General features: G+C 42.5%; 2 protein-coding genes, 1 long non-coding RNA gene and 1 pseudogene across 3 annotated transcripts; 3 read left to right on the top strand and 1 right to left on the bottom strand.

Moving 5' to 3' along the window:
• The window catches only part of LOC134386889 (arginine-fifty homeobox-like), a 9047-nt pseudogene extending 6930 nt beyond the window's left edge, over window positions 1-2117 (top strand).
• A 1824-nt stretch (window positions 2118-3941) lies between these two features.
• Window positions 3942-13405, top strand: PHB1 (prohibitin 1). The gene is made up of 7 exons (XM_063111137.1): window positions 3942-4013; window positions 5162-5276; window positions 6724-6885; window positions 8958-9100; window positions 9273-9389; window positions 11608-11703; window positions 13037-13405. The coding sequence occupies exons 2-7, from the start codon at window positions 5189-5191 to the stop codon at window positions 13247-13249; spliced, it is 819 nt and encodes a 272-aa protein (XP_062967207.1). The 5' UTR covers window positions 3942-4013; window positions 5162-5188; the 3' UTR covers window positions 13250-13405.
• Window positions 13406-25938: 12533 nt separating this feature from the next.
• LOC134386887 (ATP synthase F(0) complex subunit C2, mitochondrial-like) lies at window positions 25939-26413 on the top strand. Its single transcript, XM_063109027.1, is given in 1 exon segment — window positions 25939-26413. A coding segment is annotated over 1 exon segment (426 nt). The 5' UTR covers window positions 25939-25987.
• Window positions 26414-36648: 10235 nt separating this feature from the next.
• On the bottom strand, window positions 36649-40744 carry LOC134389346 (uncharacterized). The gene is made up of 3 exons (XR_010024698.1): window positions 40626-40744; window positions 39280-39363; window positions 36649-36989 (listed from the first exon to the last, which is right to left on the bottom strand). It is a non-coding gene; the product is annotated as an uncharacterized LOC134389346 (long non-coding RNA).
• Window positions 40745-71652: the final 30908 nt, after the last annotated feature.

Here is a 71652-nt window from a genome sequence, read left to right as displayed (position 1 = left end):
AGGGGAGGCCGGTCCGCAGGCTCCGGAAAGCCCCGTGCCGGGCCAAGCAAGTGGGAAGGCTCAGTGAGGGCCGAGCCGGGCGGAGCTGCCAGCACCTGGGAAAATGGAGGCAGCCCCGGGGCAGTGCGTGGCCTGGTGGTGCGGGTGGGAGCCGGGTGGGCATAATCCCCCCAAACAGAGCTGGGCCAGGGGTCACTGACAGGGCTGTGCCAGGTCGGGCGCTCACTCTCTGCCTCTGGTTTGCCGCCTTCCCCGTTCTCGGCCGCTGCCGCCTCGGGCTGTTCAGTCGCAGCGTGGCTTGGGCGCTCCCAGGAATCTTCTTTAATGCCGGCCTGAAACCTCGAATCCTGAATAGGGCAGCTGGCCGCCTTCAGCGCGGCCCCAGCCTCCGGGATCCTGTCTGCATCCACAGCAGCCCTGGCGCCGTGTTCCCTGTTTTGAGACTCGCTTTTGCAGCTAAGAAACAGTTCTTTTCCTGATCCACACTTCAAAGCTGTTGCCTGTAAATGAGGCAGCCTCTCCTGCCGAGGGCAAAGTGTCGGTTGCCCCCACGACCGGCCAGCAGCTGCAGTCCTCCCTTAAGAGATGGCGAGAGGAAGGTCCACAAGTTTCCCAGCTGCCTGAGGCCCAGTGGCCGCCTTTTCCACCTCAGTTACTTCGCGCCAGCCGCCGCAGCCACCGCCATCTTCTATCCGCTGACCAGACAATTTAGAAGAGAGATCTTCTTACCTCTTGCATATGACTCTCTTTTTTCCTTTTTCTGATTTTTAAGCCAAATATCTGGATCAGTATCACTTTGATTTCCATGGAAATATTGTAAAAACTAGAGTTTTTTTCCAAGTATAGCTCAGCACTACACAATCAGCCTCATAACTCACCCTGGGGAAAGACCTTTCTAGTCCCTTAGATGGCCAGTAAGACTCCAAAAGTCCCTCTTCCCAAAACTATCCTAGACTTTTTAAAAGAGGGACATCAGTTATAGGGGTTACCCACTTTTAGTGAGAGAAGGTTATAAACTTACATCTTATTGCTAATCTTTAGCTTTGGGGTTTTTTTTAAGGGGATTTTTCAGTCAAAATTTGACAGGAAGTCACCATCATCATTAGCTTTAGTATAGTACAAGAGTCCAGACATTGTAAGAGGTATAAGAACTGGTATAGGAATAGATAAAACAGATTTTTGAAGATGACATGTTGAAATTTAATCCCCAATATGGTATTTGAAAGGTGGGGCCTTTAAGAGGTGATTAGATCATGAGGACTAGCCTTCATGAATGAATTAATTCATTCTTAGATTAATGGGTTAATGGGTTATCAGGGAGTAGACTGGGGGTTTTAAAGGGAAGCAAGTGACCACATAAAAGCGCTCTTGCTCAATCCTCGCCACGGGATGTTCCTGGAGACTCTACAGAGGCCCCACCAGAAAGAAGGGCCTCACCAGATGTGCCCACTGGACCTTAGACTTCCCAGCCTCTAAAGCCGTAAGAAATAAATTTCATTTTTCTTATAAATTAAAAAAAAAAAGATATTACTTATAGACCACCCCTTCCCACAGCTTGAAAAAGCACAGGCTTTGGTACCAGACGTATCTGCCATTTATCATCTGTGTGACTATAAGCAAGTTACTTGACTTCTCTGAATCTCCACTTCTTCATTTCTGAAGTGGAGATATGAAAATATAGCTAAATAAGTTTATGTATTTATGAAGCAGCTGGTCCACAGTAGGTGTTCAAGATGTATTTGTTCTTATCCCTGACCTCTGCACCTAGCTGGGGAGGGAGGCTGGAGGGAAACATGCTCTATGTAGCAGCAAACTGGGCCCACTCCTAAGGCTGATGCACTAATGCTGCTCTGTTCCTAATCTTTGCTTCATCAGTTAAATTACTCCCAAATACCTTCCTGAGTTTCCTTATGCTGTCTTCTCCCCCATTTCTCCATCTATAAACTAGCCCAGGTCCACACAAAGCCCCCATACCACCTGAGTTTTCCTGTTTCCTTTGCTTCCCAGCACACAATGTGGCAAAGCGGAAAGAATACAGGGTTTCGACCCAGAAGACCTGTGTTCCAGTCCAGTCTGGCTCTAAGTTAGTAACCATGAGCAAACCATTTAATCTCTGAACCTCAATTTCCTTATCTGTAAAATAAGGATGATGGGTTGTAGTACTGCTCAAGTGAGATGCTGTATACAGACTTGAACATTATAAAACATTATAGAAAAATTGGTTACTTTTAATATTTTCAGCATTTCTGACATTGAGATTGGATTAAAAGCAAACTCTGCAAGACTCTGGAGCATCCTATCTTGTTTATCTGACCAGAGGCTAACCAGCCACTTCAACACCCTTCATCGCTGATACACTCAACAAATACTTAGTGAGCGCCTACTATGTGCTGTGCTGAGAATGGAACAATGAAGACATCAGATTAAACTTCCAGATCTCATAGACTCTAGAGATCAGAAGAAAAAGTTGAGGTTGGTTGGTACAAACTCATACCACTTGAAGAGTGCTGCCACGGATATCTCTAGTCATTTGATCCTGTCCAATGGGGACAAAGAAGAGGGACAGAGAGGAGAGAAATGTACAAAAAAGAAGTTAAAAGAACCCAATCCTAGTAGACTCCAGAAATGTGCCTGGTTTTGTTAAAATTAAGTGTCCATACACCATTTATGTAGTATCCTAGCCAGGAACGTGAAACCTGAATCTACTCATGAGGAAACATCAGACAAATACAAAATGAGAAACAGGTTTTGTTTTGTTTTTTGGGGGGGGGGGTTGTTTGTTTTTATTTATTTTATTTTAGTTTATTTTTTAAAGAAAATGTAATTTTATTAATATCATTTTTTTACATTCTAGGATGTTGTTGCGGAGCAGTTGGAAGGAGCAGGGAGAGGGGAAAGGGGAAGGAAATGTGTTTGGGTTTTTTTTTTTTAATGTAATAAAAGACAAAAGAAGGCTGAGAAAATTTTTCGGATTAAAGGAGACTAAAGAGACATTAGATATAAATACAGTACTTCATCTTAGACTGCATTCTATATTTGGGGGATGCTATAAGTTCATTATTAGGTCAATTTACAAATTGGAATGCAGAGGAAGGATTACATTTACTCAAGAGGATTCCTTATTCTTAGAAAATACAGAGAGAGAAAGAGGAGAGAAAGCGAGAGGAGGAGGAGGGGGAGGAGAAGGGAGAGGGAGGAAACAAATGATAAAGCAAATGGAGCAAAGTGTTAACAATAAGTGAATCCGAGTAAATGGTACACGTGTGTTCTTTGTATTTTGTTCCTGCAACTTTCCCAAATCAAATGGTTTTTAAAAATTGTGTCCAGGGGACCTGGAATCTAAGCCAAGCCTCTACGCTCACTTGGTGCATGACCCTGAATGAATCCCTTCTTCTCTATCAGTCTCAGTGTTCTAGTCCAGATAGTTTCTAAGGTTCTCTCTGGCTCTGACAATCAGTGTCTCACGACTCTGAGGACGTTTCCAGATAGGACTTCAAACATCAGGCGTCCTCAACTTCCCTCAAGGACTCTCAGGCCACAAGTTATCTCACCACAACTTCCTCCAAGGTGCCCAGACATCCTGGATCTCTCACCATGAATTTGTCCCTAACTATGTGTGCCACCAGCGGGAGGCCCAGCCTCTCCTTCCCAGGACCCTAGGGATCAACTCCCGGCAGTCTCTAGCATTAGTACAAACAGGCACGTGCATTTGTCCCCAAGTAACTACAGCCCCAAAAGGCTTTGCGGCAACATCTCAGCGGTTATGGCCAAAGAGGAAAGGTTTTCCTGCGTGGGCCAGCCGCTGCATGGCCTTTTGGGAATCGTAGTTCAATTGAGAAGGGTCGCGGAACTAGCGTAACGCTGCAAACTACCCTTCCCAGAATTCACAGCGCTCCTCCCCACCAATCGGAGGCGCGGATCTTAGAAAGAGGGCGGGGAAGAGGAGGGAGCTACCTGGCGCACGCGCAGTATGTGTGGCTGGGGAATTCATGTGGAGGTCAGAGTGGAATCAGGTGAGTGGGGGACGCTAGGGCCTGTGTTTGGGTAGCTTTGCAATTCTTCTCTGCCCTCCCATACTCATTGTAGGCGCGCGGGGTGCGTGTGTGGGTCCGCCTCGTGGGGGAGGGAAAAGGAGCTGATCGCGGACAAGCCAGAGGTTGAGCAGAGAAAAGGAGGTGTGTGTGGGGGCAGGGTGAGGAATAACCCAGAAGCTATTAGAAATGGAAAGGACTGAGTGTCCTGGTCTCAGAGAACTTAAATGCAAGGGGAGAGATTAAGGTAGTCTTCGGTTGAGCGCTGGGAAGGAGGGAGGATTTGCAATTGAAGCGGACGACGTTGGGGCGGGGTATAAAAAAGTTACATATGGCGTGGTTTCTGGTTAGGGCAACTGTGCTCCCGCCCACCCCGCCTGAACCCCACCCTCCCGATTCTTCCAGAGCTCTCCCTCACCGTGCCGCTATTTAGAGCCTTTCTTCTGTTATCTTGGTTCCAGAATGTCATCCAGCTCTTGCTTCCATAATAACAGGTCATAGTTATTACATGATGTTCAGAAGCAGTATGGTGAGAAGTTTAGCTGTGCCTTCTAGCATTAGACCTCTAGGTACTGCTTCTGGTTCTGCCACCTAATAACTGTGTGAGCTTGGGCTCCTCACATAACCTCTCCGTGTGCCTCAGTTTCCTCATCTGTAATAATTTACTTCATAGGGCAATTATGAGGATTAAATTGCTGTTAGAAGACTGCCTGATATAAGTGTTAACTGTTACTGTTGTTTTTGTTGTTGGCGTCACCATGTAGCACATTCTTTGAATTATTTGCTCAAACTAAAATTGCACAGAACCAACCACTGCCTTTCCCTTGGGGCCTACTTGTCCAGGAAGTGGGAGAGTGGTTTAGTATGCTGCTGAGTTCTCTGTGGATATCAAACCCATGCCTTGTTCCTATTATTGAACCAGGTGCTCCAGACCCACTTCTTTAAATAGTTGAAAAAGAAACTGAAAAAGAAAAAAGCAGAGGAATTGATTCTGTACTTCACAGCTGTACAGTGTTATTTATTAGATGGGGGAAAACAGCCAGCTTGAAAAGTGAATGCTGTGCCTCATAGAGGGCTTTCTCAGGATTTGGGGTCAAGTTGTTTTATTTTGTTTTGTTTTTACCCCTTAGGTGTAAGTGGGTCCAGCAGAAGGAAACATGGCTGCCAAAGTGTTTGAGTCCATCGGCAAGTTCGGCCTGGCCTTAGCTGTTGCAGGAGGCGTGGTGAACTCTGCCTTATATAATGGTGAGGCCCTGAGGTGTGCTGGGTCACCACTTTTTGCTGGAAGATTTCTGTTGGTCTACCCAGCCCAGATGACACTCCTGATAGTAGCTGCTGTTTGTGACGAGGGCTCATCTACTGCCATCCCACGTCATATGGGATGCATTGTGACTAGAGCCCCTGTTCCTTTAGTCAAAGGTTCTCACAGAGCCTTTATTCAAAAAGAGCCTTCCAGCCCAATTGCTGGATGAATGTTTGCAACTGCTCTTGTCAATTCGAAGTGATGCTGCACCACCCAAATGCAGCAGAGTGTCAGGATTTTACCAGCTTGCTTAAATGGAGATCTCATTTGTTTTCTTCTGCTTGTGTGTGGAGCAACTCAGCAAAGACTTTAGACCTGTTTGGGTAACCTGAGCAGGAGCTTTTGCTGTACTGAAGTTGTGTAGTTCCAGAGAAAATATCTTCGAGGTGCATGGCCCAGGTTTTAACAGCATGGCAGGAGTTTAAGCGGCTCTTCTTCCCCTTTACTGTGTGGCCTTAGGCAAGTTGCTTCCCACTCTCTAGGCCTTAGCTTCCTCGTTGGTCAAGCAGTGGGATTGAACTAGTTTATCTCCAAGATCCCCTCCAACTCTATCATTCTGTAACTTTCAGTGCTGGAGAGCAGCAGTAGATTCACCTACCTGGCTGACAAGAGGAGGATTACTTTCAGAGTGAAGATATTTTGACTAACTGTAAGGAGGTTCAGAGAAGCAGAAACAGTAACTGATTAGAGAAGGCTGCTTGGCTTATATGTCACATCTTTTTTTTTATATATATAATAGTTATTTTTTATTTAACATCATCATCATTATTATTATTATTATTAATTTCTGGCCACGGAACAAATCTTAATACGTTTATGGCACATCTTTATACTGTGATCCTTTTGGCCTCCACCTGTATAACTAGACAGTAGTTGCCATTCCTGAATGTCTCTGAGTCAACACGACAGCTCTGTAACCCCTTAAAACTTTAGAGAAACAGAGTTATTAGAAGGAGTGGGACCTTATAAATTTTAGGATTCCCGTAGTGAGGGTGCTGTTTCTGGGATCACTGGGTTGAATTGGAGCCAGGATGGACATGTGGTAACAGTGAAGAACTTAGCAAGTTTTAGAAGTTTTGGGAAGCGATTCCTGGGAATGTGTTGGTGAGAGTTTGAGGATGGGATAGTTAATCAGAAAGCCAAGGAGAAAGGATGCTATAAGGAACAGATCTTGTACCAAAGTCCTTAGAGAGAAATGTGGGATAGGAAGTGATTGCTTAGTTTTGTGGCTCTTTAGAAGCCTCTAGAGATTAGAAGTTTGGGGAGACAGAGCAGGAGAGGGGAGACTTAATAAATGAACAGAAAGCACCAGGGATCTTTCAAAGACATGATACTTTTGGTTAAAGGGAAAGAGGGGTTTTCTGACCCGTCATTATCCTTCCTTCCTAGTGGATGCTGGGCACAGAGCTGTCATCTTTGACCGGTTCCGTGGAGTGCAGGACATTGTGGTAGGGGAAGGAACTCATTTTCTCATCCCTTGGGTACAGAAACCAATTATCTTTGACTGCCGCTCTCGACCACGTAACATTCCAGTCATTACTGGGAGCAAAGGTGAGTCTTACCTGTGGATCAGGTAAAGTAGGGAGTGTGGAAGTGGTACTGTGCTCTTTCATTAGGTCCAGAAGCATCTGTGGGACACCAGGATCCAAAAGAGATTGGACTTTACATCATAAGAATTCCTAGCATATTTGCCCTGGAGAGCTTTATATGGATTCATAGAAAGAAATATATACTTAAGGTACACACACAGACAGCAATAAGTACAAGCTTAGAGAAATATACAAGGCTATATCTTAAGAGTTACAGAGTGATCTAATTTTAAAGAAATATAAATGTGCCTTTTGCTCCCTGGTTGACCCTACCCATCAGCTGTTGTTCTCCAGAGTGACTATATAAACCAGTCTCTAGCTGTCTGTCTGCCATAGTAGCTGACTTACCCTCTGCCTTGCTTTCTGTGGCCTGTGATGCAGCAGTGCAGACCTCACGTCATCTTGCAGGCTGAGCCCTGAGAGCATTCTCCTGGCATCTGTGACACTCCACTGGACTTCCAGTCAGAACCTGAAATGAATTGCCATCACTGTCCTCTCCCATCCTACCCATAGAGGAACACAGGCAGTAAATGGAATAGCAGATGTGGTTCAGCAGTGACATTTATGCGCATAAAGAGGAGAGGGTCACATTGATATTGGTTTATTACCTTGATAACACTCAATGCCTTCTGTGCTATTCCCCAGCAGATGTTTCCTTACTGGGATTGTGCAGGCTTTGTGCTGGGCTGGAGGATGGAGGGAGTTCAAAGATGATGAAAACAGGAGCCGTTAAGGAGCTCAGTCTGACTAGGAAGATAGACATGTGAACAAGCAATTATAGTAGAGTGTGGGGAGTACCAGGGTCAAGGTCATATGGTGTGTAGAGGAGCACAGAAGAGAGCAGCTAGCTGTCACGGGTGCTGGGAAGGCTCCTGTAAGAAACTGATGTCCGAGCTGAGACTTGAAGAAGGAGAAGTGTGTTGGGCAGAGAAGAGGGGGAAGGATAATTGGTAAATCTTTTTCTGTAGCTTCTAGCCAGAAAGGAGAAGCAGCCTCCTGTGAAAGGTCTGGCTTGCCTGCTACAAAAGAGGAAATAAAAGGTGGGGTGGGGGGTAATGGAGAAACATTAACTTTAACTTAAAAGCCTACTTCTGAGCTTCCACCTCTTTGGGATTTCTTTTATATTGTTTTGTTATTGTTCTAAAGATACGTGATGTATCTACTTCCAAAACTGTTGAAAGGAACCTCCAGAGACCAGGGACTATTATGTGTTAATACATTTCCCACCTCTTGGTGTCTGGTTCAGGACTCTACCTCATGGGCACTTGGTCCATACTGTTGATGAGTGCAAGCAAGCTGTGATGGTGCTTTAGCTCCGAGCAGGCCTGAATTGTCCAGGGGAAGGTATAATTCCCTCCCTGGGTCCTTTGATTGGGCTGAGTAATGAGAAGGTCAATCGGGACCGTACGTGAGTCTGATAACCCCTTACATCTGTTACCCATTTGACAGTGTTTTATATCTCTGTTCTACTTCAGTTTCCCCCAACATTCTTGCAAGGCCTGGAAGGCAGATGAAATCATCCCCGTTCTCACAGACAAGGAGATAAGCTCAGGTTGGCTGAGGCTTAGTGAGGCCACATAATTAGTAAACAGCAGGGTGGGGTTGGACCTACAGCCCAGGTCTTTGTACTGCTAGTCTAGTGCTATTTTCACTGGACACACCAGCCTTTCCAAGGCTGACCCATCACTTGGGCCACATTCATCAGGCCTTGGAAAAGCCTCACCATAGAATTCTTGGTATTGGCCTGGCTGTCTTAAAATTCTCAGTGTTTCAAACATTACATGGCACCTATTAGACATACAATCCAATTGCTGATATCACTGAAACCTTTAGGTTCCTAACTCTGTGTGATGCTCTGCTGGGTTCTCTGCCAAGGAAACCAGGCATGCATGCTCCTTGCCCTCTAGGGTCTTACAGTCAGCAAGTTTACTTTAAATTATTGCAGCTAGGACGTAGGAGAGGTCATATAAAAGGCTGCTTGTTTCCCCACTTTGGTTTTTATGTTTAACTCCAGTGTTTGTCCCCTACTCTAAGATTTACAGAATGTCAACATCACACTGCGTATCCTTTTCCGGCCCGTTGCTAGCCAGCTTCCTCGCATCTTCACCAGCATCGGAGAGGACTACGATGAGCGTGTGCTGCCGTCCATCACTACAGAGATCCTCAAGTCAGTGGTGGTGAGTGCACAGGGCCCCTCAGCCTCGAGCCCAGAGCACAGCCCCAAGGTGTTGCTGGGTGGCCGGGAGAGCTTGGTAGTGGGTTGGCTGGGATGTGGCTGTTAGTTTCCTGGTTCTTTTTCTGCCTCCTCATTAACCTGACCTGCCCTTCTGTCCCTCCCTTTGAAACCAGGCTCGCTTTGATGCTGGAGAACTAATCACCCAGAGAGAACTGGTTTCCAGACAGGTGAGCGATGACCTGACAGAGCGAGCAGCAACCTTTGGGCTCATCCTGGATGACGTGTCCTTGGTAAGATCCTTAGGGAGCCTGAGGGGAAGGGGCTGCAGTTCTTGTTGAGGGGCCTGGCTCCATTTCTGGGTGAACACTGGTAGGTCCTGCCTTCCACTTTCCTAGATGTGAGACTTGAAAACATGGGAACTTCTTGATGGTATAAGGCTGTCTCCTTGGGCTTATTTTCAGTTGAGGGTTCTCTTACCTCTCCTTTGCCACACACATTTTTCTTATCACCTCTGGTTGTACCCAGCTGGTCCCTAACCACTAGATTTTTTACCTGCTCCAAACTGTGAGTGTTGCCCAAAGCTCTCCAGAAAGTGAGATCTCGTTACCCCTGTTTGACACAGGAAGAGACTGCCTGGCTGGTAGAGACCAGAGAGCAGCTTGGGTAGTCTTTCTCCCTAGTGCAGACCTCCCAGCCTGACCCCTAGGAATTTTCTCACACTTACAGTCTGAAGCTCACTGAAGTGAGTTCTGGGAACCCCTGGTGAAAGGTGATAGAGTGTAAATGAACGGTTATATTCTCCAAGGCCCAGTATGGGGGCAGGGGACATCTCTGAGGTGTAAGCTATCCTCTTGAGACATTATAGTCTGTGTGTTTATATGACATTGAATATCATAACTCAGAAAGCAATACAGGCAGGATAGCATTTCAAGGTGCGGAGGTTGAGGGGAAGGGGTCGTGTTTCTCGATTCTCTGGGAAAAATCATTTGGAGTGATTTGTTCGGGTAGTGAGGTAAAGGGTTTCCTGTTCGGTTCTCCTGTGCATCACTAGGGAAAGGCACCACTTCCCCGTCAGCATCTGTGCAGCTGTTTAAACAGTCACGCTCTGTGACACCCAGTGCTAACCCTAAGCCGCAGGGCCCTGCTCCACCTGGCTTCCGCGGCTGGCAGTGGAAGGGGTTGTGGGCTCCCTCTGCTGGCAGGATGCCAGGCTGCAGCCATTCGACTCTGGGCTCTCGTTCACTGTTAACCTGAACACCTTGGCTGTGAGCAAATACTTAGTAAAAACCTAAGGAAAAACTTGGCATTTTACTAAACTTTAACCACATATTCCATTCTGGGGAAATGTGGGCCGACCACAAGAAACCATATCTAAGAAGTGTGAGAAGAAAATTAGGTTTTGTGGGGAATTTGCTGCCCTCAGCTGGCTCTTTTAGAAAGAATTTTTATTCCTTAATTATACATTTCATTTTTCATATCTCAGGATTATATTTTCTTACCCAAACTTTGAACAAGAGTCCAGAAATGGATCAGGCAAAGTAGAACAGTTGCTGGAAGACTGTGGGACCAGGGTTTACTCTTCAGGAGAACATTGGGGCTGCTTATATGTTCTAAAAAGGCAGAGGTTGGAGTAGGGAGGAGGAAATGAAAGAAACAGAATTTGATAGTGAAACCAATGCTCTTCCCTTTATTTCTTCTTTTTCAATAAAAAGTTGGTTGAATAAGTAAATTGCTCTAAGCTACACATGAGGAGTTCTGAGATGGGTTCCCATTGTTTGGACTATGTTTAGAGACAGTAGCTACAGCCAAGTCTTGGTTATTTATGTGATATGGGGAGGTCTGTGCATAATCAGACTTTTAAACCTTCACCCTGACCAATGGCTTTACCTGCCTTCTCTTTCCTTTAAACCTTTTACCAGAACCACTCACACATCGGGAATACCATGATTGCGTTCCACCCTCTCTCGTCCCTTTCCTGTTTAGTAGTGGAGTTGCTGTGAGAAAGACGTGGATGGTTAATCCATAAGCAGAGAGCATCAGGCTCTTGAATCCCTGAGAACCAGCAGCATCCCCCACTCTCAGGGGCTCAGTTTTCCATCTGGTCTCCCATGGCCCTTTGAACAGGGCATCAAAGGACCTTGGAAGAGTACTAGGAAGTAATGGGGGTCCTAAGCCCCACAGGTCTCTTCCTTTAGGGAGGTGGTCGATTGAGTAGGTGCCTTCTGGTGCCCATGGGCCACATCAAAAGCCCCAGCGGCTATTTTCCATGAGACCACTGCACTGAGCGTGAAAGAACGATGTATAGGAGCAGTTGGGGCAGCCAAGGATTGGGGGGTATAAACTCAGTTTGGACGAGGATGTGGAGGTAGAAGGGTATTGTGGCCTCGCGGATACCTCCAGCTGCTAGAGCCATTCCTGCCCTCTTCCTTGCAGCGGCTGTGGAGGCCTTCCAGCAGTGCTGTCTAAGCAATCACACTGCCTCATCTTGTGCTCGCTCTCTCCCCTTAGACACATCTGACCTTCGGGAAGGAGTTCACAGAAGCAGTGGAAGCCAAACAGGTGGCTCAGCAGGAAGCAGAGAGGGCCAGATTTGTGGTGGAAAAGGTGAGTGTTCAACCAGATGGCAGGAGCCTCTCTTTTCCCTTTTTCCTGTGCTCAGCTTCCCCGTTTGCTGGGTGGGCTGGAAATTCATCATCTGTCATCTCTTCTTCTGGGATAATCGGAAGGGGATTGAAGGAACTGTACTCCTGCAATTGGTTCCAGACTCTTTGGGGGCTAGTCAGATATGTGAAGTTATGTTGCTAAATCACTGAAGTGTAATTTTTTTTTCCACTTCCCTAAGATCAAAAACACTCATACAAATAAAAATGTTTCTCCTGGAGTATTTTCAGCTTCACTGGGAAGTCATTTTTAACCGTGGTTACATAGTAAAAGCTGACAGCAAAAAAGATCAAACATTGCACCAGATGTGCTATCCTCACTGGGTTCCTTGCTAGCACTAAAACTACCCAGATGTGTTGAAGAGTGTGATGGGACACAATGTATTTGCACAGCAGCCTTGTTTTCCTGGTATTTGCAAAGGTGTATCTATTTCTTGCTGTCCCCTGCACCCCACCACCAGTAATTCTGATCCAAGACACCTTAGTCCTTAGAATCAGGGAAGAGGGACAGATTTAATTGTGGAGAACTTTGTGTTGGCAGGGACTTGTTTTGCTTTGCATCTGCCATATTTCCAGAGCCTATAACAAGTCTAGCACTGTGCTTGGTAGTACTAGGTGTACAATAAACATTTACTGAGCAAACACACACAGCCTAGCAATTTCAAAATCATATTAATTTCAGAGAGGCTTGATACTGTATTCTTCCCACACTTCTGAAGGTCACGCATTGCAGATAGATGTCATCATATTGATAATTGTAGGGTAAGCCTAGGAGAGCTCATTCTGGGTGCCTGGGTTCCTGGTCAGGAACCAGCCTGGTTCACAGGCAGCTCTAGGGAGAGTCAAATGCATGCTACTCTTCCTTAACTACACTGGTTTTGATGGAAGTTGTTTTGACTTGGGACTGGAGGGAAAGATGTGCCTGAGGATTGATTCCATCTTTCTCTTTTGCCTGTTTTCCTTGGCCTTGAATCCTTCTGGCTCAGAGTAGGGTGCCTGGACTCAATTGCAGTTAATATTAACGAAGACTTTGAAATAAGACAGATGTTTATACATCCAACAGAAGTGTATCCTGACAATGATGAGAAGTGGGCATTAAAAGAAAGAGTAGGATTGGGTGGTCAGTGTGCTTGTTGGCCCCATTGGGGGAGGAGGTAAATTCCCAGCATGCCTTCCAGAACCAGTGCAGGTGCCTAACCTTGTCCTTTCCTGGCTGCAGCCTGACATCTTGTGCCTTGAGCTTTGGTCTTAGTCTCTGTCCACCTCCACTCTTTCAGGCTGAACAGCAGAAGAAGGCAGCCATCATCTCTGCCGAGGGCGACTCCAAGGCAGCTGAGCTGATTGCCAACTCCCTGGCCACCGCAGGTGACGGCCTGATTGAGCTGCGCAAGCTGGAAGCTGCAGAGGACATCGCCTACCAGCTCTCGCGCTCTCGGAACATCACCTACCTACCTGCGGGGCAGTCCGTGCTCCTCCAGCTGCCCCAGTGAGGGCCTGTCCTCCCAGCACCTCCTCAGGCCAACTGGGCCACAGCCCCAACGATTCCTCACACCGCCTTCCTTCTGCCCCACCCCAGAAATCACTGTGAAATTTCATGATTGGCTTAAGGTGAAGGAAATAAAATTAAAATCACTTCAGATCTCTAATTACTCTTATCAGATGAAGCTCTTTCATTCTTCTCACATCCATCTCACCTCTATCCACTTTTTTATCCACCTTCCTACCAAAATTTGCAAAGTGCCTACACCAGCAGCTTTGGGTCCCACTTTGGGGCCTGCTGGAGCTCTAGCCTAGGCACTGACAACTGGAACAAGGAAAACAGGAGCACGGTTGTCAGCCTGAGTAAACATGTCACCTTTATCCTGTCGTTTATTGAAGATTTGAGGACAATGGTGCACACAACTGAACTGAGAAGGCAGGCCTCCATTTTTCCAGTGGTTTCTGCACAGACAGCTGAAGAGAGGTTCTGGGGAGGGTCAGAGAGGAAGTTGTCTTTTACCATAACACTGATTCTCTTTTACTTTGCGACCAGCGGAAGCAGGTGTGTATGAGCAGGGCATGGTTTAAAGAATCTGCCCCTGTTGAGGTGGGTGGGCTTGATTTTGCTACCCTCCAGGGTCCTGAAACTGGGATGGACTTGGATGGCGAGAGTGGAGGCCTGGACCGAGATGTGAGTCCTGTTGAATACTTCCTCTCCACCCCCAACCTCGGTCCCTTTCAAATACGCAATGGAATTCCAGCTTGAAGGACTGCATGCTGCAGAGGCTGGACATGCCTGCCAGAGATGTGTGCATCCTGCGTTCCTGACTCCCTCATTCAGGGACTGCCCTTCTCGAGGGCTCTGTGCCTGTGCTCTGAAGGAAACAACCATGGGAAGAAAATAAATGTGTGTAAACTGCTGTCAATAAATGACACCCAGACCTTCCAGCTCAGTCATGGGTTTGTTTGTTTGTTTTTGTGGGAGCCATGGGATCAGAACAGAATGTTCTAGCTGTTTTTGTGTGCACATATTTGTATCACTAGCTGGGACAGGATCTCCAGCAAGGCAGAAAATGCTTTGCGCTGTGTTCCAGATCCATCCCCAATCTGAAATGAATCTCACTGGCATCAGGTGAGATTTGTGATGAGGTGAGTTTGTAAGAGGAGGCTGGGTGAGTTAGTTAACCTTCTGTATTTTGGTATCACTACTAAATGGGAGTTGTAGGCCTGCACGCCAACTCTCAGCAACACTGTCCCCTGATGGGGGAGGGAAATGCATGACATAGAATACACACATCCAATATCTCAGTGCCCTCTGATTTGATTTCTATATGCATTAAATGGCTTGGGGTGCTCTGCAGTGGGTTTATATTGTTTGTTTGGCCTTGCTATGACAGATGTGGAAACTGGAAAAGCTTTGGCATTTGAGGAGTCCCTAGTTTATACATTTTGGATTGTGGGGAAGGAAAGCAAATCTAGGATTCCAGTCACCCACCTCAAATCCTTTTAGGAACAAAGCAGAAACAACGTGCAGTGAGCATGCAGCATTGACTGTGCTTTAACCTCTGCCCTCAATTTAATCCTGGGCTCACCACCTGGCCACAGAGAGGGGTCTTTAAGAAGACTCTGCAGGCCAATCTATGACCTGGATTCTGCATTTCCTCTCCCAGAGTCACAAGGCCAGCTGTCAGCTGGGAAAGAGGGGGACCTGATGCACAGATTTGGGGATTGAGTTCTCCCAATTCATATACTGCATACCCCTCCCAAGGCCTCTTGGCAGGGATCTGGTCCCTTCCCCTCCTCCCCAGGGCAGACAGCAGTGTGTGATGGGCTCCCGCCCCTCTGCTGAACCTCCAGTCTCCCGCCAGAGCCTCATTCTGCATGATACTCTTGAAACCCCCCATCTAGCCCATCTTCCGGCCACATCCCCCAGCATCATTTATCTCAGGCCTCAGGATCTCTCTTTTTTCGCTGTAAGAATGGTGAGGCCCGCAAATTATGAGGTGCATGGACTCCAAGCACATTAAAGACTGGGGCAGAAACAGCATAATTCCTAAATAAGTTCCAGACCAGCCTCCACTCTGCAGCCTTCCTCTTTTCCTGCCATTTATTGCTTTGGACACCTTTTGGAGGGGGATGGGAGGGTGGGGGGCAGGTTGGGGCAGGAGGCTCCTCTGTCTTCCCCAGGCCTTTTTAAAAGAGCAGTTGTGTTTCCTGCATTTGGTGGGAGATTGGGTTTCATACTCCAGGTGTCTGTCTGTAGGGGAGCCCTGAGCTGCAGAGCTGCCTCACTCAGCTAGCTTCTGGGTTCCTTCTGCCTTCGAGTCAGCCCTTTCAGTGTCAGGCAGGCCAGGCTTCCTGCCGGCTTTGCCATCAGTCTCCCTGTCATGGATGGCAGAGGCACATCCCAGTGGCAGCCCAGGGGCCTCATTCTGTGTTGACTTCCGCTGCCAAGTAATTCTTTTCACAAATGTTCAAGGGCTATTAACTGGCTTCTTAGGCCCAGAGCCCCCTTATGGCCTCAGGGTTTCTCCAGAAGCTGCCACAATGGGTCTTTATCAGCTCAGGATTCTTGGGGGCCTCGGATCAAAAGCCATGTCCTGTCCTGGCCAGGGAAGAGGTAGAGCAGGAAGTGTCTTCCTCCCTCTCTCCTGAATAGTTCCCTTGTTCGGGCTTGGAAGGGTTGCTTGCTGAGAAGGCAGTGGACCCTGGATGGAGAGAGGAGAGAAAAACCCTCAAAGGGTTGCCATTTTCCTGACTTCTGCTAGTTTTACACAACTTCTGCCGGTGTGGACTGATGGGGACTCCGGAGGAGTGGTCCAGCTCCAGGCTGGTTTATTTGAAAGACAGAGAAAGACAATGGAATATTAGTCAAATTCTGACTTAGCAAATCTTATTCTAATGGGATATTCCAGCAATCTGCAGAAGGATGTTCAGTTAGGACCTCCCCTTGACCTTTGCTGCCTGCCAATCATTATGCGCAAAGCAGCCCACACTGATTGAAAATAACCTGAGCGAGAAAGTCGCAGGAGGCTGTTGATTCCCGCATTTCCTAGGTCTTCCGTTCATCCTGCACTGTGCTTCAGACTTCATTTTTCTAGAGCAGATCTCATCTCCTCCCTCCTAAAGAACCTTCAGGGCTATTATTTGCTTGCTTAGTAAAGTGCAAATGTCTTATCCTGGTATTCGAGGCTCTCCGTGGGCTGGCTACCCCTTTCTAGCCTAACTAATGTTTAACTACTTACCTCACAGACCTACCTGGTGGTTCTCACAGGGTCAGGAGTGATGTTTGAAAATGCAAGTGGAAAAGGGCAGTGGCTACTGGCATTAAGTGAGAGGGAGGGGAGGTGGCAGGGACGCTATAAGACCTACTTTGTCCATAACACCCCCATTGAAAACATGCACCAAACTGAGTTCCTTGCTCCTGTCGATACCCCTGTCCCCCCTCATACTTTTACTGCATCCTCCTTGCTCATAGTCACTTCACCCTGGACAGCCCTTTCCCCACATTTCACAGTTCCAGCTGCCGCCATCCTTTGAGTTCTAGCTCAAATTCTTTCTCTTCCACAAAACTTCTGCCGATGTCCCCTCCTTCCCCCACCTGGTGCCTCACCTGTCCCTTGCCTGCACAACTTATCCACGTTCCTGTGAGGCACTTGGCACTCTCTTCATTGGATTGCAGTTGCACGTGCGTGCATGTGTGCATGCGTAATTGTGTGTGTATACACTCTCCCATTCTATAATGATAGAGGGCAGGATCCCCCTTCCTCTTCTTTCCCCCAACCACTCCCTGATCTTTCCCAAGCCAAACGTAACTGGCTCTTGTGGGAATTACTGGATGCTGGTTGAATGAATGGAGGAAGCATCAAGTGTACAGGACTGAGTTAGAGATGAGAGCTCCTCCCATGCCTTACATTGAGTTACCTCAAGATACTGTGAACCGGGGTTCTCCGGGTCTAGCAGGCCAACCCACCCACTACTGCCGCTCCCTCTCAACCAGTTTCTCAGAATCATCCCTCCGTCACTTCACACAGCATCGTGTATGGACTGTCCCCTCGCCGCCGCTGCCCACGGCACACTCTCCTGCTTGTCTGGAACACCACTCTTCTCTCTCCTCCCTCCTTCGATCCTTGCCCTTGTCTCCAGCCCAGCTTAAAATCTCCCTTCTCCAGGAATTCACCTCTGGCTAAGCTCTTCCAAGCTTTCCTTACACATAAAGTCTCTCTTTATAAAAGAGACATTAGCTCTGCAACCGCAGCAACTCTGGGATCGGGAATCGAACAAAAAAGGAGTGATGAGGCCTGCCCCGGCCGGCAGGGCAGCGGTGCCTTGGCAAGGCCAGGCACACATAGCTGGAAGGGAGAGCACATGGAAATGTACTGGGCCTGGGGAAACCAGTTTGTAGTTGGAAGAGAACGCCTTTGCCTATGACGCCGGGTGGATGGGGAGGAGGGGTGTCTCTCCAGCACCCTCGAATCAAGCTATTTCAGAAGAGAGAGTGAAGCTAAAAAGGCAGGGCTACTTTGGGGGAGGTTAAAGCTGTTGTCATCCGTGGAGGCTGGCACACCTGGATTAGCCAGAAAAGCCAAGATCAGCGAAAGGCTTGGACCATCTAAGTTTGGCTGAAAGAGCTGCAAGCACTTCCGTCAAGGGTTGCAAACCACAGCCTGTGGGTCAAATACAGCCCACTGCTTGTTTTTGTATAGCTCGGGAACTAAAAATGGTTAGAAAAAAATCAAAAGGATAATAATATTTTACGATACATGAAAATGACAGGAAATTCAAACTTCAGTGTCCATAAGTAAAGTTTTGTTGGAACATAGCTATGTTCCTTTGCACTACGACAGCAGAGCTGAATAGTTACAAGAGACCGTATGGCCCGCAAAGCCCAAAATATTTACTATCTGTTCCTTCACAGAAGTTTGCTGACCTCTGACTTAGGAGCTTAGATAGCCTTTGGTAGTTTCAGGTGTCAGGAGGAACTGGGAGCTTTAAGTCAGATACCATTGTAATTGTCACCGAGTCTTTGATTGTGTTCAAGGCTATGGTGATCTGAGAAGCCAAGTTACATAGGGCCCTGGCACACAGATTTATCATACCTGCTGCTGTCTGTGGCTTGCACATGTTTCTAAGATGGTGGAAGATGAGAATAGGGGTAGCAAACAGGGATGAGGAAGGAAGAAGAGGCCTAAGGTCGCCTAGAGGTCTGAGGATCTCTAGGTCTGGGGTAAAACCACTTCTTTCCCATGCTTTGCCCTCCAGGGAGAGTTTGCTGCTGGACTGTCTCTCCAAAGCAAGGAGTGGCTACTGCCAAGGAAGGGAGCGCAGTGCTCTGATGAGTCCCAGAAACTCGGGCCTCTGGGCTGCATGAAGTGTTTAAGTAATTTATGCAAGGTCTCCCAGGCAAGTCTAGTCAATGGCAGAGTCACACTCCAAACTCAAATCTTTCTAGTTCGAGAACCCTTTCCACCAAGCTGATTTGCACTTGCCTGACCTCCCACAGGGTGTGGATGGGAGTAGAATCCAGTTCTCCAGACTTTCCGTCTAGGGCTGCTCCATCCCATATCTCAGCTACCAACTGTCCCAGTGTTTGAGGCACCTTGACATTTAAATCCTTCCTGTGCATTCATGGTGGGTGGCTGTATGTGTCCTCTTCATTCCTTTCATGAGCACACTTTTATCCCCAGCTAGACTGGAACAGGTGCAATGCAAGACAATGTCCTCTCTTTTGAAAGCCCCTTCACACCAGGGACCTGCATGCAGCAATGCTTGCTGACACTATAAAACTCTGAGTTGGGCTGGACTCCCAGACTTCTCACTCCAGAAGACAACTCAGTTTACTGTAAAGGGTTCTAGAACTAGAAAGATTTAGGTTTGGAGTCTGACTCTGCCATTGACTAGACTAGCTTGGGAGACCTTGGATAACTTACATAAATACTTCAAGCTGCCTTTTTTTCCCTCTCTAAAAACTAAGGTTAAGAATATCCACATTGTAGTGCTACTGAAGAGTAAATGAGATGATGTGCAAATGCTCACAGCCAGAGTAGTGACGGGTTCATCAGTCTTACATGAGCCCCTTAGATACTGCTATTGTTTGAAGGAAGGGTTCTATGACTGCAGAATTTGAAATCCGCTATCCTAGAAGCTCTTCTCGAGAAAGTCCTTCCATCTCTCAAGTCTGTTTCAGACCAGGAGCCAGGCAAGACTGTGGCCTCTCTTCTCCACCAGATGGCAGCAACCTCTGCTGCTGCAGGTGCCAGGCTGTGTGACAAGTACACGTGGTTCAGAAAAATCTAGGGAAGGGACTAGGAGAATGTTAGCGCCAACACTGAGGATAAGTAAATAGGTCCAGGCGACCCTATGCAGATGACTTCCTGATATACAACCCCCGGGCATCTGTGACAGTAAATATACCAACTGTTCTGCCCCAACCACCAGCCAAACTGTCTGCCAGGGGGAGTCGGCCATCCAGCTCTGCTTTAACTCTTTCTCAAACTAAGAAAGCTCCTAGGATGCTGGATGCTTAGGCTTTAGTGGACCGAGGTCAGTTTGGGGAGTTTACCCAGTAGTTAATTAATTAATATGACACAGAAGGGACACTGGATTACCTTTCTGAGGCCCCAGGAGTTTCCTTCCAATTTCCAAAAACACTCATGAGGGACGAAATTAAATCTGACAGGCTGATAAGTACTTGGGGGAGGCTTGACCTATCATATGGATGCTTTTATGAATGATCAGACCTGAAAAGGACAACAAATATTATTGAGTACCTGCTGTGTGCAGGGGACTAAAAGATGAATCAGACGCAGGTCCTTTTTAAAGAGGCTTAGTCCAAACAACAGGTGATTGGGTTGTGAGTTATTAAAGTGTTTTGTATTGTTTTTTCTTCTTCCTTCAGATTTGTCTTCCTTGTTTTTCGGCTCAGACCAAAAGTTAAATGATGAGGCTATGAAATAGGAAAGAAGCAGGGAAGGGGAATAGTTGGAAGGAAGCCAGAGGGCTCAAATGTTTGCTGTAAGTAATCCACAAAGTAGAGTGTACATTTGAGTACACTATTACTGATGTACAGATTTTTTTTTTTTTTTGAGGTGGGGTGGGGGCAGCTGGCCAGTGCAGGGAACCAAAACTGTGACCTTAGTGTTAGAAGGCTGTGTTCTAACCAGCTGAGCTAACTGGCCAGCACCTGATGTATAGATCTTAAAGCAGAGCATTTCTCCCATCTCCTTCCATTGGTTTTCCTGGAGAATAAGTGATCCTAGCTCTACCCTGCTTCACCTTGCAAATGAACACTGCCTGATCCTTTAAACTGACTTATAAAGAACACTTATTGGTTCAATACTTCTTATTTTAAATGATACAGAGAAGTATAAAGAATAAAACAGGATGAACCATAATCTTGTTGCCCATAGGTAATATTTTTAAAAAATATATACATCACTATATCATGCAAATGGTACAGAAAGATAAATAATGAAAGGGGAAAGCCCTCCGACCACTTTTCTCCCACAGTTCTTCTCCTCCAAAATAACCAGTTAGTTTACTTAAATTTCCTTCCAGAAAAAAAAAAGTCACGCATTCAGCAGCACATATATCTCTCTGTCTATATGTACATGTCCTCAGCTGTTGTAATTATTTGCACAGAAGTAAATCACACTGTACCTACACACTGTTCTGCACCTTGCTGTTTTCACTTATTAAAATATCTTGGACATTACACCCTGTAGCACATACTAATCCACCTTATTCTTTTTAATGGCTACATTGTTTTCCCTCATGTAGATCTATGATGTTTTGTTGTCACCAGTTGGCTTTGGATGCTGCAAACAAAGCTGCAATGCGCACTGCCTGGTTCTTAAAAGGACCCAGCGATCTCTGCATATGATTTTCCCATAGGCAACAGGGTTGGGCCTAAGGTCCCAGGAAGTAACTTTTGGGGTGAGGAGACAGCAATGCTTGAGCCCCTAGAGCTGCCCAGTGGCTTTATATTATGAATGTGTGGCTTTGACTTCTTGGGGGAAGTTGTCACTCCTCTATCTCCTATTTCCGACAGGCTGTCACAGCTGCTACCAGGCTGGCCATCCCAAACATGGATGACCCTGGTATGGAGTTCTTGCCTCTCCCAGCCGGTTGAGGGTTTGCTGGGCTGGCGCACAGGTTCCCTGGGGCTCTTAGCCAAGGCCGGCGGCATTGCTCAGCTTGGTCGGTGTTCACGGCTGCACCGTGCTGCTCTGAGATTCACAAACAAACAGGAAGCCAGTCCACTTCCTCCTTGCTGGGGCTGGTCCCAGTCCTTATCGACCAGATAGCCCAGAGGGGAAGGAGCAGCCCAGGATTCAGAAGGCAACTTCCTGGTAGAGGTGATGGGGATTTCTGGTCTCACTGCCAGGATGGGCTCCCCATCTCTAAGCACCTCTGTGCCCAGCTGGGACAGCCTTACTGACAATGAAAGTTGAGTTCAAATCTCTCCCCTTCGGGAAGACTTTTCTAATACCACCCTGTCTGGGTCCCACTTGGCCCTTTGATTCTGAGATTGAGTTCTTTTGCACTTGTAGTAAGCAGCTCTCTAAGTATTTGTGCTGTGAGCATTTTCTCCCTGAAGGCAGCATCGGCATATTTTCTTCTGCCTTGTGCCAGTGCCCACCCAGCACAGCTCTCTCTGTTTATGGGGGATGCTCAATAAATGTTTGTAGACTTAATGACCAATTCTAAAAGGGGTGGCGAACAGGGCTGCAACCTCGGCTCATGATGGGGTCAGAAAGCATTGCTGTTTGGGACCGGGGGTGGGGGGACAGTTGAACCAGAGGGAGTGGCGAGGACAGTTATAAGGGTGTGAAGCAGCGATGTGGCTGGGGTGGAGGCCAGAGATGAGAGCTGCAGATATTCTGTGTAGTCAACAAGTCCTGAATGCCACTAGACCACATGGAAAATCGGTTCCCTAATTGAAGAGTCGCTATATACATTATACAGGGGGTGCCCGTTTTAAAGGTATTAGAATTTTAAATATATGAACATAAAAACAATGCTGAACATATTTAATCCTTTGCAGTGTGACTCAGAGTGTGCACTGGGATACTGCTGTGCCTCGGGCAACCATTATGACTCAATTACTTCAGAGAACATTAGACATGGGCCTGGCAGCCTCAAGTGAGTCCTTGTCAGTTGCTTTTTAAAAAATCTCTGATATCAGCTTGTTTAGTTGCCACTGTTTTCTTTTTTAAGAAAGCTGGGTGCAGAAACCAAATTAAAAAACAAACACTACCACCTGCGAAACTTTAAACACCCAGTTATCTCCCCTTTGCAGTTGTTTGGGCTTCAAGTAAAAGTTTCTCTATTATGCACCTGGGGTGCAGAGAAGCATGAGACACATGGGGGTTGAAGACCAGCAGGTAAGGACAGTGGTGAATGGTGGATGGGCCACGCTGGGGGCTGAGGCAGGAGGACACTGAAGCAGAGACCTTCAGGGACGTGTAGGAGTAGGGCAGGGAGGGAGTGCGGAGCTCTCTGAGCTGCATCTCAAAAGACTGGTGCAGACCTTGAAACAGCAGCTCCAAAGTCCCCTAATCCCTCCGAAGGGCACCTATGCTCAGAATGTAGATCACAAAAGTGGACCAAGGAGTGACCCCGGTGGCTGGTCCAGGGACGTGTGGGGTTCAAGGTGCTTCTTGATCTTCACCTAATCTGCATGCAGTCGTCACAGCATCACCTGTGAAGTACATAGCGGGAGTTCAGCTCCCTGCCTGCCCTATGTAGTTTCCAAAGCTTCAACCCAGGTCAAGTTTAGGGTGTTTATTCTAGAAGCAGAGAAAGGAGAGCTCCACAGAAACAGATTGAGTCGGGGCAAACACTGGGCCCAGCAATGAGGGACACAAACTGTAGCCTCCGAGGCTGGCAGATGCTCCTAGCCCTGCCAGCACGCCAGCACCCCGCCCAGCCCAGTCTCAATCAGACAATAAGAGATGAGTGGAAACCTCAGGTTAAAAATACCCAGCGTTGTAAAGAGAAATAAGAACAGGAAGGAAGTGTGGGGAGGCAAAGCAAAATAGAGAAAAAGTCCTAGAGAAGAATGAGATGTTATTAATGGGTGGAAGCTGATCAGGTAGAGCAGGTGGGAAATGCTTCCAGGCGTCTGCAGGGTTGGTGGGCATGGGATGGGGTCATGATGGACTTCACCTTCTTGGGCATGATTCAGGCAGGTCCTCCAGAGAAATAATTTTCACCTATTGGGACCAAGATTCAGATCCCCTCAAAGAGTCTTGAGTCAGGATTTGAATGGACAAGCACAGAGCCTCCTCCAAGGACAGTGGGGCATGCCTGTCATTCTCTCAGAAAGTGAGGGGAGTCACCTAAACCCCCAGGGCCACAGCCCTCGGCAGGGTTGAAAGGGTGTTCATCTGGCCTTGGGAACAGACTCTCTGTCACAGAGGTTAAGATCAGGGCTCTGGATCTAGGTGCCTGTGTTTGACTCCTGACTCTGTCACTGAGGATTAAGTTAGCTAAAACAGCCAAGGCTGCTAGAACAGTATCTGGTCCCTAGCAATTACTTTATAAATGTCAGCTATTGGGGGTGGGGTAGAGGGCAGGGCAGGTGATGGATGGGAAAGAAGTTCCTGACACCTTGCATGGATGGAACAATTCTTCCTGAAGTGCCTGTCACCCCACCAGGCCAGGAGGGAGTCGGACAATGGAGGATATAGTGATAAATAAGGTATGGGCCCACACAAGTGTTTAAGAACCAATATCTCATGGAGGATACAAGCAACTAAACAGTCACATTTCAGCATAATACAAGAGAGTTTCATAGCATGTGCTAGGGTGCAGAGACATGGAGTAACTTTCTCTGCCTTAAGTGTTGGGAAGGGGCAAGGCAAGCTGGTCCGGAGTTAAGTAATATAACTCACCAGACCAAGAAAGAGGAACATGAAAAGATAGTCTGAGTAAGAGGGAGCATGGTACACAGAGTGGTGGCTCCAGGGTGGTTGGTTGGGGCTCAAAAGCAGGGAGAGTGACTGGGATGACCAGTTTGGAAAGGTCAGCAGGAACTGGCCTTACAATGCTCCGCCTAAAGCTTGCACTTTATCCTGTGGTCATGAGGCAAACGGAGAGACTAGGAAAGGGGAAACCTGAAGCATATTTGCACATTTGAAAGACTTCTCTGGCAGGAATGTGAAAGGTAGATAAAAGAGACAGGAGTGGTGGCAGGGAGGCCAACTGGTTAGTGGATCCAGCAGTGGTCAGGGCCAGAGACAAGGAGGGGAGGGATCTTAGAAACTGGATTAATTTGGAAGCATAACAGGGGTGAAAAGGGGAGACCAACTGTGATCTGTAGTCTGGCAACTGGGTAGTTAGTGGTGTCCTTTATGGAGATATAGGGTCCCCTGTGGGAAGCATGGGAGGTGTACCAGGGCTGATAGGCCTCCCTCACTCTTTAGTTCATGCCAGAAAATCACAAAGCATCACAGTTTACCTTGCCTGATCAAAGGACATCAGGGATTACAGTATCTAACTTGAACTAAATTAACCTTTGCAAAATGGACAAGGGGTTTAAAAAAGATTCCTGCAAAGAAACTGCAGATTAAAAATCATCCTAATTCAGCAAGCAGTAGCATGAAAGAAAATGGCAAAACTGGCCTTTCTTCTCATGCTAGCTAGCTCTTTGTCAGCCCCATTATGAGGTTAAAATAGTGACAGTCTCATAGGTCTAACAGGAGGACAGTCAAGAACATTTTTTTGAAATTTATAATTATCAAGGCGACTCTTAAATGTGGACTTATATATCTACCATTGTTAAAAATGAACTTCACTGCAAATATATATTGTGTCTTCAAATACTAATGATAGTAGGTTGTGTATACAATTTTATAAATAATTGAATGTACATTAAGAGTGCATGCTCAAATTTTATTTTCAATGAGATGTAACATCTCAGTTTGAGGGTTGTCATTTCACACAGAATTTAATTTGGGCAAAGATTCTTAAGTCATGGATTTCAGATCCCAGGGAATGAACTGGTTTCCCACTTTATCAGTTCTATATATCTGAAATATTATGTATTGCGTTTACCTCTTGGAACAAAGGATGCTTGTATTCCAGAGTGTGGCCGCAATGGCTCATTTGTCTGTCATCGTCTTGGTCCTTTTTCCTGCTGGAGACGCAGGAAAGATTAGTTTTGCTCCCTGGAGAAAAGCCTTAAGTAAATACAAGGTGTTGCCAAAGTTATTGTTACTATTATTGACAACACTAATAGGCAGCAATGGTTTACGCTGCTCCAAGGGGTTCCAGTAAGGACCCAGGTGAGGGGTTTCTAAACACTTTCAACTGTTAATCTCTTAATACAATGTGAATCCAGGGGTCCTTCTGGTGTATGTGTCCTATGGGGCATGGAGACTGCTGGGACTTAGAAAAACTGAAGCCCCAAAAGGTTGGGATTGTGATTCTCTAAGGAGAGAAGAGCCCACCTTCTACTAGACAGAGTCCAAAATCAATCTGGGTCAGCAACTGGCCGAGGAGAGCGTTCTGTGTGTCATCCAAGGAGCCAAAGCCAGGGAGCCGATGCCTTCACTGAGACCTGGATGCCTGTGTCCCACCTACAGAGGAAGCTGGGGTGCGGGGAGGGGCTGTCCTGGTCTTTGCGTGCTCTCTCTTTCAAGCTAAGAAAACACACCCATAAAATTGTATATTAAAATAATTTTTTTTCCTGTCTTCTCTGCACTGGGAGCAGCTCTCCTGCCACAACCCCTCACCCCTTGAAAATGTTTGCTTGCTCCAAGTTTGTCTCCATCTCCTCCTTGGTCAGGAGCACCTCTCAGCTGCTGAGCTAACCACTGTCTACAGTGGGATTGAAATAATCAGAGACACTGACAGATGAGAGCCTCAGCAACTTGGAAGTCCCGCGTCCCCTGACCTCACTTGTCCCTAGCCACAACTTCCAAACCAGTGCCATTTCAATGGACGCTGACACAGCAGCCAAGTGCATTGGGGCTAGGGCTGCCACAGTTGGGGTACCTGGCTCTGGGGCTGGGATTGGGACTGTGTTTGGGAGTCTCATCACTGGTTATGCCAGGAACCCTTCTCTGAAGCAACAGCTCTTCTCCTACACCATTCTGGGCTTTGCCCTCTTGGAGGCCATGGGGCTCTTTTGCATGATGGTGACCTTTCTCATCCTGTTCGCCACGTGAAGGAGCTGTCTCCACCTCCCGTAGTTCTTTCTCCCATGTCCCATCTGCCCTGTATGTTCCTTCTCCTACCTCCCCAGGCAGCCTGGGGAAAGTGGTTGGCTCACAGTATGACAGAGGGAGACAAGTAAATACTGTATTAATAGGAAAAAAAATTATTATTATTATTTTTACTTTTCAAAGCACATTTGTATATGGGGAAGTTATTAGGGTGGGGATGACTATCCTCCATAATTTATGTCCAACACTTATTTATTGAGCCTGTGCCCTGTGCAAGGTGCTGTACTAAGCGCCAAGGAGACACAAGATGAATGAGACACTGATGATCCAGTGAACAAGTTAGGATATGCACATAACCACTGCAAAGGGTGGGTACAGAGCTTGGGAAGCTCAGACAAAGAGGAGCCAAGGGTCCTAGGTGGGATGAGGGTCAAGCATAGTCATAGACGAGATGACCTCTGGCCTGGGCCTTCAAGGCTAGGAGGGTCCAGCCAGGTGGAGATGGGGGGAAGGACATTTCCACAGAAGCAGCAAATCCCCCAAATGGAAAGGCATGGGATATGTATGACCAAGGTGAGTAGTTATTTCCAGCTGGCATCTAGAGGGTGAAGGAGAAGGGCAGTGTTCAAAAGGTGTCTTGGAGGGCCGGCCCATGGCTCACTCGGGAGAGTGCGGTGCTGAGAACACCAAGGCCCCGGGTTCGGATCCCATATACGGATGGCCGGTTCGCTCACTGGCTGAGCGTGGTGCTCACAACACCAAGTCAAGGGTTAAGATCCCCTTACCGGTCATCTTTTAAAAAAAAAAAAAAAAAAAAAAAAAAAAAGGTGTCTTGGAACCAGATTTTAAACAGCCACATGTTGGACTATGAGATTCAGAGTTTACTTTCAGTGAGTAGTGGGGAGCCTTGGAAAGTTTTTGGGCAGGTGAGAGAGTGAACCCAAAGAAGTCCAAAACAAAACAAAACTTGTCCAGGGTCCTGTGGTTAGTTAGTTCGTGGTTCAGCCAGGACTTGAATCCAGGTTTGGGTTGACACAATCAAAGCTCCTGGCCCTTGCACTGACCAGACATAGATGGGTCTGTGGGAAAGTGCTCTAGGCCAGGAGCAAGCAGACTGCCTCTCTGGGAAAGCCTGGAGCCTGAGTTTCCAAGTAGCTGGGCGTCCTGCCCTGCTGCTGGCTTGGGTCTTGCTAAGGAGGATCTTCCCATGGAACCCGGGTGGTGGACGAGCCAGTGGCTGGACAGTAGTCCTTGGGAACCCAAATGGGTTGGGCTGGGAATGGCAGAGTGTGGGATCGCTGCAATAAAATGAAGGGAGAGGAGCCCTTGCAGTGTCCTGGGGTGTGAGGCACACAGGGCGTGGGGCCTCACATTCCTGGATGGTTAAGACGCCGCAGCCGATGATTATCATTATTATTCCTGCTCTGGCTTCTCTGAGCTTTCATCCTGCAGGACCCTGCCTTGCTGGGCCGGCGTCACCAACTAGCAAGGGGCGGGAAGGGCGGCTCCTGGCTGCAAGGGAACACAACATGACTGTGGGTTTCTCTCCCAGGGCTGAGCTCCTTCCTAACCCTGGGAACAGGGGCAGAATTTCTCAAGGGGAAACTGAGGCACAGAGGCAGGGAATGATTTGATCGAGGCCCTGTAGCAGAGATCCCCTCCCTTTCCTGCCATCCCCTGTTCTCTATGCCATATTTACCCCAGTTGGGGCAGATCTTGTCAGCCTGGAGGGGAGCCAGAGAAGGTGTGGATTCTAGAAGGGAGAACTGGGCTGGGGCCAGGACAGCAGAGCTCGTACCCTCCGTGCCAGGCTCTGCGGGCATCATGAGGTCAGGCTCCTGGTTTCGCTTCTCTCTGGAAGGTTCTGCCATATGGGTGGATCATCCTCAAACCCCTGAGGGAGGGCAACACTGCAGACGTGCAAAATGCCCAGCTCTCTCCCATGAGAGGCCAGATTCAGCATCCCGGATAAGAAGGGCCTAGATCTCATAAAGATGGGCCAGGCCCAGGGGCAGAGAGCCAGACAATGGCTCAGAGACAGGGAAAGGTGTGTATGCATGTGTGTGTTGTGTGCACATTTGGTAACACCAGGCTCCCAGCGGTGACATGTCCCTGCCTGCTGAAATGAGATGAAAGGCAGAAAGACTTGAAGGGAATGTGAATGACAATCTGATGACTGGGTGAAGGGCTGAGTGGAATCCTACAGAATGCATGGATTCTGTCTGACAGTGGGAACCCAGAGGAGGAGGGAACCCACAGGCTGCAGGCTGAGACCTAGTCACCTTCCTCAATACCTGCTGTCCACTTAGAGAGCAGTAATCTCTAGGAACATCTTCCAGCTTAAAGGAGAGGTGGGACAACACAGAAGAGAGCTGAGGAAGTTGGAGGAGAGAAGACAGCAAACAGGGCTTCAGTGGCTTGCACAGCTTCTCATATCATCCATGTCCCCCAGAGCCAGCCAAACAGCCAATCATTCAAGTGTTAAACATTTATTAAGTAGCCACTACGTGCAAGGCACTCTGCTTGGAACTGTGGGTGTAGATGTCCTCAGGAGGCTCTCGGGAGAAAGACATATCTTCCTCTTTGATTTCACTTCTCCCCTCCACACAATATGCCAAAAGAATCCTGGGCTGAGTCCCAAGGTGTCTTTTTCCTCTCGGACCACTTTGGGCTATGACTGCACTGGCCCTGCCTCTGCCATCAGATTGTCTATCAGCTCTCAGAGGTCACACAGGAGCAACACCCACTGGAGTTCTTGCCCGTTTCTTGACATCCACCCAGCTGAAACATTCAGTCCTCAGCCACAAAAGTTGTCTTGAGCCTGCCACTGTGATTAGGCCACTCCAAGACCCACTGTTCTTCTGTGATCCCACCATCTTCTAGATCAAATACACCTTTCAGCCTGTAAAGCTGCCACCCGCTTGCCTTCTTTTGGTGACCTGAAGAAACTGCAGTGGCTCCCTGTTGCTTATCAGATGTAATATGAACTTTTTGGGCTATTTTCCAGGACCCTCCTACATATTTCTAGCTCTTCATATTACCCAACAGTGTCCCTTCCCATCCCCAGCACACAAGAGTTTGTAACAAACCTCTCTACATCTGAACAAGAGTGAAGGCATTTTTTAAGGGAATCATTTCCATGTTTATAGTTGATTTATTCAACAAACATTTACTGAATAGCTGCTATGTTCCAGGCACTGTGACAGGTGCTAAGAAAGTTCTGATGGTAACTAGGACAGATATGCCTCCTGCCCTCGGGGACAGACACTAATGACAAAAACAGAATGTGGTGAGTGGTCAGCTGGGACAACAGTCATTGGGTCCCTGGGAATTCTGATGAGCTGCATTGTCACTGTGGCCTCCTTGATCTCTTTCACTTCCTGCCTGGGTTCTTCACAGAGCAGAGTGTGCCTTGCTGGGGAGAAATGGAGAATGTCCCAACAGGATGTCCACATGGTAAGACCCAAAATGCACCAGCCCCTAATCTGTTCTCCCCCCGTGGCTGAGGTTTCACCCTTCCCAAATCTGGTGTCCTCTGGAAGTGATTCAGGAAACACAGAATTAAGAGTCTAAGAATTCCACGTAAAAACAAATCCTTTGGACAATGAAATTGGGAAGGGCTGCCAAAGGCACTTCACAATTTCAGCATGTCAGGAAATATCAATTCCTGCCACCTCTCCAGAAAGTAGCCACCTTGTTTTGAGTGAAATCCATTCTCTTCTGTTCCAACTAAATTGCCCATGACAGGTGGTGCTCCTGTGTTCTGAAACTTGGCCATGAATCAAGGTTCTAACCCCTCATGCAGTTGTTTCATGTTGAGTCTGTGTTTAACCACTATAATTGGCAGAAAAGTCTTCCAACTGTCTAACCAAGATGAGCTGCTGCAAATTCCACCCTCTTTCTTATCTGCTGCCCTCTGCAGAATAGAGAAAACGAGGGAAAGTTATAAATATTCTCTACTCCAAATGCTCCATAAAAACTCCTATAAGACTGATATAAGTAAAAAGCCTTTGGATCTGATAACCTTCATTCTCCCTAAGTGTCAACATCCCATATGGACATTTTTTAGAGGATGTGATAGTTGGGGAAGAAAAGAGGACAGAGGGCTAGAACACACTAGAATGCAAGTCTCTTGGGTGCTCTCCTAGGGCCTTCTCCTGGTGCCTCTGTCACCAGGGCACATTAGCCTGGGGGTAACATTCTTGGTTGTGGAACTGGGATGGATCCCAAGAATGCTGGGAGAGAGGGGGGCTGTTCATATGAAACACAGACAGTGGTAATGTGTTCCTTTTTTAGGTGTGCCTGGTCAAAGTGAAAGTGACTTGAGCTCTAAAGTGAGAAAGTCATTAGAGGAACAAAATTTTCAAAAGCTGCTAAGTTTGTGGGCATTTCTTAAATCAAAGGGCAAATCACTACATTAGAAGGAGACTGTCCATCCATCTGTCCATCTGTCCTTCCTTCCTTCCTTCCCTCTCTCTCGCTCCCTTCTTTCCTTCTTTCTTTCTTGCTTTCCTCTAGAGTCTAAAGCAGGGGTCTCTGCAGAAGGAAGCTTTTGTTCTTGCTGTAGTAGGCAGCCTGGAACACCCTTCCCCTTTTTTCCTCCAGCCTCAATCCTACCATCTTTTCAGCTTAAGTCTAACATCCTCTATGTGAACTCTCCTTTCTCTGAATTCCCATTTAATTCCATTAAACTATGAGGCCTGACATGATTACAACGTCTCATGTCCTCTAGCTCTATATCGTAAGCATTCTTATCTCCCCTACCGGGTTGTAAACATCTAGAGGGCAGAGACATGCCTCACATCTTGGAGTCCCTCTGAACACTGAGCACAGGGCTGAGTACGTAACAGGCCTTGAGTGAGACCTTCCGTTGCCTTTTGCTTCTCGTTAAACATCAGAGGATTCATACTGAAGGAAACATTCACAAGTGTAATAAATGTGTATGAGGCTTTATTTGGGTGGAGTAACCATCTTATACCACATCAGAGAATTCCTACTGGGAAGAAATCCTTTATCTGGATGTGTCCATGGGAGAGCCCTCAGGGGAGTTTGGAGTCTTGGAAGGCACATCTTACTCAATATCATGGAATTCAATTATCTGAAAGTAGTAATTGTGGGGAAACCTTTGCTCAAGATAATACCCAACATCAGTGTGCACCTCAGAGAGAAACTATGAATCCCAAGAATATGAGAAAGTCTCCTCTAAGATCTTCACCAACCAACAACAGAGAATTCACCCAAAAGTAAAGAACAGTGCTAGATTCTGCAGATACAACAGGCTGGGAAGGAGACATGGTTCCTATCTTCATGAAGCTGTCTCTAGACCCTTTCCTAGTCAAAGAGATTGAGACTTGGAGAGGAAGCATTATAGACCATGGGTCCAACTGGAACATGACAACACTTTGATCAGCACCTTTTTCTTTTTTGAACTTGAAGCACTTCCATGGCTGATTTCCTTTGTTCTTGTCCTTCACTAGAGAAGGGAAGGGATGATTCCCCCAGTGCATGTAATTGATGGAGAAATGGAGCTGGAGGGGCTGCGTCACTGCTCCAGGGCACATTGGCAGTCAGAATAAGAGCTCTAGTCCCTGGGAACCTCTATTTGATGTGCTGGGGATCATGCTAGGTACTAAATGAGACCCAAGGTGAAAAGAGAGGTTCCATCCCCTCAAATGGCTTACAATTCAGGGTGGGAACAGACAGGTCTTTAAATACAGGAGCTTCTTTAATGGGAGTAGATACAAAATGCAGCAAAGGCACAAGAAGGGGAAGCCTAAGTCCTTTTGGGGGAAATAAAACAGGCTTTACAGAGGATGTACTGTCTGAGCTGAGATAGGGGGTTTGCCAGATAAACAAGTAATGGGGAGATGTATTTGGTTCCTACTGCTGCTATAAGGAATTATCCCAAATTTAGTGGCTTAAAACAACACAAATGTGTTATCAAATAGCTGAGGAGGTCAGAAGTCTCTCTGGGCCAAATCAAGGTGTCAGCAGGGTGTGTTCCTTCTGGAGGCTCTGGAGCAGAATCAGTGCTTTGCCTAGTCCAGCTGCTAGGGGCTGCCCACATTCCGTGGCTCATGACCTTCCTCATCTTCAAAACCAGCAATCACATCACTCCAACCTCTGCTTCTGTAGTCACATCTCCCTCTCTGACTCTGACTTCCTGCCTCCCTCTTCTAAGGACCCTTGTGATTACATTGGGCACGCCAGATAATCCAGGACAATCTCTGCATCTCAAGATCTTTAATTTAATCACATCTGCAAAGTCCCTTTTGCCATTTAAAGTAACATATTCACAGCCTCTAGAGATTAGGGATAGCTATCTTAAAGGGTAGTTGGAAGGATTATATAGGATAACAGAGGTAAAATACTTAGAACAGCAGAAAGCACTCAATAAATTAGAAACATCTTGGTGCTCAGTAAATACAAAGAACAATGCTCTGGTCAGGAAATGACACTTATAGTTAATACCATGCAGAACAGAACTTATGGGGCCTATGGGGCCCATCAGCACAATAGACAAGGAAGTACCAAGCACTAGGGGACTCTCTGGCACACAGGAAACATGTGGTCCCACTGAATGGCACCATATTGCTCAGTGCAACCCTCACCTGCTGCCTTTCTGTTGGCATAAAGAAATGAGGGATAGAAGCAGGCCTCATGTGTTCTCATTTTATGGTGGGATTCTGTCTGGGTGTTGGATAAAATTAAAAAGTAGAAATGATATTTTGTTTTAAGCTTTCTTTCTTGAGATATTTGAAACAACTGTTCAATTTGCCATGGGACCTGTTAAAGACGTGGCAACACCTTACCCATATGCACCCAGTGTGAATGAGTGTGCCTATCAGAATTGGTGGGTCTGGTTCTGAATCCCTTGCTTCCCTAATACACCTTTGACCATCTTCTCTGTCACCATTTCTTAGTGCCAATGAACCCAAGGCTATCAAAGTCTCTCTCTCCCTCCTGTCTATTTCTTTTCTAGGAAATTCCCAAGGAGCAGATGTGCATCTCCTAGTGGTTCATCTGCAAGTAAGTTTCCCAGATAAAATACAGGACATCCAGTTAAATTTGAATTTCAGATAAACAAATGATTTTAGTATAAGTATGTTCCAAATATTACTCACTACAGTGAGTACTACTTTGTTAACCAGATTATTTGACTAACCAGAACACTCCATTCCCCAACTTCACCATATAACACTTTACTGTCTGCTCCCTGATGCAATTGTAGATTGTTATTCAAGACCTGAAAGTTCCAGTACCTTCTTACAGATGACTTTCTTTGAATAGCACAGGGAAGAGAAGGAAAGCTTTAGTTCTAGAGGGATGGTGAAAGGCCTAGGGTCAGAATAGTAAGAACTGGTCCCTCTTTTCTCATGACACAGATTCTTCACTGCCCAACTCTGAGATTCTGCAAGCTTAACTCCTGCTTTGGATTTCACATGCTCCTTCATTAGTGGGGAGCATCATCCCTGCTCTCCAATGATCTAAGGACCACCAGGATATCCACTCTGGTTAAGTACATTGAGATTTTTTTAAAAGGTGTTATACAATGCACATCCTATATTGCTGCCTTTGATACTCAACTAGAGTAACAATAATGACACTCACCGCCCGTGGGATGAAAATTAAGTCTGTCCTTTCCAAACCACAGTAGAGTTGGAAGGAAGGAAGGAAGGAAGGAAGGAAGGAAGGAAGGAAGGAAGGAAGGAAGGAAGGAAGGAGGGAGGGAGGGAGGGAGGGAGGGAGGGAGAGAGGGAAGGAAGGAAGGAGGGAAGGAAGGAAGGAGGGAAAGAAGTCTGTCTTTTGATCAGGTGCTTATAATTGGTAGTAATCACTGTTACAGTTGAATTTGCAAGGCTAGTCACTGTTGGCACTAAGGTTTGCTCCCAGCCTCCGTCCCATGTGACTCCCCCAATCTAGAAAAACCCTCCTGTTTTTACTTCCCTCAACTCCTGCTGTAAATTTCCCTCCTTGGTCTGTGGTGTGGGATTGGGGGAGGTGTAGACACATGAAATCTTACCCATTTTGGAGCAGAGGCTCAGCCAATCAGGGCCTCACCATGCAGCCCAAGGGACATTCCCAGGCCACTCTCCACAGTGGCATACATCCAACCTGCTGCTCTCGGGTGGGACTTGAGTTTTCACATCCAAGTTGTTTGGGCATCTTGTGGTGGTGACTTCTGCATTTCTGCACTCCATTTAAGCACCCCTTCAGAGGCTCTAAATAATGCAAAAGATTATAACGGTTTGTGAAGTCCTAAAGGAACTCTGGATTTTATCCCTGTGTAAATGCACTAACCTGCCCGGCTAAGGGCAGACTAGCAACGGAGGGGGACTGGCAACGGAATGCCAGAGCGGGTCTCAGCTGCACAAGGATTGTCTGTATCCTATGCACCACCCTTGACTTTTCAGGAAAAGGTGACCCTGAGGGGCCAGGGGAATTAATGACTTAACGCCTACAATCTCTAGAACAACTTGTTGCAGATAAGGTCTCATTATCGTTAATTGTTATTATTGTTGTTATTATTGTTATTAACCCAGCTCCTATGAAAAGCTGCCACGGCTTTGTGAACGATCTCAGGTCAGGGGTTTAATTAAAACCTCCTCTAAATGCCGAGGCCTCAGGCACCACGTTACCGCCCCCACATCCGGGCTCCACCTCCTCCGAGCTCCGCCCCTAGGGTCCCCTCCACCCGCGGATCCTCCAGGCCCCCACCGAGGGTCCCCGCGGTTCTCACTCCTGCCAACCACTCTCCTCCCTTTCCAGCCCCCTTCTTCTCCCTCCCTCATAATCTCACAAACTTTATTGACCCCCTTCCCTTCTCAGCAGTTACCTAGTGCCCCCGAACGGTTCCCAAGAGCCAAGCGTTTCGGAGGTCATGAGAGCTAAGAGGGGGGTCCCCTGAGCCCCGTCCTGCCCCCCTCGCTGCCCACTTCCTCCACGGCTTCCCTGGTCTCCTATCCATCTCCGTGAGAACTGCGGGGATCGCTTCTCAGGTGGTGAGGCCGGTTGGGTGGGTTGGCTGGTTTAAGGTTACGAAGTTTGGCACTAACTTCCAGCCCCGTGCAGCTGCCTTCTTTAATTAATTAATTCCAATTTTTAAAAAACCATCTCAATTGGACCTCAGTTGCATGCCTCTGGGGCATATGTCACATCAATTACCGACAACAATTAAGCGTGCTGCCTAAAAGAATCTGTGAGCCTCTTTAAAGACACAAATACAATTGGGCCTAACTGCTTTTTCACTGCTGTAGACAGACCCAGAGGCAGAAGTCCCAAGGGAGGAATTGGACTGCAACATTGCTTAGAGGTAACAGGATGTGTGTCCCACCCTCTCACCCTCAACCCCAGGGTTCCTCTCTGCCTTTGCTTAGACATCCAGGAAGTTTAGCTATTGCAGGTGGAGTGGCGGCCTCATTTCTCTAGGATAGGACCAATGTCTCTCAAATTCAAAAGTCCACCACTCCATTGCCCTAACTGGCCATCTTGCATGGTTAAGGTTGAATCTCAGGCCCCCTAACAGTAGGATGGGTATTGAGTTGATCTGTCCTTTTTCCATCAGTGGACATGGTACATACAGGGTTAACCGATGTTTTCATCACAGTGTTTTTTGTTTTTGTTTTTGTTTTCTTTAAAAGATAACCGGTAAGGGGATCTTAACCCTTGACTTGGTGTTGTCAGCACCACGCTTTCCCAAGTGAGCCACGGGCTGGCCCTGTTTTTGTTTTCATTTTAATCAATATACAATGTAGTTGATTTTTGTGTTCCTTTACCAATTCCTCCTTTCCCCTCCTCCCTTTTCCCCCCTCCCCCATCAACATCATATCTGTTCACTTAACCAATTCAAGGAATAATTGTGATTGTTGTGTCTTTTTTTTCCTCCTGTTTGTTTGTATATATATTTATTTATTACACAGTGGTTTGAATTAGGTAAATGGTTGAAGATGTTTCTTGAGGACAGATATGATTTCTTAATGGTCCTTGATTCCCGTTTTGTGTTATACTTGGTAGATGCTTAGGGAAGGTTTATAGAAGGCTGAAGACAAGGGAGAAAAGAGTTTGTAGTGCAGTTACAAATATTTTTCCATGTGCACAGCAAGTAGGCAAAGATGAGACTGGCCCAAAACCCGTCTTGTTAACATGGTTCTCTCTACCTAACTGGAATTATAAAAACATTAGTAGACCAGGTAAACATGCCTTTCTTTATCTTTTAAACTCATTTATTTATTGCGTATGTGAGAGGACAGTAAATCATGTTTTCCTTTTATGTTTGCAGGAATCGGGGCTGTTCATTTGAGTCCATACTTTCAGAGGGCAGAGACCACATCTGTTCAGTTTGCTTTGTATGGTATCCAGCAAGGAGCTGCAGTATGTTATAGAGAAGTCCTGGACTTGGACCCTGGAGACCCAGGTTTTAGTTCTGGCCATGTGACTCTTAAAATCCAGGCCCCATTTTTATTTGCTATTAAAAAAAAAAATAGTAGAAGGCCTGGCCAGTTGCTCAGCTGGTTACAGTGCAGTATTATAACCCCAAGGGCAAGGTTTCGTTGAGATCCCCGTATCTGCCAGCTTCCCCCTGAAAAAGAAAAAAAAACAACGTGGGAAGGCCACTTTCTGTCCTTCTACATCTCAGGGTTGAGGGAAGGGTTAAATAAAGTAACACAGAAGAAAGATTTGTAGAAATTGTCAATGAATGTGGTTTTTTAAAATTTACAAAATGCATTTTTATGATAAAGACACCAGAGACATCAGAATTCAAATTCTGAGATGTTTCAAATAGAGAAACATGTACAAGAGATCAGAGCTGCAGGGTGGGGTCCCAGGCTGTGCTGCAGCGACCAGCTGTCAGGACAGGGGGCAGTATTAGGGTAGGAGCAAGCTACAGCTAAAACCAAACTTTAGACCAAAGTGACATTGGCTATCTTAATAGCCTCCTTATCTCTACAGCTGAACTTATATATCTGGCCTTTTAGTGTATACTCTTTTTTTCTTCTAGGCCATCCTGGCATTTATTTTAACTTTTCACTAGAATTCAAGTGGAACTGGTGGGAGGTGAGGGGACACAGAGTGAAGGTGCTCATGGCCCACGTACCTTTAAAAATAGACATTTACAAACACCTATGCATGCAAGCAGATACACATACAAGCCCTACAATCAAAAAGCCAAAATCAAGCTTTCTGAGCTGTCTCTGGCACAGTCACTTAGAGACACGAGAAAAAAAAGAGTAAAAAGGGGGGAATCCAGGACAACTTCATCCATGCTGAAAAAGGGACAGTTTCCTGTAGGAAAGGCTTAGGGATGAGAATCGGGTAGTAAATCTTAGGAAAGGAATACAGTTGCAGTGTAATTACAAGGGTACTTCAGAAAGTTTGTGGAAAAATAGAATTAAAAGATAATATGAATCTTTCCATGAACTTTTTGAAGACCTCTCATATGAACATAGTCAAGTCTCTAGAGCAGAAGTCTAGGTATCAGATCTATAGGACCTTAGGAACCATATAATGCCCTCTTTTTACAAAGCCTAAAAGGTGAAATGATTGAGCAAAGGTCAAGAACAAGATCCTAAAATGCCCTTACCAGGACTCAGGCTCCAAGTCTGGTACTGTGGGATAGGGTAAAATTAGTTAATGGGCAAGCAGGGAGCCACAACCACTGCCCCTACTGTAAGTACAGGAGGTAAGAATGATTATCCACTGGGGGTACATCCCTGGAAACTTAAGGAGCAAGGAAATGCAGTGAGCAGTGAGCTTGTATCAGGCCATCCAGCTCACCTTACAGGAACCAGATATCTCTACTGCTGTTTAAATTAAGTGTATTAAGGTTTTAAGAACTCTCAAAGTGAAATTTTTAATAAAAAATTTTAATTAAATAATGAGTTCTGCTGATTTCTTCCCACTGACTTAATGAAAAAGTTAGTGAAGAATTATCCAAAGCCAGGAAACCAGGAGAATAGAAGCTTGATCTTCCAATAAGGCCAGATATGGGTGCAAAATGTTCCCTGCAGTGAATACCAAGCTGCAGTGCCAGCAGCTGAACAGGGAGACACTGGAAATAGCCCTCTTCTTGAGATCTGTTGAGTGGCGCCATTGGTTAGCAGGTGGTAGGTAGGTGACGAGGAAGAGTTAAAAGAGAGCAGACAAACTAGAATCTCCAGAAAGGGACCTTGGGCTTGCTAGCATTGAGGCCCAAGTCCTTCCAAACACCAGTCACCAAAGCTTCAGATACATAGGGGCAAATCCCAGGCTTCTGGGGAGAGAACGAAGGGGGAAAAAGAAAATTAAAAGGAGATGCAGAAGGGCCGGCCCATGGCTCACTCGGGAGAGTGCGGTAACACCAAGGCCACAGGTTCGGATCCTATATAGGGATGGCCGGTTCGCTCACTGGCTGAGCGTGGTGCTGACAACACCAAGCCAAGGGTTAAGATCCCCTTACTGGTCATCTTCTTTAAAAAAAAGGAGATGCAGAAGTAGAACTGAATATTAGAATTATTCTCCATCATATGCCAAGGACACCTGTTTTCACTCCACAGGAATATGTGGCAGTTTCTCAGAGTGGGCCTGTCAAACCCGCTAAAAAATAAGCATACTGGGAGTCAGGGAACCTGGGTCCTGATCTGGCTCCATTGTTTACTGGGCTGGTTGACTTTAAACATTCCTTGGCCTGAAATTTCCTTCCTTAGGAATAATACCTGTCCTGTCTGCCTTGCAGGTTGTTGAAAGATCTGATGAGATAATAGACATAACCTCCCTGCAAAAACCATAAAGCACTCTTCACATGGAAGGTCATATTGTTACTATTCTAATTACTAGGAGCCCTTCAGAGAGTTGGCCTGTGGGTGAAGAGTCATAGACACTTGGAAGGTCACCTTGTTCTTCAGCCATCACACTGCACACCCCTCTTCCAAGCAGGATAGCTCTGACTGGCAGACGGTAGGGAATAAATCAAGCATCTAAGAAGGCAAAGCAAGACATTTCAGTCAGACATTCTGGGCTTAACAGCCCCCACAGATGCCAAGCTCTTTCTTACATTGAATCTAAGTCTCTTTTTATTACTTATGCTTATTTCCTCCTGTTTTGCCTGAAGATTTTCTCTCTACCTGTTGAAACATATCATTTTTAGTGTTTATCTCTAAAAACACTCACTATTGAATAGCATGACCCAAAGCTGCTAAAATTATGATGCCTGGAGTCTGGAGTCCAAGTACAGTAAAAAGCCAAGCATCTGTTTTTGGAAGGAGTCAAGGACAGAGTCAGCTCTTGGATCTGCATATTTTAAAAGTTTCAGTCTCTTCCCCAACCTTGTCCAGCCTCAGGTCATTTTACTCCCTGCAGGATTTTGGGGTGGTGTGGGGTGTACTATTTGGGAGAGAAGTAGCTGCATCTGTATTGAAAATGTTTATGTGCTATTGAAGTCGGCCTTACTGCAAGAACATTAGTTAAGAATGCTTTTAATAATGGAAGGAGTTCCAATTAAGATAAGATCTGAACAACTTAAGGGAAGTTTGGTTTACATTGATCATCGTGACCCTTAGAGTTGCTGCCTTGGGTCTTTTCTACCCTTGGCCTTCACATCTGAAAACATTTCCTCTCTGAGTACCCTCTGTGTACTTTCAATTATGGACACTCTCTCTTGGCTCTGAACTTAGATAAATACCACCTTGTTAGCTAATAGTACCATTAATTATATTAATGATTAATAGCTAATTAGTCATAATGCCTTAATACTTATGATGAAGGCTTCATTTCTTGCAGCAGCTCTATCACACATTCCCTTCCCTATTCCTGCCCCACAGGACACGCACGGCTCTAAATCTGCTTTGTTGACCACCCTAGCAATCTCTAAATTGCTCCGGTTTTTATTAGCCGTCACATTCACATGGCGAATGACCACTATTGCTTGTATGTTTTCTCTTTTATTTCAGTCCTGTCACTCACACTGCCCTCCATTAACATGGAGGTCAGCAATCAAGATTTTTCAACTTTATTCCACAATCCACAAAACCAAAGACTTTTTTTACTTCCAAATCTCACTTCGGCCCACTTTTCAATTTTCGCCCCCTTTCTTCGCTTTACCTTTCCCTAATCCTAACCCGCCCCCTATTTCGTGAAATCACACACCCCCTGCCCGCAGCTCCCTCCCATTCAAGCTTTTGGCTTCCTTTCAGCAACCACGCCCCCGACCCAAGGAGAGCGGCGCGCGTGCGCAACTCACCTCTTTACCTGGGCTCTCGGGAGTGGGCGGAGTGGGAGAGGGCGGGGGTGGAGCGGGGAGTCGCCGGTTATCTGTGCTGCAGAACGCTCACATTATGGCAGGAGGGAGAAAAGGTGCGCCAGGGCTGGCCCCAAGGACTGCGCATGCGCGCTGCGCACCCAGCGGCTGGGATGCCCGGGGGGGTGGGGGGGAGCCCGGCGGAGGGAGGTGTCGGGATCCCTGTTGGGAGGGGGGGCCGGCGAGGGAAGGCGCCGCGGGCACGCGCGCGGGCGCGCTCGCCGCCGCTCGCCTCCTTCCCTGCCCCCCTCTCGGAACACACATCCACACACGCACACCCCCTCCCCTGCTTCCCTCCCCGCGCGCCGCCCGCCCCGCCGGCCCCGCTCGCCCTCGCGCGCTCGGAAGGGAGTCGCGAGACGTCGGAGCGGCGGCCACGTAGCGCTGCGGCGGCGGCGGCGGCGGCCGAGGCCGGGTCTGAGGAGCGGCCCTGAGGACAGACGTTGGGCAGGGGGGAGGGGCCGGCCCGGCCGGCGGTTGTTACTCGAGCGCCGCGGCTACGGGCCCCCCACCGCAGGGTGGACCGCCGAGGCGGAGGCGGAGGCGGCCGGCCCTGGTGAGTAAGGGCCCCTTCCCCCACGCACTCGCCACCGTCGCGGCAGTGCCCCTGGCAGGAGCCCTTCCTCTCTGCCGTCTGCCGGGCGGGCCGGGCTCTGGGGGCCGGCGTAACCCTTCGCGAGGCAGCTGCGTGCACTAGGCCGGAGCAGCCCCCATCCGGCGGAGAGGCCCGGAGCGCTGCGCTCATCTGGCACCGAGCTTGGGCCGGGGGCGCCCCGCTCCTGCCCTTTCGCCCTCTCCCTCCCGGACCCAGGCTTGGCTGCAGTTTCGCAGGGAGTGCTCTTGCCCTGAGGCCCGAGGGGAGGCTGGGGTGGCATGGGTTAGCGGGCCGAGGGGAGGTTTGCACCGGTCCTTCGAGCGTGCTCTTGCCCTGCAGCTGGTGGTTTGCACCCACTGCCTCCCCCGCCCTGCGGTTGCGCCCAAACCTCCAACCCTCGGGAGTATTGTGCCGCCAGGAGATAAAATGCATCTGATGTTCACCCGCCACCAGCAGCCCCACACTCACCCCAGTGGGTAATGCAGACCGTTCTCCACCCCCACCTCCTCCACCCCTCCAATAAGACTCTGCTGAAGATCCTTAGAGCCACCAAAAGGTAGTGACACCCCCGTTACATCTCCACGTAACATGTTCATTGTCAGGGATGTATTCTGTAGAAATGATAAATGCCCCTGCCTCACCTGGAAGTCTGTTTTCAGGATTTAAGATCCCACATGCTCTTCTTTGAAGAAGTCGAGCTTTGATCACATCTAGTTGTGCATCCCTCCCCCACCACAGACACAGACACCTACACACACACATACACTCTGTCTCTCTCTCTCTCTCTCTCTCATACACTTCCTGATTGCCGAGCAGCCCCTGTCATCGAGGATCCATTGTCAGAAATGGCTTGTGCCAATCAAAGGAATGCTTTTGCCTTTGGAGAAGGCTTTCCACAACCTCGTTTACAGGATGTTCCCGCGTGAGTCTGTCTTTGATTGCTCCCGGATACTCCCCGTGTTCAAGCATCGTTATCACAGTGTTTCTCTTAAATGCATCTCCCCTCCATCCTCAGTAACACCCGAGTGATGTTTTTTCCCAGTTAATTAGATACATACGGTGTGTGGGAATTTCATCTGTTTTGTTGTAATGTTTAACATCTATCGTCAAGGCAAGGTATACAAATAAGGTAGTATTTGGGGAAGAATGTCTGTATTTATTCCCAGAGGATGGCCAGGCCCGTATTGTTCTGGGAATGGCAACTAGCACATGCTTTGTTGACAACATATGTACGCTTAGGGAAAGAAGAGCTGCTGTTGCTGGGATGTGTGTGTACGTGCTAAATACAGGTGATGTTCCCGAGTGGGGCTGTTTTGTGAGTGGCACAGCACTGATTGTCAGCGCTAGTAGGCAGCTTGGTTGTTTGTATCACAACTGTACACATGTATCAGATAGATACTACCTTTAGTGTAATTGTGTTTAAAATGTTCGCCACTAGTTTTAGTGATCCTAGAAATGTCGTTCAGTGGTTCCTAACCTTTCTTTGGGGTCATGGAATCCTTTAGGGCCCTCTTCTCAGTGAAATAGACATAATTTTGTATATAACTACAGTTGTCTTGACGCTGGTCCTGGAACCTCAAGTTAAAATCTATATTGTGCGAAAGCAAAAGGAACTTTAGTTTTGTGTTTTGTTTTTTTTTTTAGTTATTTTATCTGCCTCTGAGTAATAAACAGCAAAGTACCTTATGTATGTATGCTTGTGTTTTGTTCTTTGATAATGGTGGGTTAAGTATTTGTAAGATATTATTTCCTGTCTTTCTGTAAAAAGGAGATGTATGTGAGAGTCTTTCAGAAAAAAGTTAAAACTGGAGTCAAAATAGTTTGTTGAAATGTAACCAGTTGATAATATATGTTCCTGGCTCCATATTCTAAATGTAGCAAATTTCAACAGCAAAGTCCGTGATCTGTTTTATAATACCTGTACAGAATCTTTGTGTGTTGGTTGAAATTGATCTGATCTGTTAAAAGAAGGCTTTGTCATTCCCATAGTAGAGTACGTGCTCTGTGAAGAGGATTTTTTTTCAACTCTTTTAAATATGATTTCATCTTTATTAAGGGTGATGGTGCCATCAAAATCATCCACCTAAAAATTTTGTTATAATGGAAGGGTTTTAATTGTAGTTAGGGAATTCAGTCTGCACATTTAGAATCTAGAACTAGGGATGAACTTTGCACTATTCTATCAATAAGCAGGTGATAAATATCAGCTATTTTTGTTTAAATTACTCTGCCCCCATCTTTTGCCTTTTGATCATATTTCAATCAAGAGACATTTATTCCAGCTTGTGATAGTGTTATGATGAGCAGTGACATTAAATAAGCACAGTCCCCAGCTCTCTAGAAGCTTATAGTTCTGACAGTATTTTTCACATAAATAATCCTATGAGACCTTCATATTTTTTGCATTTTTGGGGTTCTGAAAGGATAAGGAATTCATGGTTTTAACCAGCACTTTGGAAGGCAAGGGAACCTTGGAATCTTGCATAGAACCTGTTCCACACACCTGAAGAATAGTATTTATTCTAATAAGTATGCAGTGTATCCTGTGAAGTTTGAAAGCATGCTGATGTTGCAAATATTGCATTTTTTATTATCTAATAAACATGCTTGAAGTGGCTTATATTATAGGTTATATTTTTTTGTTCATGTCACGCCTGAAGTTTTATATCGGAAACTATTTGCCTATTCTAAACCCTAACCATTTCACAGTTGCAAATGTGTTACTTTTCTTTGTCAATGTAGTATAGTGACAGACCATTAAAATCTGAGGGGACAGTGTTTTTGGTATAGTATTGCAGAACCTCTTCTAACCCAGTCACTTACTTAGTTAAACACCCACACCCCATAGAGCAGCTGATCATATAACACATGGCTGTGAGAACAGCATTCTCTTCCTCCCAAATTCAGAGCTTGGAAGCTGGAAAACAATTGCACGGCAGTGAAACACTTAAGGAATAGTGGTGCCAGCAGCTCACTCTCATTAATACAAACAGCTTGCTTTAGTTGCTTCAACACTCAACTTCGACACCCTTCCCTTAGGAGGTTTCAGATCAGCAGCTCCTACTCAAGGGAAACAGCAGCACCTACTTTCTGCAACTGTGGCCTCAAGATCTGATTCATGACACCCAGAGCTGTTTCCATTTCTGCTCTAAGTATGGGAAGTAATCTTGTAGTGTGGTAAGAAAGTACTTTTCAAGTGTGTGTGGGGAAAAAATTGATTAGTAATGCTACTAATGTGATTTTGTTTTTGAATATCTGAAGCCATCAAAGAAGTAAACTATAATGTGAACTGTTAAAAAAAGAAGTCACCCTTTTCTCAAGGGTTTTAGATAATTTTACCAAAAATGTAAATGTACTCTTGAGTTTTTATTTCCCTTGTTCTACAGTCAGTTGAGAGACAGCCAAAAAAAAAAGGTGAATTGTCTGGTATTTTGAGCCAAAACCTTTGAAAGTAGTTTTTCTAAAAGAGGTAACTGTATTTCCTTGTTGGGAACTCTTGGGTCTTGTGCTGTCATTTTAAGTATGATATTTTTCTCAGCTATTGTCATCATTCAGACAATTAGCACTTGAATATACTTTGGTAGAGGGGACCTTGTGTTGCTGGTAGTGACTTTAGCTGAAGAAGGATCAGGGAGACTCATTCTTTGGAGCCACGCAGAACTAGATTTAAATCCCAGCTCCACCATTTACTGGCTTTATGGCAGTGAGCAAGTCACCTTGACCTCTCTGGCCTCAGTTTCCTCATCAGCAGAATGGGATTTGTTAGGAGGATTAGAGATAATCTATGCAAACTCCTAGCATATGTTCATATTAGGAACTCAAAATAGTAGGATATGGGGCATGTTGGAGTAAAACTACAGATCGTTTTGGCTTATGACAAGATTTTAGAGGTCTGGCGCTGCGATCTGCATTCTTTCATTTGTGCAGATTTGGGATGAAAAAATTGCAAATATTTGACTTGGAGCATACCTAAGTCTTGCAGGTGCAATGTGTTTGTTGGAACTTTGATTTGTTGCCCTACAGCTGGCTGAACTTCATGGAGATGTTAAAACCTAGCTCCAAATTCTGCAGTGTTACCCACAGACTGTGCTTGTTTTAAGCCTATTCAGAGCTTATGTGATGAAAGCGGTGTTTTAGGACATTAACGTATCTCAATGAGTTCTGTGTCTAGAGTTGAATCACGTGCAAAGCCTTGTGTAAATTTTCATGTTTAATGCAAGCCATAAAGTACTTGGTAGAATCAGCGGAGACATCAGTTGCTTATTTTAGTTAATCTGTTTGTTTATATAGCAGTTAAGTTTGATTTTTAAAAAACAATTATGAACATGTTTTCTTATAGAATTCCCATTGCTCTTCTGAGGTTTTGATCATAAACTATTAGTAGGTTTGAGTGCCTTATGCATTTTTACTTTGGTGGAGGAAAGAAAAAAAAGTCAGGTTCCTTTACCTGTCAGATTTTATCAACTCTTTGGGCCGGCCTGTAGCTCACTTGGGAGAGTGCGGTGCTGATAACAACAAGGCCACGGGTTCGGATCCTATATAGGGATGGCCGGTTTGCACACTGGCTGAGCGTGGTGCTGACAACACCAAGCCAAGGGTTGAGATCCCCTTACTGGTCATCTTTAAAAAAAAAAAAAAAAAAAATTTTATCAACTCTTTGCTTTGCACGTATAGATTATGTACAGAACCCTGCCTTTTTTATTTTTTTGGCCAAAAAGGCAGTTTTATGGTAAAATATGACATTACTGTTTTCCTTTTTTTTTTTTTTTTTTTTTTAACATAGTTTGAGATTGATTGCTTTGGAAAGTAGATTCAATCAAGGCCATGTATACAGTTTTATTCAGTACATACAGCTTTTAAAATAGGATTTCTTGGGTTACTATAGAATTAAGTTATTCTGTTATTTTTGCAGGATAGCATTGTGTTAAGTCTGTGAGCCCACAAGAGTTACCTAGAGACTTTTTGAATAAGGTAGACACATCAGTAATGCATTAGGATTTTCCTCAAGGAAATCTGGTAATCCTTATTTTCTTCTATTATTGTGCTACCTACGGGCTTGCCCGTCAGTGAAATCAGTCACTAGTATTGGATTGCTGATAAAAAGAGATTGGCGAATAATGGTCTTTGACTTACCTTAGATTTTACAGTACATTTCAAAAAACTTAATCTTGGCCGGTATGTAGAATGGTAACAGTACTTAACGCTGTGTGAACCCAGAATGACTAAACAAACAAAATTTAGGTGATTGAATTACATATTATTTTCTCAACTGTAATGCATTTTGCTAAGTAAGCTTTTGCTTTGTGGGGAGGGGTGCTATTTTTTTTTATTACTATTATTTTTGCTGGTTCAGTAAAGCCAAATGGCCTAACAGATAGCTGATTGCTTTTGTCAGTTCCTTGATAAACCAGTGAGTGTGTGGTGAGAAGGGATGGTTGGGAAAGAACAAAAATGGTAAAGAATGGCTCCATAGCCTGATTTCTTGGTCTTTATTGTGTGTGTGACATCAGAGGGTTATGACTCGTAGCTGGGTTAAACAAAGGTAGAGTGTTGTGTGATTCCTTTTGTTTTTAATGCTGATGCATAATATAGTCTTTAATGTGTTTATGCTTTTCAGCTTTGGAATTTTTATTCTGTTTGGGGGATTCAGTGGAACATAACTTCTTTCTTATACTGTCTGACCTACAAAATGAGAATACTTATAACTAGACTCTTATGAATTGTTTTCACCCTTTTGGATGTATCCTTTAAATATATTTAAAGCAGTATCAGTGGTCTGTGAACATTGAAACACATGGCAAAGTTGGTTTTTTTGATTTGTTTTATTTACATTTTGGTCTCAATTTTATGGATAAATCTGTTATATGTTCTCCTTTAAAAACTGTGACCAGGGTGGTCAGGTACTTTTCCTATATTAGTATGATGTAGAGCTATAGTTTGAAATTACCTTGCCTGAAAGTTCCTCATGGCAGGAAGCCCTACATTTTTCTTTTTGACATACAAATTCATTTGAATTGAAATTAACTCAGCAAAAGTTTGGAAACAACCTAAATGTCCATTGGTATAGAAATCAGTATATAAATCAGTATATATTCATACAATAGAATAAATATTATATAGCTGCAAAAAGGAATAAGGAAACTATATTTTGCTGTGGAAAAATCTCTAAGCTATAATGTTAACGAAAAAAGGCACAAAATAGTGTGTAGAATGTGCTATTTGTATTGTGGGACAGTGAATATATTTGGGGATTTTCCTGTATATCATAATTCTAAAAAACTATTAATTAGTTTCCTAAGAAATTTTTAATTAGTTTCATAAGAAACTAATAATATCGGTTGTCTGTTGGGGGGTGAGTTGGATGACTAAGGTACCTGGATTGGAGGTAGATGATTCACTGTATACTTTTTTTAAAAACTAGAATTTTAATTGAAGTAGACCGTTACACATCAAAAAGTAGAGAGGATGACCAGTAAGCTCAGTTGGTTAAAGATTCAGATCCCCATACTGACCAGCGACAAGAAAAAGGAAAAAAAAAGAAAAGGAAAGAAAAGTAGAGAAATCATAGGGGTACAGTTTGATGAATTATCTCTGTATAATCAGCATGTAGAACAAGAAACAGGTTATTAACATCTGAGAAGCCTCTGTGTCCTTTCTCAGTTACTGCTCTCCCAAATGTTTTTACTCTCCTGAGTTGTATCATTATAGAATAGTTTTGCCTGTTTTTGGAACTTTATTTAAGTGGAATACAGTATGTACTTGTTTGTGTCTGGCTTCTTTAGCTCAAAATTATGTTTATGAGATTCATCCATATTGTATGTAACAATAATTAGTTTTCTCATATAAACAACCAATATTATTAATTTCTTAGGAAACTAATAATATTTCATTGTATGGATATATTATAATTTATCTGTTCAACTATCGATGGAAGTTTGGTTGTTTCTGGGTTTTGGCTATTATGTATAATGCTGCTCTGTTACCTATGTATTCTTTTATACTTAAAATTTTGACACATGTGAATGTATACCTATTAATTTTTTTAAAAATTTAAAATATACCCCCCAAGTGATCCATAGGAAAATTGTAAAATCCTATTTTAAATTAAAAATTGGAATATTTACTGGGGTAAAATAATTTCAAACCATTTTTTTAGGACATTCTCAAAGACCTACCTTGGATTTTCACAATGTTAAGAGAATTTCTGAGTCAACCTAAGAACAAACCCAGTATTCTTTTATCCTTAAATAAAGAGGGGTTAAGTAATGACGGAAAATGTCTTTAAAATAGCAACATCTGAAAGATTTTTTTTGTAAATGCCAAATATTTATTTTACTGTCTCATTTCATAATACTGAAACCACAATCCTCCCTGAATTGTTAATTGCTAAAAATATTTTTATTTAGTATAATTTTTATAACTGCCATATGTTTAAACTTTTTGGAACCCCAAAGTTCTAAACAAATAACAACATGAAAATCTGACTTAAAATAAATATAGTTAACCTTGTTTTGAATATTTTAGAATTTGGTACACCAGTTAGTTGATGGAATTTAATTGTATGTAGCTGTGGTCTTTAATAACTGCTGAGGCATCATCATTTTTATTAAAAACTGTATTTGATCAAATTTTTTGATTAACTGCAGTAATGTCATCCCCCCACCTTTTTTTTTTTGCCCAAACATGGAAATAATGATTAAAGTATAAATCTGTAAAGCAGTGATTTTTAGCCATGGATGATTTTGCCTCCAGAGGACATTTGGCAATGTCTGGAGATGTTTTTTGATTGTCACGACTAGGGATGGGAAAGTGCTACTGGCATCTAGGGGGTAGAGGCCAGAGATACTGCTAAACATCCTATAGTGCACGGGACAGCCCCACCACAAAAAATTTTCTAGTCTTAAATGTCCACAATGCTGAGGTGAGAAACTGCTGTAAAGCAACTAGTGACTAAGCCAGTGCTACTGGCAGGTAACAATTTTAGCATTAATTTTGTTAGATTTAGTACATGAAACTTAATTAACTTATCTAGTTTAGAGAAGAAAGAAGCCAGGTAACTTTCTAAGTAGGAATAGGATTTTATTTTATTTTATTTTTTTAAAAGATGACCGGTAAGGGGATCTGAACCCTTGCCTTGGTGTTGTCAGCACCACGCTGTCCCAAGTGAGCTAACCGGCCATCCCTATATAGGGATCCGAACCCGTGGCCTTGGTGTTATCGGCACCGCACTCTCCCAAGTGAGCCATGGGCCAGCCCTAGAAATAGGATTTTAAATATGAAGACTTTAGTGTAAGTTTTAGTAGATGAGTTATCTTTTTTTAAAATAGTTTATTTATAGTCTTCTAGTGGGTAAAGCCAAATTATCTTGGAATATAACTTTTATCTAAATGGTTATTCACAAACAGAAAAAGTCTATATTATACAGCAAAGACTTAGGGGTATAATTTTTTAAAGCAGATCAATCTTTATTCTTGTGATCCTAATGTGTATCTTGCTCTGGTCTAAAAGGAAATATTTGGTTGTTTGACATAAAATGTATTTTAATCTTGTATAATATGGTAAGTTAAAAAATACTGCTAAAAACCAAAAATATTGCTAAGTGAGAAAATGTTAAATTTTGGAAAATACATGCATAGTGGAAAGAAATGATCTAATTTCAAATGGTTGATTTCTTTCTGTCAAACTGTGGTAAAGAAATAAACACTTCTATATCTATTCTAGCTTGTCAGATATTATAACAAATATCCAAAAAGTAGTTCTACCTTCCAGTCTCTCCTCAATCCTTTTGTCACTTCGAATGGAAAGTTAGATATTTTTTATTTCTTTAAGATGACTTATGCCTCTAAGGCCAGATGGTGCACTGAATACTAAAAGACATGTCCACAGAAGCCAACTGTTGCGGGGTTGGACTATTCTAAATCTAGAAGAGTTATTTATTTAATTCCCTCCAGCAGTATTTCTCAAACTTTTTGACCAGGATCCATGGTAAAAAGCAGTGCATGCATGCTCACACATACTCACATTTATACCCACACCCACAACTGAGACAAAAACTTCATGAAACAGTGTTTATCCTTACTGTGAGGCAGTCTGTTACTTTTTATTCTTTTTGGGGGGAGGGGGGGCTGGCCAGTATGGGGATCCAAACCCTTGACCTTGGTGTTAAAAGGTTGCATTCTAACCACTTGAGCTAACCAGTCAGCCCAGTTTTTATTCTTCATTCAGTTCTATTTCATTTAGAAAAATCGGGTTGGGACAGGCAGTTTGAAAAACCACTGCACTATATGGTGCTTAGCAAAAAGTATTTTCTTGAAGTAGGTGCTAAAACAAATGTTCACTGTATTAAAGAGGTGGAGGGGAGTGATAAAATTAAAATCAACACTTAGAGGTATGGATTTGAAGCAGAATGCTAAGAAATGTGGCATGGCATGAAGGAAATCATTATATTTATGACCTTTCTGATTCCATATAGAGGGGTAGTTAAAAGACCTGGAAATCTGGAAGGGGTTACGGTTGGATAACATTTTGCCTAGCATTTAAAGCTATGGTCTAAGAGGTAGTATACCTACTTTTGTTTAACACACACACACATACTGTTTACCTGTTTATAATGTTAAGGAGATCTGAGAAGATTAATGAATATGTGGAAAGAGACTTTTAAAACTCTATAGTAAGGGCCGGCCCGTGGCTCACTTGGTAGAGTGTGGTGCTGATAACACCCAGGCTGCAGGTTTGGATCCCTATATAGGGGTGGCCGGTTGGCTCACTTTGGAGAGCGTGGTGCTGACAACACCAAGTCAAGGGTTAAAATCCCCTTATCAGTCATCTTTAAAAAAAAATGATAAATAAATAAATAAATAAAACTCTATAGTATAACCTTTGACACAGAGCCTGGTTTCAACAGTAATTTACGTGTGTAGAGTGGTTACAGAATAAAAATGAACTTAGTAGTGAACGTTTACCTCTGTGTGAAAATCAGACTCGACCTGGACTGTATTTCAGAGACAGCTCTATTAGAAAAACAACAATCAGAGTCTAGTCCTCCAGAGTATAAAACTTAAAAGTTACTTGGTTGGAGTTGTCTTTATTTCTATACCCAAAGTTATATACTATGTATATGTATATATTTATCTAACAAACTTTTACGCAGCATTTATCATTTAATCTTACAACCCTTTGAGGTAGGTATTATTATTATCCCCATTTTACCAACAGGAAAATTGAGACAAAGGATGGTTATGTTAATTTGCCAAGTTGAATGTGTTCTTTTCTTGACATTGAGATTATTAAAGAAAAGACCCATTAAACTTTTATTTTACTGATTGAAAAATTGATTTAAAAAAAGAATTAAAGACCCATAGATGTTTCTGGTTTATAGAGACCAGAGACTGAGTAAATAATTTGTTTTAATTTTTAAATTAATGTACAGTGAAATTGACTTTTTAGTGTGCATACAATTGTGTGAATATATGTGTAGATTTGTGTAACCACCACCACAATCAGGATATAGAACAGTTCCATCACCCCAAAAAACTCCCTCTTGCTATCCCTTTGCATTTATACCCTTCCCTCATTCTTCACCCTGGGCAAGCATTGATCTGTTATCTATCACTATAGTTTTGTCTTTTGGAGAATGTTATATAAATGGGATCATACAATAGGTAACCTTTAGAGACTGGCTGCAGTTAGTACTGACAACCTAGAGTCTTTTAGCTGATGTCTGACATTTTTATAATTTATTAGTTTTCTAGGGTTATAATTTTCAGTAAGTTTAATAATAAATATTTTGCCATTTTCTATGTCAAGAACAGGGGCTCACTTTTTTAAAAAATTACTTCGGTACTCGTCCTTACTGTCTTATTTGGGTGTGAAACAAATCATTTCTATATAGCATTAAAAAAAAGAATAGCTTTATTATTTTTCTAAAGAAATTATGCATGCTTATTTTAAAACTAAGGCTTACAGAAAACTATGAAGAAAAAATAAAAGTATCCCCTTTCCCACCTTTACTTCTATTGTGAGATACCTCTTAATATGAGTGCATATATACATACACGTATGTGCATGGGTTTGCATAATGAGATTGCGTGATCCCATTCTCACTTGTTCTTTAATCTTTTTTTCCATGTGGACATATTTCTATGTCAGTTAATATAAATCTGTATCATAATTTGTATGGCTATGTAGTATGCCTGTGTTGTATGTACCATTATTTATGTTTCAAGTGTTTTGTTAAAATAAATAATGCTACAATGAGTGCCTTTATACACACATCTTTTTGTACTTGTGGAATTCTGTGTGGCTGGGTCCAAAAATATGCACACTTCACAGTTAGGAAAATCATGCTGACCTGCTCTAAGGAAGGTTATTCCATATTACTAGTGTTATGAGCTGTAGTCCGCCATGCCAGCTAATGTCAGAAGTCAGTCAGGTTATCTTGGCATTAGCCAGTTTGGGATTTATGCCATAAAACATATTTACACGTGTTTGTACTTGGATTCTAGTGAAAAAGCCAAGTCCATTTGCTAATTAATAGTCTTTACCAAGTAAACCTGAGAATGTTTGAAAACATCAAAGCTTAACAAAAGTTAAAAAAATTTTCACTTTTGAGAAGAATAAACTGATAAAGCAGCCCAGTTTTTTAATTCAAAGAAAGTCTTTTAATTAGAGTGATTATAACTCAGTTAACCCAATTTATACTATTGCAATATGTTCTTTAATTTTTTTTTTTTTTAATTTTGGAATCATTTTAGATTTACAGAAAAGTTGCAAGGAGAGTACCTGTATACTCCTCACCCAGTTTCCCTATTGATAAAGTCTTATGTAACTGTTTCTCAAAACTGAGAAACCAACATTGGTATACTACCAGTAACTAAACTTAAGATTTAATTCAGATTTCACTAGTTTTTCAACCAATATTCTTTTTCTATTTGGAAATATCTTAAATCAAGCTTTTAAACTCTTAAGCTTAAATATCTGTTCATAGATTAATTTTAGTCATAACATACACTGTACATATGTATGTACTATGTATAATGTGTGTGGATCTCTGCATTTGTTTAAACAAATGCCAAGTTATTTTTGACATTAGTACCTTTGAAAGTTATCTTTTTTTTTTTTTTAAAGATGACCGGTAAGGGGATCTTAACCCTTGACTTGGTGTTGTCAGCATCACGCTCACCCAGTGAGCCAACCGGCCATCCCTATATGGGATCCGAAACCGTGGCCTTGGTGTTATCAGCACCACACTCTCCCAAGTGAGCCACAGGCTGGCCCTGAAAGTTATCTTTTGACATTCACAGACAGTTCTGCTCAAGGCCATTTTAAGGTAGGGCTGAAGAGCTTTCCTCCTGCCCATCTTGCATTCCATGTAGAAACATGAGTTATAACATCTATGAGTAGTTCTTGCACAGTGGCACCCTTTTTAGTACAGTTACTAGCTACTGTCTCCAGGAGCAAATGGAAAATAGCCAACTTTTACTTATTAGAAAATTGAGTTACCTGTTAATTTTTTTTTTTTTTTTCTTCTTAAAAGATGACCGGTAAGGGGATCTTAATCCTTGACTTGGTGTTGTCAGCACCACACTCACCCAGTGAGCTAACCAGCCATCCCTATATGGGATCCGAACCCGTGGCCTTGGTGTTATCAGCACCACACTCTCCCGAGTGAGCCACACACTCTCCCGAGTGAGCCACGGGCCGGCCCGAGTTACCTGTTAATTGAGAGTGGTAGTAAAGAGCCTCTTGTGTAGGATGGTTTCACTGTCAGTCTTGCTCTGATAGAATTTAAGTCTTTAGTGATACGGTACTACTTGCATGTCTTTTACTTGGATATCATTGTAGATAGGGTACTACTTGTGTATCTTTCACTCCATACTTGCTAACACAAAGAATCCCTCCTGAGGCAAGCCTTGACATCCAAACTCACTATCTTAATTTACAACATTACTTGAAATGGTTTGGTTTATGGCAGAGGAGGAAGGAATTGACAATATCAAGTAGATAAAGATTTTTAAAAATCACTTTTCCTCGCAGCTTAAATGGAACTCTTAAGTATTCCTTTCATTAGCATACAACATTTTTTAAAAAGAAAAAATCCTCTTAAACATTCTAGGAAACAAAAATGCATAGAGAAAAATTTTAAAAATCAAATAAATAAAAATGTGTAGTGATAACTCGGCAGTCCCATGAGAAAACACACTAAACTTGAAATACATCTTCCTTTTGCAGAGGCAAAGAGGAGGGAAGAAGTACAGCATTTGTCATGTATGTCAGTTAAACTAATGAACTAAGTAAAGTCCTGAATTTGTATGTCTTGTGAGTGCTTATGTGCAGAGCATTGCATTAGGTGTCACGGGGAAGCGTAAATTTCTTTTTTTCTCAGTTGGTTAGAGCACAGCCTCATAACACCACGGTCAAGGGTTTGGATCCCCTTACTGGCCAGCCGCCAAAAAAAAGAAAAATTCTTTTTTTCTCTCAAAGAACTTGTAGTGGGGGATATAAGATTTATAGTAAACTAACTACAATTCAGGATAATGTATGTTAGGTGAGTAGCTCTATGTTATAGAAATTGAGGAGGAGGAGAAATCCTTTTTGACTAGGTAGTCAAGAAGAGCTTCAAGGAAAAGGTGTGTTTCAGCTAGGTCTTGAAAGGGGGCTAGGATTTTTTTATTATAGTGGTAGGGGGTGGGCGGAGGTATTCTAGGTAGAAGGAAAGAATGACAAAATTTTTGAGTTAGAAAAAGTCAAGGTGCATTTGAGAAATAGCATGAGGATGTTAGGTGGGAGAAGACTTTGGGTGCTAAGATTGGAAAAGTCAATTGGGTTCAGTGGTGGAGGCTTTTAAATGTTTTGCTAAGGAATTAGACTTTATTCTAAGGTTCTAGAAACTAAAGAAGGTTTTGTAGCTAGGGAATGATCCAAATTCTTCAGGAAAATTTACTTTAGAAGATTTGTGTGTAGGGTGGTTTGAAAGAGGGAGGCAAAAAAACTATTATAATAGTCTGGGTATGAGGTGAGTAGGGCCTGAACAGGGCATTATGTTAGCAATTGGAACAGGGAGGACCAGGCGATTTTAAGAAATAGAATTCATTGGTTCATTAGATATTGGTGTAAAGGAAAGAGAGCAGCAAAAATGAACCTGAGGTTTGGAGCTTCAGTCAGAGACTGTGGCTGCTTCATTTGGATCTTCCGTAGACTAGACCATAAAATAAGAACTTAAAAGCATCTTTGAATAGAGGAAAAGTATGTGGCATTCTTGTTTTAGAAACAATAAAATGTGCAGTTTAAAATTGAGGATTCATGACATTTGTTGACTCAGAATGGAAGGAACAAACCAGGGAAGGGAAAAGTTGGGTTTTCGTTTAATAGTGAGAACTGTAATAATGGGCTGTGCTTACCTCTGATTTTTATACGGAGTGAAATTACTTCAGACCATTGTACTCTTGGTAATAATAATACCACCACAACACTGACTGAATAAGAGAATCCTGGTTGGGGCTGGCCGGTAAGCTCAGGCGGTTAGAGCGTGGTGGTGTAACATCAAAATCAAGGGCTCAGATCACATACTGGCCAGCCACCAAAAAAAAGCGGGGAGAATCCTGGTTACCTCACAGTAGTACAGCAAATTTAGAAAACGGTCTGAAATGGTCTTCTGCTCACCCTTAAGTGTCTCTATATAAACATACTTTGTTTGGATAATGGTCTCTTAGTTAGACCTGTAGATACAAAGTGGCAGAACATGCCGTATAGTATATCACCTGGAAAACCCACATAAAGCAGCTTTAATGCCAGCTCCTGGTAAAATATTGGCTATGCGTTTGGACAATGTAGACCTAAAACTGCCTTTAGCCAAATCTACATTGTAAGTTCCACATGAAGACAAAAGATGTTTTGGGTTCAGTTTTATTATTCTGTCCTTTTTTATTTTTGCGGCTGGCCAGAATGGGGATCTGTAATTGTGACCTTGGTACTTATTCTGTCATTGAAAAATTAAAAGCTAATTAGTGGCTGGGATATAGTAGTGGCTACTGTCTAGACGGTTGGGTTCTAATCCTGAGTGATAATCCTACTGGGCAAGTTGTTTTACTTCTAACATGTTGAATTTTTCTTTTATACCTTCAATCATTATGTTAGCATATTTGGGATTAAAGTTTTACTAAATCGGAAATATACCATATTGCTTATATTATAGTTTTTAGAGATATGGAATATAAGTGGTATAAAGAGATAATTAAATATAGTCATAATATGGAGGGATTTTCACACTTGTGATTTACTTCCTCTGTAATCCCTAGGTCATATCAAAAAGTTACTTTACGTTTCATTGTAGTTATAAATATTTTTTTCTCCATTTTCGTCAGGTTATAGTGTCTTATATATTTCTAAATTGTGATGTTATTTTTGGTCTTTCAAAGGAGGTAATATTGCTTCTGAAAAAAACCTTTTTATGTTATAGAAATTCTCAAATATAGAAAAGTATAATGAACCTGATACACCCATCTCACAGGTTCAATAATTATCAATACATGAGACCAGTCTTTTTTATATATATATACCCATGCCCACTGCACTTCCCTACCTACATCCCCCCCCCATTTTGAAGCAATTTGAGACAACTCCCTCTCCCTCTCCCCTTCCCCCTCTCTGCAGGTTTTTTTGTTGAAGAATTTGAGTCATTTGTTGTATACTTTCCCATACTCTGAATTTTGCTGATTTCATCCATGCGGTGCCATTTAACATGTTCCTCAATCCCTTTTATTTCCTGTAAATTAGTTTTTAGATCTTCGGGCTTGATCAGACTAAGGTTTGACTTTTCTTCCAGGCATGGGGCAAGATTATTTAATAGGTGGTGGTGTATAATTCTATCAGGAGGCATAGTGTTTCTTTTTGGTATTGTTATCAGCCATTGATAATCTTTGCCTAGATATATTCATTCATTAGGAATTACAAAATAATATCTAGTTCTATAATTTCTCTTCAATTATTAGCTGGAATACTTCTATGAAATTGCCTCTCAACTATTTAGTTTCTTTCCTTAGTGCATAGATGTGATAGGAATGGCAGACTAAATGCTTGATTCTTGACCTTTATTTACCAGTTTTCAGAAGAATGTGTTGGTTCTGTTAACATCCTCTAAAGGTGACCAGTGGATTTAATTTAAGCATGTTTGAGGTGTTTCAATTCACTATTCTCATTAATATTTGTTGGTACTCAATTGTCTTGTCTTTGTCCACTAGGAACTTAGGCTGGTTCATGACACAATCCTGGTGATCTTTGATAGCTTCCTTGCTTTCCATTGTGACAAGATATTCCAGACTCATCTTTTCTGGCCCTGTTTCCTTTTAGTGGAAAATACATAGAAACCACAACATGCTCTCAGTACTGAGCTAGGTACAAGGTAGAATATTGAAGTAGTATTTGTGTGTGTGTGTGTGTGTGTGTGTGTCCGGCCGCACCACGCTCAGCCAGTGAGCGCACCGGCCATCCCTATATAGGATCCGAAAATACATAGAAACCACAACATGCTCTCAGTACTGAGCTAGGTACAAGGTAGAATATTGAAGTAGTGTGTGTGTGTGTGTGTGTGTGTGTGTGTGTGTGTGTGTGTGTGTGTGTGTGTGTGTGTGTGTGTGTGTGTGTGTGTGTGTGTGTGTGTGTGTGTGTGTGTGTGTGTGTGTGTGTGTGTCCGGCCGCACCACGCTCAGCCAGTGAGCGCACCGGCCATCCCTATATAGGATCCGAAAATACATAGAAACCACAACATGCTCTCAGTACTGAGCTAGGTACAAGGTAGAATATTGAAGTAGTATGTGTGTGTGTGTGTGTGTGTGTGTGTGTGTGTGTGTGTCCGGCCGCACCACGCTCAGCCAGTGAGCGCACCGGCCATCCCTATATAGGATCCGAACCTGCGGCGGGAAAGCGCTGCTGCGCCCCCAGCGTTGCACTCTCCCGAGTGCGCCACGGAGTCGGCCCTGAAGTAGTATTTTAAAAGGAGCTACCTGCCCTCAAGGGACTTGTAGTCTTTAAAGTTTTGATTTTTGGGGGTTTTTTTATTCATTTGATTTGTTTACTTTATATACATTTTGATGTGATAAGATCAGATCCGATTTCCTCTTATTTGATTAAAGCAAATATTTGATTTTACAGGTATATATCAAAATGTTATGAATGTCTAAAATAAGATTTTTAAATATAATTTAAGAAAATCTCATGTGTAATAAAAATGGAGTTAAAGAAAGAAAGATAAAACCTTAAAGTGATATACATTTTACAAACATACAGCCCTATAGGAACAAGTTTGTTTTATTATAAGTAGAATAATCATATAATTTATTGTCTAGACTGAGAGACGTGTGAGAGGAGCATTATTAACAGTTACTCTGGGAGAAACAGATATAGGACTTCTCCCAGAAAACTAGGACAGATGATTACACTTTATTTATAAACTAATTGGCGAGACAGTAAGCCTCCAGGGACCAGGGATCATCTCCGTTGTGCTCATAGTTGTGTCTGTGGCACCTGACACATAGTAGGTGTTCAGTAAATATTTGGTGAATGTTAATAAAAGCATGCTGATATATTGAGGCTTGGAGTAGGTTTTAAGTGTTTCATATGCTTAAATTTTGTTGGTATTTTTTTCAACTTCCTTTCATCAACACTTGCATCTAAATGATCTTGCACATTGGATCTGAATGGGTTTAATGAATTCATTTGTTTTTAAGTTTAGGATTAGTTGTTTTGCTTATTATAGAGATAGGGCATGTTCATTGTAAGAAAATTAGAAAATCTGGATAATCTCCTTACTGCCACCCATCGCCTCCATCCAAGAAAAAAAAAGTCATCTATCATCTGGTTGGATTTTATCTTAAGGAAGAAAAGAGCATAGCAGTTATATACTTCACGAGTTCTTGCCCTCTCAGAGTTCCTGTGACTCATCTTTTAGCCAGTAGGCCTTAGTTTCCTCCATTCATAAAAAGAGGGACTAATACTTGACAGCAACTTTGTGATACTTAGATAAATATGGTTTGGGGGGTGGAGAAGAAAGGAGTGATTACTTGAATAATGTTTCTGTAAACAAAAGTATCTTTGGTTGCTCTAGCCACATTTCTTAAAGATGTTATCAAAAGTAAGTAAAAGTTACAAAAGTAATGATAAAAAATTTGCATTGATGTGAACTAGTGTAAAAATTCTTGATTTTGGAAAAGGAAACATATTTAAAGATACTACAATAAAAATCCACTGTACTAATGAACATATTTTCTTCAACATAAATAGATGAAGGGGAATTAGTCTGATGTCCACAGTCTCATAGGCAACCTGTTTGGTTACCTCTTTTGGCTTTGTTTTCTTTATCATGCATTGGATTTGGGTTATGACAAAACTCATTTTTTAAAAAAAGGACAAGTAAACAGAACATTTATTAAGGTTTCTGACTGATTCCATCTATTTATAACACGTATATTGTGAAGAGCTGTGGGTTTCTTTAGATTAAGAAAGGCATTGTATAAAAATCATCTCCCCACATAGATGTTTCCTCCACCTACTCATTTGTGTGCAAGCCAGGAGTCTGTTCACTTCCTCTTGTGCTCAGTCCCTTTGCTGCTCATAGGCTCATTTTTTAGACATTCCAGTGCAGTTGAAATCTAAATGTCTAGCGAGTATATTTTTACTAACTAATTAATTTTATATCCCAAAAGAAACTTCTCCTGAGTTTATGAGGAGATAGTGTCTTGAACAGGTTGTTCATTCAGAAATGTGAATTTTGGGGACTTTTATCTTACTGAAATATGCACAGTCATTCACAGTTCAATATAGAGAAGTATATTTTGGAGAAAGGTAATTAAGAATTTCATGTGGAAAAGAACCTTTGTGTATTTGAACATCTTCCATCAGCTTTCCCCGCTCAGGTTATTACTAACCAATTTTTGTACCAGGGAGCAAATAGCCAAGAATAATTTTGTGTGATGCTGAGGGGGTTTTTCTCCTCACAAGGAGATCATTATATCATTACATTTTCTATTGAGTTAAAACTTTAGTGTTACATCAAAAGAAATAATAAAAAAAAAATTTTTAATTTAGTGTTACATCACCAGTAACTGAGGCTTGTCAATATGATACGTGTGTGCTTATGTTCATACAGATAGTGCTTTTCTTAAACTGAAGAGTTGAAGTATGTTGTAGCATGAAGATGTATTGATTTTTTTTCGCCCTCTGCTTTACCTGTTATCTGGCATTTAATGAAAAAAATCTTGCTCGAAAGTTGCAGATCCCTTGAGGGCAACAAACACTACACTCAAAATGAAACTAGGTTACTGTTTCTGCAACGTGCAGTGGTTTGTATCAAAAGCTGTTTTGGTCTTAACTTTGAAATTGTCCCCTTTTCTTTGAAGTGGTCATATTTTCATTTGGAGTGGTTTTAAATTTTAGAATTTCCCAAAGTGAACATAAAAATGTTTTGATATTTTCTTATGTGGTTGTTATGCACAAGTTTATAGAAAACTTATCTCAAGACAATATACTTCTTTAATAAGACCACTAGCACAGTATTATAACGCCAAGATCAAGATCAAGGGTTCAGATCCCTTTACCAGCCAGCTGCCCCCTCTCCAAAATAAATAAATAAATAAAGACAAAAGGGCAAAAATACTTCAGATTTGAGAAGGTATTGAAGACAAAAAGTGTTTTAGGAGGGCGTTCCAAATGGTTTTTACGTAGCTCTAGTATAGATTTCCTTAGCTTTCAAAATCTGGGCTTTTGTGGTTGTATACTTTGTGTTTTAATTTTGGAATCATCTTTATAACATAACCCAGAAAAAAATAAGTACTTTTCCTTTACTGTTTTCTATTACTACTTTTTTGAATGATTTCATCATTTTTTCTTTTGGTTGATGTGTTCTGAAATGAGGTAGAGTTTAAGATTTGTGGCTTTATTGTACTTTTTCTTCTGCATATAATTTTTTAAAGCTGAATGAACTAACCTCCTACTGTAATGAATCCTGGAATGTTTTTCTGTAATGGAGTTGTTTTGTAGTAAGAGGTGATCCTCCCCTTCAGCATTTAAACAGGCTCAAGTCTCTCCCATCTTTAAAAACTAAATTTGCAAACCTTTTCTCTATTATGAGTCCCACTCCAGCTGCTTCTGTTCCTCAGCCTCCATTTTCTCCTCTCTCTCACACTATAGCATGGCTGGGTAAGCAGGCCCCACAGCTAGTGAGTGATAGTTCCAGAAGTCAGCCGAAGTCTGAACCCTTAACTAATGAACTCAAGATTGGTGTTTTTCTGGGAGGAGGGAGGCTGGTGGTAGGAAAAGGTGGGGCTCCATGTAAAGGAATTATTCAGTTACTAGATTCAGTGGTCATTTTTCTTTGTCTTACTCAGTGTTTTAGCAGCATTTGATGCAATTGACCATTTCTTTCTTGAAAAAAATTTTTTTGTTTTAAGCCCTTGGCTTCTGTGCACTGCAGTTTAGTGTTTTTGTTTTACCTTGCTGTTAATTTCTTCTCTCTTCTTTGTTAGCCTTTTCTCCTCTGCCCTAGGGGTGCCTTAAGGCTTGGTGCTCAGTCCAATTCTTTTCTCTATTTATCCTGTCTTCCTAGCCCCTAAATGTAAATTCTTTCCATATGTTGATTTCTCCCAAATATTTAGCTACAGCCCTGAATTCTCCCAACGGGGAGACTCTTCTGTCAGTTGACTGCTTGACAACTCTACTTAGATATGTAATTTGCATCTCAAACATGACTGTATAAATCAGGATGCTTTGGGCTTCAAATAATAGAAAATCCAATTCAAAATAATTTGACAATAAGGAAAATTTATCCTTATAAGAACAAGATGCCTCAGTCTAGGATTGGTTTAAATCTGTGCTTTAATGACATCTTTCAGGACCCGCTTCTTTCCACTTTTTTGCTCTGCCTTGTCCTCTGACCAGTTTCCATCATGGATGCAACATGTGTACCACAGTTCCAGGCATCATGTCCAGATGGGATGACATCCCACAGAAGGTGGTAGTTATCCCTTTTATTATGCTTTTTAAGAGTTTAGAATCCTTTTTCACAGGCCTCCTAGCAGACTTCCACTTAAATCTCACTGTCCAGAACTTGGTCATGGGCCCATCTCTAAGCTAATCACTGGCAAGGAGAATGTAGACATATAAAGGCTTTTCATACAAAATAGAATGATAAGTGTAACAGAGATAGGAGCAGAGGAGTGGAAATACACAAAGGGAGAAGTGATAGGGACTGTAGAATTTTGGAAGGGCCTTTCAGGATAAGTGATATTTGAACTGAATATTGAAAGATTAGTGAAATTTAGTTGTTAGGAAGGGAAATAAGTGCTGAAGGGGCAGAATACATTGACTGGCATTGAGACATTACATGGCATACTCAGGGAACACAGTAGATCCCTAAGGGTGGTGCATAGGGTTTATGAAGGGATGGAGGGAAATGAGGTTAGGAGGGTAAGGTGTGAAGGGTCCAATATTGAAGGAAATTTGGACTTAACTTTTTGGCAGTGGTCCTTACTGTAAAGGAATTTTTGCAATATTTAGCAAAAAACTTATCTAGTCACTGTGCAAAAGATAGAATTAGATACTGTCTCTGAATTTGAGGTTTATTGTCTTAAAACAATTTTTTAAAAATGTGCCTTCTCATCTGTCCCACCTATGTTTTCCCATTGGATACAGGAATGGAAATTCTAATTGTCTAAATCATGTTTGGTCCTTTTCTTTCTTTAGCCCTCACCTCAAATGAGCAAATTCTGTTGATTTCTCCTTTTCTGCTTTCTATGCTACCTTCAGTGGTGCCCTATTTCTCAGCCCTCTAATCAAAACCCTCCGTTCTCTGTCCCTACTCTACTTTTATACCTTATCACCTACTAATCCCCAATAGGATTTCTTTAAGTAGACCTGTATCTGCATCACCCCCTCAATATACAGTGCTTATTAGTGAATACAACAGGTTTAATCATGTTAGCTTTAACTGTGTTAAAGGCAAAAGTGCCCAACTACTCCATAGGTGGCTTAAAGCAAAACTTTACTCAGTAGAGATGTTCTTCATTGGCAAACTGATCCAATAGATTTTTTTCCCTTTTGAGAAGAATAGCTGAGCATAGGGAAGAAGCTGGTTACTGGAGTTTGGGTTGTTACTCATAGTTAGCTCTCTCCCCGACCTGGAATGTCTTTTAATTTCCTCTCTGCCTTTTCAGATCCCTCACATTCTTCAGGACCGCTCAGATCTCGTACTCTTTATGGGACCTTCCATAGCCTGTCCAGTTTGTGTCTTTCTTTCCCCTTTAATTATGTGGCACCTTTAAAAAAAAAACCGTTTGTTTATTTGTCAGTCCTGACTTACTTTTTGTGTATAGGTCTTGCTCTCCAACCAAATTTTAAGACTGTGAATGTTAGGGTCAATACAATAATTACTAGAGGGAATAAGTAAGTAAATATCTTCTCCTTATGTTCAATTCTTATCTACATTCTTATGTAGGTGATAGTCAAAGCTTCTGAATGAGTGGAGTGTAGAAATTGGACAGAAAATGCTTAGCATATAAACCCACTTCACATAAACCTCACCTATATAATCAGAAGAGAATTAAAAAGACATTTCTCTGTTCAGGGGAGAAAAGGAGACATGGGCACTCACATATAAACCCGTTGTTTGAGTTAAAGTAGTTTTAATAGCAGAGTCCGATCACTTCTAAGACTGTGACGTACTGGATGTCTCATAAAGATTCAACATAACTCAGTATAGTTAGGGTAACAACCCAAACCCTAGTAATCAACCTCTTCTCTATGTTCAGCTACACTTCTCAAAAGGGAAGAAGAATCCATTGGATCAGTTTGCCAACATCCAGTGTAGAACACCTCTATTGAGTAAAGTTTTGCTCTAAGCCACCTGTAGAGTAGTTGGACACTTTTGCCTTTAATTTTAACAGTTGTGTAATTGTTACCCGATTTTATTTTATTCAATATATGACTTATTTCTTTTTCTTTTCCTTTTTCTTTTTCTTTAAAACACCATTTAAAAAAGTAAAGGTATCAATAGATATGGCGGGTATCTGAGGTGTCATGGATTTCATCTACATCCAATTTGGCATACTGCCTTAAATGCTTTCTGATTAAGGCAGAGGATTGAATAGAATCATTCAAGGAATTGTGTTAAGTGTGGTCATGTCTCTCTCCACCCTAAGAAAGCATGGTAGACCCAGTGTTGTTTTTGGAAAAATTTACCTATTCCATGGTTGAGGTTGTTGGCTCAATCCCATTAAGCATCATATTTATTTCAAGACTATAGACTATTTGCTTAATCTAGGCATCTCCCAGCTGAGATTCATAAGCTAATTTTTGTGTTCAAAGAGTCAAATGGAAGTTATGGTAACACTTTACAGTCTAACCAAAATATTGTGATTGACTGTATTGTGTATTTGATTAGTAAAAAATTTTAAAAAGTATGACTTAAATGCAAATTCTTAGACACAATTTTTTAAAATAATGAGAGAGAACATGATGGGGTGGAGTAGGGTGAGAGAGGAGTATGTGATAGCTGTTAATGTTGAAAGGTTGGGAATTACCTGTGTGGCAATAGATGAATTATGCAAGAGAATAGACACAAATAATCAGCACAAATTGTAGAACACTGAATGTCTATGGTGGAAGGGAGGCCCTTAAGTTCATGGCTAGAAAAACTGAAGGTTATAAAGGTAAAGTAGCCTGCCCAGCAATATGGAAGAGCCCCAAGTAGAGTCCGTTTACACGCTCTGACTCTCAGCACTGTGGGTCTTATTGCATCACTGCTGTTAGGGCCCAGTTCATCGTTTATGAGCTATTCAGTGAATCAATGATGTCATTTTTATATAAAATATCAATTTATTTTCACATATGGACTATTAGTGTCCAGATAGCCTATTCATTTTATGTATTTATTTTTATTGAGATATAATGTATATACCATAAAATTTATCATTTTAAAATGTATCATTCAGTGGTTTTTAGTATACTCACAAGGTTGTGCAACCATTACCAATATCTAATTCCAGAACATTTTCATTGCCTCCAAAAGAAACCTGGAACCAATTAGCAGTCACCCCCCACACTTCCCTATCTCCAGCCCCTGTTAATCACTGATTTACTTTCTGTCTCTGTGGATTTGCTTATTCTGGCCCCTTCATATAAATGGCATCACACAATTATGTAGCCTTTTGTGTCTCATTTCTTTCACTTACATAATGTTTTCAGGGTTCACTCATGTTGTACCATGTATCGTTACTTCATTCCTTTTTACAGCTGGTAATATTCCATTGTATGGTTATATATTTTATTTATCCATTCATCAGTTGATATATATATTTGGATTGTTTTCACTTTTTGGCTATTGTGAATAATGCTGCTGTGAACATTTGTGTACAGATTTTGTATGAATATATAATATACAGTATTTTCAGTTCTCTTGGGTATATGCCTAGAACTGGAATTGCTGGGTCATGTAGTAACTCCATGTTTAACTTTTTGAAGAACTGCCAAACTGTTTTTCAAAGTAGACCATTTTATATTCCCATCAGTAATGTATGAGGCTTCCAATTTATCCACATCCTTAACAACACTTATTATTTTCCAGTTTTTTATTTATAGCCATCTTAGTAGGTGTGAAGTGGTATCTCATTGTGATTTTGATTTTCATTTCTGTAATGACTGATGATGTTGATCACCTTTTTCTGTAAGTATTGGCCATTTGTGTATCTTCTTTGGAGAAATGTCTATTCAAATCCTTTCCCCATTTTTAGATTGAGTTATTTGTCTTTTTATTATTCTTGAGTTGTAAGAGTTTTTTATATATTCTGGATACTAGATTCTTATCAGATCTATGATTTGCAGGGGTTTTTTTTCATTCTGTGAGTTGTCTCTACTTTGCAGTGCCCTTTGCACAAAAGTTTTTAATTTTGATAAAGTTCAATTTATGTTCTTCTTTGATTGCTTATGGCTATTTCACTTTTTGAGCTTTTTTTCCTTTCTCAATCTTTTCCTTTTCCTTGTCTCTACTACCTTGTCTTCATTATGTAAAAATGTGTGCAACAAACTGTAAAATACATATATCTCTGATCTGCCATCCATAATTTATAACTTCTTTTAAGAAAGATCTTCTCAAATAGGAAGGGGAAGTGATCCAGTACTGAAAAACCCCGTGTGCTGGGAACTTTGCTTTGTTATTGGATAAAATCTTCACAACAACCCTTAAAGGTGTAGGTACTCTTATTTGTGTTTTGCAGGGGAACACACTGAGATTGGAGAGATTAATTGGCTTCTCCAAGGTCATATACCTGTTTATGTAGCACATTGGGGTTCATACTGAGATCTCTGTGGCTTTACCATGCATCCTCCCTAAAATTAGAGCAAGACAATGTCTGTAGACTATATACAGATCTTTCTGATTATACCTACAAACTTAATCTTTTATTCTTTAAAAGCACATTTTTTGTAATTGTTAATATTTACTTTTTTTAATTTTAAGTTTATTTATTTATTAACATTATTCTTTTACATTCTGCGATGTTGTTGCAGAGCAGTTGGAGGGGAGGTGAAGAGGGGAAGGGGGAAGGAAATAGGGTGGGAGAAGGAGGAATGAGGGAGAAAGGAGGAGGAGTGGGGTTGAGGCCTGTGGCACCCCCCTCATTCCTGCTGGGGAGACCAGGGGGCTTCCAGCATTGTCTTAGTCATTGCTGGGCTGGGTGCAGATGTCAGGGGGGGTGTGGCTAATGCCCTCACTTCCCCACCCCCACCACCCCAGCTCAGGAGCCCTATTTAATGATATTTCTTATACACATACTGTTCTTTTCATTCAACTGTTAATTGAATGAATTAACAGTTTCTTTCATTCTTTTTTTTTTTTTTTCCTTTTTGGTGGCTGGCTGGTAAGGGGATCCAATTGACCTTGGTGTTGTAACACCAATCTCTAACCGACCCGACTGAACTAACCAGCCAGCCCCTGTTAATGCGTTTCTGACCATAGATATGCTGGAGAGATTGGGAGAAAAAGGGATAGGGAGAGAAGAAAAGAAGGTAGAGAAAAATTTAATTTACAAACAGTCTAAATGTACATCACAAATAAGGAAAAGTAAAATCTGCTCTAGGACAGGAGTTCTTAGCCTAGGGTTTTTGGACCTCTGAGGATCTGGATGGGTTTCTGGAAATGGGCAGACCCCTTGAAATAGCATGTACAATTTTGTATGTTCATTTTTTGAGGGGAGAGGATTAATAATTTTCAAAAGAATCTTGAAAGTTTTTTGTTTTGTGGCTAGCCTGTAAGGCTATCTGAACCCTTGACCTTGATGTTATAACACCGCGTTCTAACCAACTGAGCTAACTGGCCAGCCCGTAAAATCTCAAAAGTTTTAAGAATTGCTGCTAAGTAGAGGAACACACAGACTTATGGGAAGGAAAAGGCAGGCAGTATGTAAGGCAATATGTCTTTTTTCTCTGGCCATGTTTTGGGTATGTTATGGTTTGTGTTAAACCTTCCCATCTGATTTCAATTTTTTTGTATGTTTTAAAGTATTTGTTTATACCTGTTGGTTTAATCTTAAGACTAGTTCAGTTAAGATTTTTTTCAAAGGTTAATTTTTGAAGTGTCAAATTTTTTGTTAATGAGAAAACAGTAACAGTCTTTTGTCTTTTGGTAGGTTAAATGAATAAATTCCAGCATTTCTCGATGTATTCACGCATCTAAAATATTTTTGATTTTTATTTCTGTAAAATATAGGAGTATAATGAGAGCATTTGTCAGTTATTTCATTTTCTAAATGAGTTTTTTTTTATATGGTGGTTGGTTGGCTAAATGAGTTTTTAATTCAGGTTCATGATGATCTAGTCAAATTGACACTTCTCATAACGGGTTACATTATAGATAGCCACGATGTAGCATTTGTACCTGCACCTGCTAAATATATCTCAGTTCTAACCTGGGTGTTATTTGAGAAAAGGAAGAAAAAGGCTTTTTTTTTTTTCTTTTTTGGTGGCTGGCCAATATGGGGATCCGAACCCCTGACCTTGGATATTATAACACCACACTCTAACCAACTGAGCTAACCAGGCAACCCTGTAAGGCCTTTTAACTCTCTGGTTTTTCTTATTAAATGATAATCCTGCCTATTAATTTTATTAATGATCATGGTACTCACATGGCCATTTTGAAAATGGACTCCTGCATTAAATAATTGCATCCCATAAAACAATCTTTGGTCAAGGCTACACTGAGACCCTCCAAATTTATGTATTTTGTGGATATGTTCTGGTTGTTTTTAAGGGCACTGAATTTTATTTGAGCCCAGACTTTAACTGTCAGATTTTAATAGAAAAGATCACAGTAATACACATAAAACTTCTTCCCTTGCTTTAAAAAAAATGCTCCTTTGTTTGAGATGGAATTGAATAATGGAAAAATGATTTAAATATACATTGTGATCATGTAGGTCCTGCAGTGTAGTTTATTTAGTATTTGATTTCTTCTTTGGCCCTAGGGGGATTATTGGTGAAAGTTAAGATCACTTAAGCTGACTGTGTGATGAGTAACGCACATTAGTTTTTATTGTCTTATATGGAAATGTGAAGGCTGTTGATGCTTGAAGGTAATTAGATAGTACCTAGGAGGAGCACCTCGCCTTTGTCCTCTTCCACTTAGCTGCACTTGCATATTATTGAGGAAACACAATGACAGTCTCATTTAAATGCATGTGTAAAAAGCTACAGTAAAATTTTATTTTTATAAAAGCTTTGTTTAAAACTGAAGGTAACAGGCATTTCTCAATTCCATTTCTTACAGAGAATGGATTAGATGGACTGCTTAAAAGATAATTGTTTGACATATTAAATTTTTATTAGATGAGATTGCATTAAAATTAGTTCAGTTTCTCAACCATATAAAATATAGGCATCTGAGAACACTTAGTAATATTTATCCAAAATATGGCCCAGTGATGTATGTCATTTGATTTGTGTGTTTGTTGTAAAGTTGACTTTTAAAAGCACCAACTTGGTAGCTTTTCTAGTGTATTCCAGCTTGATATTGTGAACACCTTTGGAAATGAAGGACATTTATAAGTATGCTACTGACCCTGCGATATAAGATATGTAACTTCTACTTTATACACTAAGTTCAAAGTCCACAAATTTACTTAAATTTTACCCATTTGGAAGTTTAACTATTTTGCTGGAAGAATATGCAATAAAATATAATTTAAATTTTGAGTCTTTAGTTTGTCAGAAGTGGCTACTGTGAATCACAAACTTAGGTAGATCAAATAACAAATTAAAATGTATGCATGTGAATCGATCAAACATTTGGGGCATCCTGAAGGGAGGTTTGAATTCCACTACCTATAAAATTTAGACCCTCAAACACTAGTCTGGAGTTTTATTTTCTACTTTGTGTCACACAGACTTTTTGTTGTTGTTGTTCTCTAAGTGCATCTTTTGAGATAATTGTTTACCATCAGTTAACTCAGGAGACAGTGTGACAAACTGGGACTAGGGGTTAGAATACCAGAATTCTAACACTTTCTCCATCACTTACCAGCAGTGACAATGGGAAAATTGGTAAACTGGGCCTCAACTGTAAAATAGGAACAGCAGTCCAAGTCATTGTATGGCAGTGATGCTTAAGGAATTAAAAACCCAACTGGTTTCATTCCCGTCATTTTCATGTTATGTTTCTTGTATGCAACAAGCCTACCTCCTCCCTTCTCTGTGTAACTTCTGCTTGTCCTTCATCACCAGAACTTTATCTCGTCTCTGAAACTTCCCTTGGCACATTCACCACCTTTTATCCTAGTTAATCACCTCCCTTTCCACACTGCCATCATACATTATGTATACAGGTGAGTGTGTTAACAAACACATGTAATAGTGCTAAGTACTCTCTTAAGCATTTATACCAGTTAACAATCCCATGACATGGATACTATTATTATCTCCATCTTACAGATGCAGAAAATGAGAAATAGAGAGGTTAAGTAATTTGTTCAAGGTCATCCAGCTAGTAGGTATTGGAGCCAGATTTTTAATGCACAGAGTGGCTTCAGAGTTTGTGCTCTTTACCACTAGGCTATGTTTTCGTGTCTGTCTCCCCACATAGACCTTTGAGCACCTTGATGGCTTCAGCCCCCACAGTACCTAACACATAGTAGGCACTTAATAAATGTTTAACAAATGCTCTTTATGTAAACTCTAAAGCATCATATAAATGCAAATTATTATTATAACCACTATCATATGCATTTTGTAAATCAGAGAGTAGAATTTACCAAGCTTTTCAGTTTTGCATTTTTCTTGGCTGCCACTTTTCAGGTTGATAGACTATTAAGGTATAGACTGGTAAAAAAAACTAAGGGTTGACAGTACCAAAAAATGGGTTAAAAATAAACCCTAGTTATTGCTCCCATCATTAAGCCTGTTTGATTACACATTCTTTTCCATAATAATATGGCTTGTTTAATGTAAAAGAACAAAATCAGAGAGGTCTAAATGAATCTTACTACATTTGTTAAAATTATATAGCAGTTTGGCATCTTAAGTAGTTTAGACCTCCAGTGTGCTTCATAAGGTATACTGAAAGCTTTCTTATTCTTAAAGATTATTTTTAAGGAAAAGACTGAACATGGTGAGATATTTAAAATTTTTTTTTCGTCAGTACTGATATATCACAGAATTTAGTATAGAATAGTTTGTGCTTATATTTTGTCTATTCCTTTCATTCTTCTGTACTTCTATTTTTTTTGCTCCAATTTCTTATCTCAAATTTATGCTATCTTGCTTAATTGTATATTTATTTTGTATTATACACATACACATTTCTTTCTTTTTTTTTTTTTTTGATGGCTGGCTGGTACGGGGGACCAAACCCTTGACCTTGGTGTGATATAGTGGCGCTTTAAACAGCTGAGCTAACTGGACAGCCCTATATTTCAAAGGTATACTTAAACATAGGCCTACAATTGTTTACTGTCATAATTTGACTCCTAAAATACAACTCTAATTGTATTAGTTCATCTTTAAAAATCTTTGGTAGTTCTGTCTTGCCATATATATTAACTACATACTTCTCATCCCAGCCTTCAGCTGGGCCATATGGCAATAATTCACTTAACTTTTTATCTCTCCTTTCCACAAGCTCTATATTCTAGCAAAACTAAACAACTTCAACTGTCTTTGTTCAGGAATATACCATACCATTACCCCATTCTGATTTTCCTTCACTAAAATTTTCTGCCCTTGTTTCTGCCTGTCTAAAACCTACCTGCCCTTCAAAACTACTCTGAAAGTATGTTCCCTCACAAAGCGTTTCCTGATTTCCCCAAATGTCATTTCCCTCTCTTCTAAACTTTCAGATTA

The sequence above is a fragment of the Cynocephalus volans genome, chromosome 10 (assembly GCF_027409185.1).
Source record: "Cynocephalus volans isolate mCynVol1 chromosome 10, mCynVol1.pri, whole genome shotgun sequence".
Lineage (NCBI taxonomy): Eukaryota > Metazoa > Chordata > Mammalia > Dermoptera > Cynocephalidae > Cynocephalus > Cynocephalus volans.
The sequence above is the reverse complement of the archived record's forward strand: the minus strand, read 5'-3'. Positions and strand labels throughout refer to the sequence as shown.

Excerpts from the sequence above, each read along its gene's own strand:
- PHB1 (XM_063111137.1), top strand. The coding sequence starts at position 5,189 with ATGGCTGCCAAAGTGTTTGAGTCCATCGGCAAGTTCGGCCTGGCCTTA. Across the intron at positions 5,277-6,723 it reads GAACTCTGCCTTATATAATG|TGGATGCTGGGCACAGAGCT; the intron begins GTGAGGCCCTGA and ends CTTCCTTCCTAG. Across the intron at positions 9,390-11,607 it reads TCCTGGATGACGTGTCCTTG|ACACATCTGACCTTCGGGAA; the intron begins GTAAGATCCTTA and ends CTCTCCCCTTAG.